The 68,597-nt window shown below is 37.6% G+C and overlaps 11 protein-coding genes across 14 annotated transcripts in view; 3 read left to right on the forward strand and 8 right to left on the reverse strand.

Moving 5' to 3' along the window:
- Positions 1-988, reverse strand: part of LOC133874123 (uncharacterized) — a 7,236-nt gene extending 6,248 nt beyond the window's left edge. The window contains exon 1 of one of the 2 annotated variants that reach the window (XR_009901214.1): positions 365-988. Coding sequence is in view for 1 of the 2 variants with exons in the window: in XM_062311956.1 (XP_062167940.1) it covers positions 365-739 (375 nt within the window). In the remaining variant the exon portion in view is untranslated. The remainder of the gene's footprint in view (positions 1-364) is intronic. The other variant, XM_062311956.1, reaches the window with a different exon arrangement.
- Positions 989-5,428: 4,440 nt separating this feature from the next.
- Positions 5,429-8,204, forward strand: LOC133873514 (uncharacterized protein At5g41620). Its single transcript, XM_062311224.1, has 3 exons — positions 5,429-6,133; positions 6,218-6,349; positions 6,588-8,204. The coding sequence occupies exons 1-3, from the start codon at positions 5,672-5,674 to the stop codon at positions 8,004-8,006; spliced, it is 2,013 nt and encodes a 670-aa protein (XP_062167208.1). The 5' UTR covers positions 5,429-5,671; the 3' UTR covers positions 8,007-8,204.
- Positions 8,205-9,038: 834 nt separating this feature from the next.
- On the reverse strand, positions 9,039-13,402 carry LOC133872323 (bifunctional nitrilase/nitrile hydratase NIT4B-like). The gene is made up of 5 exons (XM_062309810.1): positions 12,850-13,402; positions 11,913-12,086; positions 10,542-10,835; positions 9,482-9,763; positions 9,039-9,336 (listed from the first exon to the last, which is right to left on the reverse strand). The coding sequence occupies exons 1-5, from the start codon at positions 13,280-13,282 to the stop codon at positions 9,191-9,193; spliced, it is 1,329 nt and encodes a 442-aa protein (XP_062165794.1). The 5' UTR covers positions 13,283-13,402; the 3' UTR covers positions 9,039-9,190.
- A 3,219-nt stretch (positions 13,403-16,621) lies between these two features.
- Positions 16,622-18,309, reverse strand: LOC133873773 (uncharacterized). 2 transcript variants are annotated; one of them, XM_062311528.1, is made up of 2 exons: positions 18,007-18,309; positions 16,622-17,269 (listed from the first exon to the last, which is right to left on the reverse strand). In XM_062311528.1, exon 1 carries the CDS (start codon positions 18,288-18,290, stop codon positions 18,027-18,029), a length of 264 nt encoding a protein of 87 aa, XP_062167512.1. In that variant the 5' UTR covers positions 18,291-18,309; the 3' UTR covers positions 16,622-17,269; positions 18,007-18,026. The 2 variants fall into 2 exon arrangements, with proteins under 2 accessions (XP_062167512.1, XP_062167511.1); XM_062311527.1 differs by having other exon boundaries at positions 16,622-17,275.
- A 723-nt stretch (positions 18,310-19,032) lies between these two features.
- Positions 19,033-21,496, forward strand: LOC133872375 (putative pentatricopeptide repeat-containing protein At5g37570). Its single transcript, XM_062309875.1, has one exon. It carries the CDS (start codon positions 19,105-19,107, stop codon positions 20,788-20,790), a length of 1,686 nt encoding a protein of 561 aa, XP_062165859.1. The 5' UTR covers positions 19,033-19,104; the 3' UTR covers positions 20,791-21,496.
- A 1,515-nt stretch (positions 21,497-23,011) lies between these two features.
- On the reverse strand, positions 23,012-25,985 carry LOC133873148 (IAA-amino acid hydrolase ILR1-like). 2 transcript variants are annotated; one of them, XM_062310877.1, is made up of 5 exons: positions 25,493-25,985; positions 25,275-25,400; positions 24,889-25,203; positions 23,952-24,080; positions 23,012-23,475 (listed from the first exon to the last, which is right to left on the reverse strand). In XM_062310877.1, the coding sequence occupies exons 1-5, from the start codon at positions 25,886-25,888 to the stop codon at positions 23,056-23,058; spliced, it is 1,386 nt and encodes a 461-aa protein (XP_062166861.1). In that variant the 5' UTR covers positions 25,889-25,985; the 3' UTR covers positions 23,012-23,055. The 2 variants fall into 2 exon arrangements, with proteins under 2 accessions (XP_062166861.1, XP_062166862.1); XM_062310878.1 differs by lacking the exon at positions 25,275-25,400.
- A 3,243-nt stretch (positions 25,986-29,228) lies between these two features.
- Positions 29,229-32,456, reverse strand: LOC133873730 (IAA-amino acid hydrolase ILR1-like). The gene is made up of 5 exons (XM_062311476.1): positions 31,984-32,456; positions 31,239-31,364; positions 30,816-31,130; positions 29,979-30,107; positions 29,229-29,876 (listed from the first exon to the last, which is right to left on the reverse strand). Exons 1-5 carry the CDS (start codon positions 32,338-32,340, stop codon positions 29,499-29,501), a joined length of 1,305 nt encoding a protein of 434 aa, XP_062167460.1. The 5' UTR covers positions 32,341-32,456; the 3' UTR covers positions 29,229-29,498.
- Positions 32,457-33,107: 651 nt separating this feature from the next.
- On the reverse strand, positions 33,108-36,950 carry LOC133873537 (IAA-amino acid hydrolase ILR1-like 3). Its single transcript, XM_062311252.1, has 5 exons — positions 36,443-36,950; positions 35,092-35,217; positions 34,691-35,005; positions 34,090-34,218; positions 33,108-33,747 (listed from the first exon to the last, which is right to left on the reverse strand). Exons 1-5 carry the CDS (start codon positions 36,851-36,853, stop codon positions 33,370-33,372), a joined length of 1,359 nt encoding a protein of 452 aa, XP_062167236.1. The 5' UTR covers positions 36,854-36,950; the 3' UTR covers positions 33,108-33,369.
- A 6,274-nt stretch (positions 36,951-43,224) lies between these two features.
- Positions 43,225-46,067, forward strand: LOC133872401 (secoisolariciresinol dehydrogenase-like). The gene is made up of 2 exons (XM_062309907.1): positions 43,225-43,328; positions 45,170-46,067. Exons 1-2 carry the CDS (start codon positions 43,291-43,293, stop codon positions 45,957-45,959), a joined length of 828 nt encoding a protein of 275 aa, XP_062165891.1. The 5' UTR covers positions 43,225-43,290; the 3' UTR covers positions 45,960-46,067.
- Positions 46,068-50,713: 4,646 nt separating this feature from the next.
- Positions 50,714-53,085, reverse strand: LOC133873533 ((+)-borneol dehydrogenase 1-like). The gene is made up of 2 exons (XM_062311247.1): positions 53,000-53,085; positions 50,714-51,715 (listed from the first exon to the last, which is right to left on the reverse strand). Exons 1-2 carry the CDS (start codon positions 53,008-53,010, stop codon positions 50,926-50,928), a joined length of 801 nt encoding a protein of 266 aa, XP_062167231.1. The 5' UTR covers positions 53,011-53,085; the 3' UTR covers positions 50,714-50,925.
- Positions 53,086-59,357: 6,272 nt separating this feature from the next.
- Positions 59,358-62,476, reverse strand: LOC133873532 (uncharacterized). Its single transcript, XM_062311246.1, has 8 exons — positions 62,455-62,476; positions 61,475-62,276; positions 61,067-61,311; positions 60,731-60,964; positions 60,528-60,620; positions 60,306-60,407; positions 59,761-60,214; positions 59,358-59,653 (listed from the first exon to the last, which is right to left on the reverse strand). Exons 1-8 carry the CDS (start codon positions 62,470-62,472, stop codon positions 59,481-59,483), a joined length of 2,121 nt encoding a protein of 706 aa, XP_062167230.1. The 5' UTR covers positions 62,473-62,476; the 3' UTR covers positions 59,358-59,480.
- Positions 62,477-68,597: the final 6,121 nt, after the last annotated feature.

A 68,597-nucleotide genomic window follows, 5' to 3' on the forward strand; every position in this document is an offset into this window, starting at 1 on the left:
GAGACTATTCGACCACTGGTCAAACCACTTCACCCACTACCGTAGGGTGACAGACCACCACTTGCAGGTAAAGAGTTGGTTGGTCAATGGTCACGGGTCACTTCCCTGCATATAGTACCACTGACGGGTGGTGTGACCACCTCCAAACTATCGGAAGTGGTCGAGATCGGTTCACTCCACCAGTCACACCTATAATAGCCTCCCCCACCCACCGGTGGACCTATCCTAACAACTCCCATGAGTTGGCCACCACTCCCTCAAGGGTAAAGGGAAAGTTAACAGCATAACATTTCTTTCAATGATTCTTAAGCGTAAGGATTTGTAACATATATATATATATATAACTAGTTTAGATCAAAATTACCTCGATGAAAACAAGAAGAGCTTTGAAATGGGGTGCGGTTTCGAACATAAAACCCGTGTTCTGAGCGAACCATTCTATCTCTCCTTCATTTCCAGTGTAGACGAAGATTGGGGCATTCTTATGAGCACCTCCCCAGTACGTGTCATTGATCAGATATCTCTGTTGAAAGGTTTGGTAGCTCTGGGGATTGAAATTGAAGTGGTCAAGTGTTTGGGTGAAGTACTTTGTTTTGTAAAGCTGGTGTTTGGTAGAAAGCAAGAGCTGCTCCGGCCTAATTATTGAAGAAGGAAATGTCGGAGCAATTTTGGCAACTGATATGGTCGAAAACAACAAAATGAAGAAAGAAAACCATACAAGTAAGAACCCGGCAGCCATTATCCTTGTCTTTGTGGTTTCTATGGTCTGCAGTACTCTACAGAGAAAGTGTGAAGAGATCGAGAGAGGGAATCTCAAAAGTCTACAACATCTGATCTATGGATAAAAAGGCATGGAGGATGGTTAGACGGTTGGCTGAAATTTAGATAGCCTTTCTTACTGGACCATTGACTATGTTTAGATGGAAGTGGTGCTATTATACAAGCTCGTGGGCTGGCTCCTCTCGTCTCTCTTTGAGAAACTCACCGTGTTTGTCGTTGTCTATGTGGAATTGTCTCCTAGCTAATTTCGAGGAAAAATGCTAACTATTATGTCTCCATCCCCTTTCATCTTGTGGGATCGATGATATGTCATTGCGCCAATCCAAAGGCCGATGGACTTTGTCACTTCAGCCTAATTGGATGAAGGTGGAATGGCATCTAGGCCATTATGTACGTGTTCCTTTCACATGCACGTGTTACTTGCGGTGAACTATTTTTCTTTTCAAGTAACGTTAGAAACCACACTTTTATTTTATTATTATCTCACCATACATACTAATTAATATGGTATTGTCATGTCAGTAGAGTGGTATAGTGATGGAATAAAAGTGTGAATTTTAACATTAATCTTTCTTTTCTCATCTCCATAGTAGATAAATTTGACCAAGTTTGGGTTGGTTGATTGATCAACTGTTGACTATAGGGAACCGTCAATATAAAATAGTTAGGCTTAAAACTAGCTTTTGGATTGATTTGTGTTTCCATGTGTTAATGTACGTTGTGGTAAAATCATGTTAAATTCTTTTATATGTGTAGCAAATTCTATTAGTGTTTCAAAGCTTACGGTTTAGCAGGGCTAATATGTTGAACAAAATGTTTTGTATAGTGGATTCCCATGAGATTTCTAATATGTTGTTACCTATGACAGAGTGGATTAAAAATGCGAATTGCTTACATACATAAATGTGAGGGAGTGTTGTTAATTGCAATATTGAATATACATGTGTGAGAGCTTAAAATAATAATAATAATAATATAAACTTGGGAGTAAAAAAGAATAAATGAAGTTTCATATTTAAAAATATTATCTGGATGTATATATAGTTAATATATTACAATTGGACACACCCCCACTAAATAAACTTTGGGATTAAGTGATGTTGAACTATGTTATATTTTAATCTCACATGAAAGACTTTTTAATCTCCTCAAAACTAATTATATTATATAGCATATATATTGACATAGAACATGACATAGTGACCCACAACTGATCTTATGGGTAATATTGCAATTAAAAAAAATTAAAAAAAGACATATCAAATAGTCAATTAATTAGTTTTAAGTTTTAACCACACTTTCAATGGAGGATACAATTACAATTAAACCTTGAAGCGAGAAAGAATTAATTAAGCTAATTTTTCTAATGAACTTTAGGCTTAAAAAACACCCTATCCCCGTATTAAAACAAAAGCAAGTATTAAATATGGATTCAAGATGTCTTGATTACCGGTCACTTCACTTGCTTAGAGACAAAAAAATAAAAATTAAAAAATTAAAACAAAAGAAAAGAAAAAAAGAAGTCACTTTCACCATAAGATATCTTCTTGAGGCTTAGAATACCTCTTTTAAAGTATTCATTTTGCCTTTCAATGGCTGCAAATGGCCCCATGTTCATCCTCTAGTCTATAGACTATAATTGACAAAGTGATTGGATCATCTGCAGGGACCCAAGGTCACCCCACCTTGTCATATATGCCTACGAACTCTATATTCTAGTACTTAGAATACCTACAAATTTTATATATATTTTACATGCAAAATAATAATAATAAAATTAAATCAATAGTAGAATAACTCGGAAACATAAGTAAAAATTCAAATAAATATATTTCTAAGTCAACGTATAATAAAGGATATGTATATAATGGAAATCGAGAAGAACATATAAACATTTTTATGAAAACAAACTTACTTGAAAGATTTTATCCCAAAAAAAAAAAAAAAAAAAAAAAAAAGAAGGGGAAAATGGTTACAAGCTTGAGGGACTGGATACAAAGAGAAAGGAGAATACAAACTTTATACCTACAAACTTTATATATATATATATATATATATATTCTGTCAATTGTTGAGGTAATGAGTAGAAATGCATGTTTGAGAAGAAAATAAAAAATTAATAAAATTGTTTTTATATCACATCAAAAATACTTTTCTAAATTTTAAAAAGAAAAAAAAAAATGCTGACCAACGTTAAAATAAAAACATTTCCAGCTTCACTTTTCCCTTCATTGCTTGCGTAGCTTTTACATTTTCAGGTTAAACAAACAAGGCTTTGCTTCAGCAAGCAGCAAAAATTGAGAACCAAAAAAGTACAAACTGGGCGAAAAAGAGGCACCCAGAAAAGTCAATTCTTGCACCCATTTTTTTATCACACAATTATTTAATAATATAAATGTAGTACTTCAAAATAATCATGAAATCTTTTATCTAATAAGGATTAATTCAATAGATAATTGTGGGTGTTACGTACATCATCATTGTTGAATAGGATTATAATATCTAACCTTTCTTATTTCGTTATCATATATAGGGAGCAACTCACTTGCAGTGTTAGATCTCATTTTTTCCAATTTTTTCCTTAGATTTTACATAGTTAAATGAAATATAATGGGTTAGAATATTAATTAAATTATTAAATTTACTTATTTTTATAAATTTAAGTTTTTGAGATATGTGACGATTTAACGTAAATAATTTAAATGATAAAAAACAATTTAATTCAATCAGTGAAAAAAAAAAAAAAAAGAAGAAGAAGAAGAGGGAAATAAGCAGATCGATAAGGAATACGAGGTTTGGGTTTAGGTGGTGATAGTGGTGACAACGACTATAGTGGTTGAATTTGGGCGCGGAGAAGGGAGAGCAGTAGAGGAATGATTGAGGGGATCCAGTGTAGTAGGATTAATCTGTTTTGCACTATTTTGAACTCTTAGATTTTTTTTTTTTTAAACGAAAGACCTGAGTATTTCATTGATCAAATATCACGAGCATACAACTCTTACATCATAAAACATAAAGTTATGCAAAATCATAGCCACATGCTATGAGGTTACATAGTCATAGATACAAACAAAATTCTTAAAATAAAGTGGTATATATGACTTTCATTTTCTGCTAACCCATGTACAAAATAGTTAAAAAGTAAATTTGCTCCGAGCATACTAAATCTAAGACAATGGTAACCAAATATTCTAAAAAATTATTTAAACCGGTCGTGAGAGATAATTCCTCACACCGAACTATCCAGGCCATGAGAGATAACTCCTCACACCTGACTAACCTTCATTCCATAGATCATTCATGATGGCAAATCTAAAGAGAAGAAAACTTTTATTCAAAACAAAAAAAGGACAAATAAATAGCAACGACGGCTAAGGAGGAGATGTCATAGCATGGAAGTAGATTGACGGATGCATAGCGGAGAGGCTAAAATTACTGATCTAGTCAGATAACACCTACAAACAAAAGAAAAAAGCAGAATGAAAGGAGAAGGGTAAGAGCGAAGAATAGAAAGGGAAATGGATAAGAGGAGAGAGCAGATATGCTACCTCTTTCTTTCAAGTCTATTTTTTGATAAGTAAAGTCTAGGGCCAGCTTCTCAGATTTGACGTGAACTCTTAGATTTTATTTAGCTGACATGATAAAAATTTTAAGCCACAAATAAGAGGAAATAGAAGCAAAATCAGCTGGAGGTGGCCCTCTCCATGACATATAACCACCCACGATGTGTAACAACAGCTGGGGTTGTTAACTGAAGCTGGTTTACAATTTTTAATTGAAGCAGGTAGATGCTACATAAGCTTAATTGGACCCTTAATTAACCGATGATCATAATTAATTGGCGAAGAGTCAGGCCCAACTGAGGCTAGTAATCCTGTAAGTTCAACCTCATTTGGTCTCAAGGAAGTCTGAGTTTTGAATCAAACCCCAGTCTCCTGACCTTTTGATTTCTCTTTTAAGTCAATTGAAAAAGGCTAGAATTCAAGAAATTGTCGATTAAAGGTATTTTTGTTATTTTGAATAGTAGGAGTCGGACGTTGCAATTTTAATGGTAAATTTGAGGAAAGTTGTAAAAAAATTAAAAAATAAATAAATTGATGCGATAATTCACATAATACTCACAACATTAATTATTAAAATTATGAAGTATTACGTCACAGTCCACGTTACACTTATCATGTTCACAAATTAACGTAACAATATATATGACAATTATTATATTAACTATTAAATTATGTGACATTTGTTTTTATAAAATATTTACCAACATGTTAGTTTGTAAAGAAATTAATATTAGAAACTGTAATACCCCCGCCATTTTCCTTTTCAAATTGCAGTAAAATTTATGTTTTCCTTTTTTGTTAAAGTAATATAAATAGTAATTCCGATGAGATTAACTTGACTAAAATTATGCTTAGATTCTCAATCAAACTTGTCCTAATTTAACATGATTTAAATTTCAGGGGCCCACCCCAAGTCATCAGTCCACCTAAGTTTCGCTAATATTCGGGGACCCACAGGGTTTGGTCCCAGTAACACCAAATCAGAACACAACAACCATATATCCTCCCACTCGTTTGACCGCCACGTAATCACGCTCACGAATCCCGACCGCGTCCGATTTATTCTCCTCCTCCTCCTCTTTTCCTGTAGTCACTTTAGACGGCCTTGTACCAAGCGTACAGACTGTAGCGATCAGAAATCTACGAGTAGTAGTCATAGAGAAGCAGTAGTGGAGGCCATCAAAAAAAGCTCCTTCAAGGCTATGATTTGCTTTCCTCCCAGTCTCACTAACTCCCACAAATCTCTCCAGTCTCCAGATCCACTTCATTTCGCAGAAAACCAAAATTCATGAGGTTTTGGATCTAGGTTCTAGAACTTTCCAGTGATAATGCCAAGGCAAAGCCGAGGGGGGATGGACTTGATGATCCCCGGAAAGATCAGAAAGCGAGGGTGCACATCATCGGCGTCGTCCTCGTCATCGATAATCCAGAATTACAGGTTCAAGAGGGCAATACTGGTGGGCGGCAAGAGGGGCGGATCGAGCACGCCCGTGCCTACGTGGAGGCTGATGAACTCTTCGCGATCTCCCGCGTCGTCTTCCGCAATGCGCAGGGCCGTGGAGTCGCCCAAGTACCCCGGCCATGGCGCCAGAACGAAGCCGGCGCAGGCGCCGGTGTCGGCAAGGAAGCTGGCGGCGACGCTGTGGGAGATGAACGAGATGCCGTCGCCGAGCGTGAAGGAACGCGCGGACGAGAGGCGGCTCAGAGCCAGAGAGAGGATGGCCAGGTCCGTTCACTCCGGCTCTTTGCCTCCACATTTGTCCGATCCGTCGCATAGTCCCGTTTCCGAGGTCCGTATTTGCTGAATTTCGCGATCTTGTCAATATTTTTTATTTGGTTGGGGAAATTGTTGTACAACGGCATGGTTTTTGCAGAGAATGGATCGGTCGGGAACAGGTAGTCGCCGGAGAGGAACACCGTCTGGTTCCATATCTCAGAGGCTTAGGCTGACGGACCACCATCATGTTGGACCTATTGACGCTCTAAGCAATGCCAGTTTAATGGAGGTACGAAGTATCAAATTTACTTCAACTTTTTTGATAGCTGCTAATTTTTTTCCACCTAAAACATGGTCACATTCACTGTGTATGATCATATGCAAAAGTCCTACATTGATTTGTATTAGGCTCAATTTTGTGATTATTTATAACATAGACGGGTTAGCATTTTCTATATTGATTTGTATTCATTTCATGCAAAAGGAATTTTTTATTTACATATATCTGTTGTTTGATTTTGATGCAGATTGAGAGTAGCAGATCTCGAGCGCAGACTCCCAGTGCATCGACAGTCGGAGGGAAGACGCGCTTGAAGGATGTGAGCAATGCTCTAACCACATCCAAAGAGCTACTCAAGATTATCAACCGTGTGTGGGGTCATGAGGATCGGCCTTCGACGAGCATGTCCCTGATCTCCGCCTTACATGCGGAGCTGGAGAGGGCTCGTTTGCAGGTCAATCAGCTTATCCAAGAGCAGCGCTCGGATCAGAGCGAGATCAACTATTTGATCAAGTGTTTTGCGGAGGAGAAGGCAGCGTGGAAGAGCAAAGGGCAGGAAGCTGTTGAGGCTGCTGTCGAGTCCCTTGCGGGAGAGCTTGAGGTAGAGAGGAAGCTGAGGAGGCGGTTGGAGAGCTTGAACAAGAAGCTCGGGAGAGAGCTGGCGGACACAAAGGCGACTCTTGTTAAGGCGGTGAAAGAGCTTGAGAGTGAAAAGAGAGCAAGAGAGATAGTGGAGCAAGTGTGTGACGAATTAGCAAGGGATGTTGGCGAAGATGAAGCCCAAGTGGAGGAGCTGAAGAGAGAGTCCGTAAAAATTCGGAAAGAGGTTGAGGAGGAAAGGGGGATGATGCACTTGGCCAATGCTTTGCATGAGGAGAGAGCTCAGATGAAGCTCTCGGAGGCAAAGCATCAGGCTGAGGAGAAAAATGCAGCTGTTGATAAATTGAGGAATCAGCTTGAAGCTTTTCTGGGGACCAAGAGATTAATAGAAAGAGGGCGTAGTTCTGTGAGCCATCCCAATGATAAAGACATTGCTGCGTTGTTAAGTAGAGCTCGCTTCGGTTCCCATCCAAGTGAAGAGAAGGAAGAGGATGGAGGAGAAGTAGAAGATGGAGAAGAGTTTGAAGAAGATGACTCGGCTGCTGAGAGTGATCTTCATTCCATAGAATTGAATATGGACAACCATAACAAGAGCTATAAGTGGATTCATTCTTCGGGGTTTGGTCGTGATCCAAGAATGGTTCAAATAGACGAAGAAGAAATCAAAGGAAGGAAATCTACATCCGGGAGAGCACCGAGGAGAAGCACTTCTCTGCAAAGGAGTATATCCGATGGAGTCGAACTTCATAACTTGGATAGGTCAGACTGGGGGAGATTCTTGGAACTGGAAAAGCAAGCTCAGGGAAAGGGTTATGGGGATGAATTGCAGGGGTATAAATCAGTGAAGGGTCTGAGGGACCAAATGTTGTCTAGCACTGGGATGGGTTCCCCCAGAGTTTATGCTAGTCCAACACGACAAATGGGGCCGCCACTGCCATGGCCTTCCCGTGATCTTGTCAATGCAGCTCAGGAGAGACCACCTGCGATGGTGCTGGGGAATGGTCCTAAGTCAAGGCTAGCAGAAGCCAGAGGTGAAAGCCATAATGCAAGAAAATCCAGGCGGTGAGAATGCTTTACTTGCATTCTCCACAGCCGCTTGACTTGTAATGATGGTGGATGCTTGCTATCCCTCATGGCAGCTCAAGTTGCGGCAATCGCTGCTCAATTTGCATTAGAATGTTTTCTGTTGGTAGGAACCTTTGTGTCAATAGCTCTTTTTGTAGAAAAACTTCTTCCAGTATTTATGTATTTCCCACTATTTGCACCTTCTCTTTTGGCCCCTTGAAGGGCATTTATATCTGACCTTTTTGGAATTATTATGCCCAAAGTTATATGACTGAGCAATGTTCCCATACGGCTAGAGAGATGCCTCATGCCCTTACGACAAAATTGTTGCCTGCATCTATAATACAATTCCGGAGACTCTTGTCAACAAAGGGAAAAACCTTGTATTATTAAAAGAGATCTAATAGTCATAAATCAAGAAAGTAGAATTTTAACATTGTTAATGTATTTGGTTAAGTATATCGTGTTTTTGGTAAATACACTTTTTAGGATTTTTTTTATTTTTTATTTTTATTATTATTTTTTAAAGAAGATATTTTGATTATTTTCTATAGAATATACCTACCTATTCTGAGAAAACTAAAATAGATGTAAAGCTTTACCTGAAATATATATATATATATATATATATATATATATATATATTTATTTATTTATTTATTTTTTTAAAAAAAAAATTATATTTTATAAGATTTTTTTATTTTTTTTTCAAATTTTCTAAGAAGGCATTTTCTATAGAATACACTTATTCTGAGAAAACTAAAATAGATGTATAGCCATTTAAGATGGCTATGCGGCCACTTTTAACTGTTTCTCTTTTTAATTTTTTTTTTAAATAAGAAGTTAGCTTTTATTCTTACATTAAGAATACCGTTTGAGTGGAGAACAGAATACAAATACAGACACAAAAATAGCACATGTTTGATGTATGGAATTTCATAAGCTAAAATCGCAAATATTCCTGGACTAACATATTCATCAAACTGTACCCCTGGGCGTACTCTGACCACCAAAATTGCCCAAGAAGAGCATCTATTCAACATGTTTGATTTCTTCAAATGTATTTGACATATTTACCCACTGCCTAACCTCTGTACATAAGATGAGATAATAAAAACCCTAATTTGGTGCCAAGAAGACTCAGAAATAGTTCCAGAACTCAAATATAGCACAGCTAAGTCACCATTACAGCTCATCAGGAACTTCTGTTTTCACAGCAGTTGTTAAGAAAATTGGATCAAGTCTATCCGGAGTCTGATCGACAAAGTTTGGTCCCAGACGATGCCCAATTCCACTAAAATCTAGCTTTGCTTGAGTAATCTCTCCAAGATCTGGAACATCAAATAGTGAACACAATTTTTTCAGATTTGGGAGACTACTTTGGTCAATCTATCTTCCACCAAGCAAAAAAGGGGTTAAATTTTCAGATTTGGACAGTTCCAAATTGTTGGCAGTAAAGCAGATATAAATTCATACCTAGATCAGCTGAGATGAGGGATTCCCCTTGGTAATTAGGTCCTGCCAGAATGGTCCCTGACGGTGATATAATAACACTACCTCCAGCGCATATGATTGTATCATCGGAGATGTCACCATCTGAACCTCCAGAAACACCGTCTAGTGACGGAAGATAATCTTTTCTTCTACAGAATTGGTTGGCAGATAGAACAAAGCAGCTACCTTCTAGGGCAATATGGGTCATTGATGACCGCCATATCTCCCTCGCTTCGGCCGTAGGTGCACAATATATTTCAATACCTACATATAGGGGCAGATGATTAAACAAAAGACTGAAGAACTATAGTTTGTAAGGAAGCTTTTGGATGTATGCAGTGACGATGTCAGGATTTTCCCTCGGTGCAAACTTTTAATAAATAAAAAATCTATAACTACATTGCTTGGCATTGTTTTTCAATTCTTCATCGTCATAAGATTGACAGGACCCTTTTCCATGTCAATTTCAACACGGTTTTCCTTTAAACAAGGTTGTTCAATACCATCAATACTAGTTTCTTGACCAAGTGGTGTTGGCTCCAATGTTGGCTTTCTTGAGAAACTTATCCATACTTAATTCAAGAATAACAAATTAATCAACCCCAAGACTTTTATATATATCGCAACCTGACATGATTTTCCTACCAATTGATAAGGAGTTTGACTAAAATTATCAACACTAATGCTAATATGATACCTAAGTAAGATTAGAGATTGGGTTGTGGGTGCCATGTTGGCAACAAATTTGAAGAAACATCGCAAGTGCCTATCAAGCAAATGCGATGCCAGATGGATTGGAAGGGTGATATTTCGACCAACAACATTAAAATAGTTGCAAAAGTTTGTTTGTAACATTGTTGCAATTGAAAAAAACAGGGACAAGATGGAAACTTTTGGACCAAAGCTTACTTAACCCAGTTCTTCATATTGCATAATGATAATGGTTGATGCGAATGACAACAGAGACAACATCAAATAGCACTAGGCGTTCTTTTCAAAGTAACTATGACAAAACAGTAAGCAGCAATGACAAAAGGAATACCTTTTCCGTACAATTCAGTTCTTAGAGAAGGCATTCTATTGTCCCAGCAAATGAGGCCACCTATTTTCCCGATTGGAGTCTCATGTACAGGCAGTAATGATTTCTCTCCTGACCGCCACACTGCACATTCTGATGCCATTGGCATGAGCTTTCGATGTTTTCCAAGATAATGGCCAAGGGAATCAAAAAACAGAATGGCACTAAAGAGCGAACATTCAACTCTTTCAACTACTCCCATCACCAAGTGAACTTTATATCTACCCGAGATTTCAGCAAGTCTGTCAACTTCAGGTCCTGTTTAAACAAATATCCAACATAAGTTTCACTGCAAGGAGAATAGAATTAGATTTGATAGTCAGTTCCAAGGGCTTTTCACTGCAAGAAGAATATAATTAGATTTGATAGTCGGTTCCATGGGTTTTTCACTGCAAGAAGAATAGAATTACATTTGATAGTCGGTTCATTGGTTGCAAAATGAAATAATACAGTGGGTAAAGCTTAAAGCTCAAATATGTACTAAGCATAAAGTTGTTAAACCTTGATTAGCAATTAGATACTACTGCTACTTCTTTTCAGGTAGATGCAAAACTAATTCAAAAATTTTAGATTTAGAACCAATACATGCATGATGTGTCTATTACCCACATCTGTGATGTCTCGCAGCTCTATATTTTCTAAAGCAACTTTGCAGATTATCACAAGACAATCATTAATCTGTGGATGGCAACAGAACTGCATATTGTATTTTGTTTCCACTTATCACTGGGTCCAGTGAAAACCGGACTTCTAATGTAGGAACTACTCTTGAATTTGTATAAAAGTGTAGCTAAAATATTTTAAAACCTATATAACATCAACTTCGTAAGGCTTCCTTATGCTTGAAACAAATGAAAGAGAGTATTTATTGATCAACAGAGATTAATTCTTGGCTCCTGCTAATAGGGCTAAACAACTGGACAATTAAGTGCTCAGTAAGACTAGTGAATGACTAAGCCCACGCGAATGTGTGTGTGTGTGTGTGTGTGTGAGAGAGAGAGAGAGAGAGAGAGAGAGAGAGATAGAGATGTTAACTTTTTTATGGCAAAAGATATCATTTCTTTTTTTCTTTTCGATTAGTATGACAAAGTACATAATATGGCAGAAACAAATGAACAAACACGATAGAGAAAGTCCCTACGAGGTTTGTGTATTATAAACTCCACAACTTTGCAGGAGTTAGCTGCCAGAACACATGCTCAAGCACATCTACACATGGTAATTTAGTGTCTGCAGTTCCGAAATTTACACCAAGAATCACATATTTCAGACATATTTGGCATGTAAAGTTTGTGCAAGAGGCGACAGCTTCATTTTAATGGAAAGGGTTTGTACCTGGCACATCAATAGCTGAGGCCAGATACTTTTGGAACTCCTTGTTTGATAGATGGGTTTCTGAAGGAGCCTCAAACATCACCCCATGTGGATAACCACCAACAAATGCTTCTGGAAACACAACTAGTTGCGAGCCATATGCAGCAGCACCAGCAATCAATCTCTCTGCCTTATCTGCTCACAATATCAGGAAAGGTTTTAATGATAACAAGCACAGAAACCGTATTAACTAAACTCTCTTTGGCAGATGGACCCCTTAAAGGCACTATAAAGCAATGAATTTGCCATCTTAGGCTGTAATTGCGAGTTTGTGACAACAATTGGAAAGTTACAGAACTAGCTAGATTTATCAATGAACGTAAAGTACAGTATAAAAATTATGTCCCACAATCAGTCCCCTTGAGGGCAAAGTGAATAAGGAAAAACCCACAATCAGGACATAACATTCTATTCCCCGTGCTTCCTACTTGATTCATCTAATTTTCTCAGCGGAAAAAAAAAATTTGTCATTTTCATGGCACACAATCAAAATGATTCCCCTAAACCACCCTGAAGAATGGTTCAAAACATTTACTTTTATAATCTTCATAAATTCCTTTTTTTCTTTAAATGCTCCAGATTGGTTATGAGTTAAAATCTTCCGCATGTGGGAAAAGTACTAAGTGCAAGGACCTGAACACACACCCGATTGCATGGGACATCCAAAAACCAGAATCTTTCTTTCACAATTACCAAATCCAAAACAATCACCCTCTTTTTTAAGTTACTTAGAGTCAGAGAAGAGGGACCACTTTGGTCCCACATGATGAAAATCTAAAATTTCGAAGCATAAACCTAACTTTTTATGGGAGTAAATAACATAAGTTTCATTCCTCTTCCCACATTTTCCAGTCAACCAATCAAAAACATCAGAAATGGGTAAGAGGGGCTCACTTACCCAACGTTGCCGGGGTATCGTAGAACACCGTAGAAGCCTGAACCACAGTGGCCCTGACCGTGGGCCTTGGGTTAAGAGCCACGGCCTTCTGGTCCAAAACATCTTCCTGTACCCCAGTCGCGCACGTGGGTGAGGCCGTGCAGGTCGTGTTGCGAGCCAGGCGAGCCCGGGACGAGCCCGGGAGGACGAGGTCTGGACGGACCTGGTTGAGGAGCCACTGGATGGTCTGGCCATCGGAGCGGTGACCCAGCTCCTCCGTCAGCCGGAAAACACCTGGGCAGCAGTTCACCGGTATCCGGACCCGCCTGTGGCGCCCGTCCACCTTGGTGTGTCGGTCTACGGTGACACGCCGGAGCTTCAGCTGTTTCTCTTGTCGTTCTTGTTTTGGCTGTTGAATACTATTCTCTGCGCTGCGTAGGGGCTGTATATCCATTATCTGCCACTCTTTGTTTTGTGTGTGTTTGTGTGTGTGATTTCTGCCTATGTAATATGTATGTCTGCTGGCTGGGTACTGTGCCTTGCACAAAAACAGAGCGAAGAATTGGAAAGGTAATGGATCTTTTGTCGAGGGAAAAAAAATACCACCATTCACCAGAAGTGTTTGGCCATGGTTTTTTTTTTTTTTTTTTTTTTTTTTTTTTTAAAAAAAAAAATTAAGTTTAGCAAAATTTTACTTGGCAAGGTTTCTAAAACTTACTGGCAAACTTTTTCTTATTAAGTTGATGGAATTTTTTTCAAATTAATATATTAAATTGATGTTTATGTTTAGAACATTTTATTTTCACAAGCATTTGTAATTTTTACATATATTTTTAATAGAGCTTTGTATATGTGAAAATTACATGCTTTAAGAACAAATGTCAGTTTGATAGACATGTTTAAAAGAAGGAATTTGATTCATACACAACACCATTACAACAACCACACAACAATCTCTCACATGAGTGTGGGCCCCAGTGTGTGGGGTCCACCCTCATGTGAAGGGTTGTTGTGTGGTTGTTGTGTTGGTGTTGTAAATTTAACATTTTTCTTAAAAGAATTTCTTTCAACCCACTTTAAAGAAAAACTTTGTCAACCCTAAATACTAGATAATGGCAAAAGAAAGAAAGAAGAAAACTACTAAGATGTTGTTTTCAAAATCTAAAGCTTGGTTTTGATAAATACTCTCCTTGGGCATTTGGATGAGAGTAAACTTTTAAGAATAGATGAGAGTAAGATTCTTGAGAATCCTAAAAGATTGCCTCATTTGGTTACATTTAAGTTGAGGAACTCCAAACACTCAAGGGAATGTGAATTCCTATCTAACCTCTTTTATAGGAAATGTGTGGATTCCCTTAGGGCTAGAGAGGTGAGAATCCACATTTCCATGACATTGGGAATTTTTCTTTACAAAGACAAGAATGATCACATTCCCTTCGTTTTTAACTTTTTATTAATAAGCCGTTTAAGCCACAGCCTTTAATCCTTGAAAAACTCTCTCCCTCTCCATTGTATAAATGATTATACTTGGGAGTAATGCTAAACGTCATACCCATGTTCCTCTTGTGTCCCTCTAAAAATGATGTGGCTTTTAAAATCACCATGTGATCAAAATTCAATTTTGATCAATCACAAGCTCAATGGTGATTTTAAAAGTCACCTCATTTTTAGAGGGATACAAGAGGGACATGAGTATGACATGTAGTATTACTCTTATACTTGGATTATGCTATACTTTTGCCATGGTTTTTTTTCTTATTGCTACTTTTTGGGTTTGATTGTGACCATTTACAAAATTTGTATACAAAAGTGAAGAATTATTTTATTCCACTTGAAAAGCAAATGAATGTAAAATCTGTATATAAAAGTGACGAACTATTTTTATTTTAGAAAAAAATAAAAATGAACGGATTTTATTTGGTTATGGATAATATATATAAATCAAGTAGTATTTGATAGTTTACATATTGGGAAATGAAAGAAAAACCACGGTATATATATATATATATATATATATATATATATATATATATATATATATATATATATATATATATATATATATATATATAATCAAATAAATTAGTTTTATTCTTCCCTGTCATTTTTTGTTTTAACTTTTAAATAATTTTGTAACAAAGGGCCTTATGCACTCAAAAAGAGGCCCTTAAAAAGAGAAACATAAAGATATTTTAGAAAATAATAATTCTAACATGATGCTTAAAAGTAAACCAAATATTTCTAAAAAAAAAGAAAAAAAAGAAAAAAAAAAAAAAAAGAAAGAAAAGAAGAAGAAGAAGAAAGTAAACCAAATCTGATCACATTCTACTTCATTGTGATGTGACATGGGTTGTTTAAAGTTTTTTTTATAACTTGTTCGGGGTGGAGTGGGTTATGCCTAACAGTGTCCTAAATTTATTGAGTAGTTGGGACACTTTGCTGGGTTGTGATCCTGTTAATGGTATTTGAAAGTAGGTTTCTTTGTGTGTTTTGTGGAGCTTGTGGCGTGAGTCAAATTCTAGGCTTTTTGAAGATGTGGAGGTACCGGTTGGGGCTCTTTGTAGAAATGTGCTTAATATGTTATATCTTTGGGTGTCGGCGCATAGTCCGGGTAGTATGTTGTTCGCTGATTTTTTACTTTTTTATTCGTTTCTTTTCTCTTATTATGGGCACTTTTGTATATTTCATATGCATTAAGGTTGCACCCTTCTACGCTTTTTATTGAATTCTTACTTATCAAAAATAAAAAGTAAATCATATATGAGAATTTTATATTCTCACAAATCCAATCAAATTCTTAATCATTCCCAATGTATATAGACATAACCCTAAACTCTAATACTTAGACTTATGGCCTTATATAGACATAGTCCTAAACTCTAATAATTGGAATGAGCCAAGCCCATTCAGCCCACTATTAAAATCCAGCCCAACTACTAAGGCAATCCAGCCTACTATTATCCGGTCCATTATTCACTAATGGTACTATTACACATCACAACCTTCTTTCAATTGGCCGTTTAAAATAGCTACAATTCGGACAACTAATTACAAGAAATCTTGGTCTTGCTAGGTGCTACCTGTCCGCCCAAAAGACGTGCCATGCATCCATCCAGCAATATTTGTAAATTTTAGAGTCAAACTTGTTTAATGGACAAAGTTCTACAATCTCAAAAATCATCTGTTTTCTTGAGAAATATTGAGATCATGCATAATATTACTTATATGCCCAACACAAGACATTATAGATACGACACAAACACTTGTCCCTACAAGTAGCTACCCCCTACCATAAGCTTGTAAACCAAATTTAGAAGGGGCTTCCCTTTAAAGCTCTGGATCATCCACATAAAGGTTTTCTCCAAACTTCTATAAACCCACGGCAAGTTACACTTTTGCCAAATGATGGAGTGAGGGAGTCAAAACAACTAATAATATATATTAGAGACCAACGACTTCTACCACATATTAGAGAAGAAGGTAAATTTCTTCCACCTCAAAATAAATTATGTAATTTGAAATGGCATGATTAGTAATGTTAGATGATCAATTATATGATTGCATTCATAAATTTCTATTAGTTTGGATTTTGGGATAAGTGACAATTTATCATAGTACCAAAACAGCAATTTGAAATGATATGATTATTAGTAAAATTATAAAACATTAACGACCTTCTTAAAATAAGTTATAATTACCTATTATCAACTAAATCCCTGAAAAAAGAAGTAATAAATACTTGTAACCCAATAAAGAAAAACTCAAAAGAACAACCATTTTTCCCATATCGCAGTTTTGTAGCACCTCCAACAACGTTTTTATTTACTTGGACACGAAAATGAAATGACATGGGAGATGGTACACAAATGGAGGACAGATAAATCTTATATCATTTCCCCAAACAAATTGCATTACAAACAAAACATAGGGATAGCCTCGGTACACCAAAATTGAGTTCATTCAAGTAAATACTCCCTTTTCTAGTTGGAATTAGAACCCAAGAGTAATGAGGTTAGCATTGCAGCACAAGATCTCAACCCCACAAAGCGGTCAGGAACTGGAAATTAGAAAGACATAAGCTTCACAAAACACAAAATTCTCCAGGAGTCCAAACATATATTTACTACAATATGGCACTAAGAATGTGTCTTCACTTGCAAAGGCGCGTTGATTTTGTGCTTGTGATATGCTATGGTCGAAAGCAGAAAGCAATCCAATCTTTCTCAGGCAAAGCCTTAAAAACTATTTTAAAGGCTCAAGAAATACATGTGCTGCATACCTCTAAGTAGGCTTTTCCTTAATCATATTGCAGGATGTTGGACTTGGGTGAGAGCAAGGATCTCCTAAACAAGAAAAACGATATGAACTTCTTCCTGACCTCGCACTGCAGTCGCCTTCTAATTCCTCATGCTTAGACACTTGGTGCTTTCATGTCCACCATCTAAATCTTAAAGAAAAACAGAACAAAAATGACTTATCAAAACAACCAGGATAGTGAAAAAAATTAATCCTAGAATCTATGTTTCTAAAACCTTGCAAGCAGAGGGAAACATCAGTCGGTCTCAAAAGACATCTTCTCAAGTATATAGGGAATTTAAGTTATGCTTTCAATTTAGATATTAGGCACAATATTCTGATAGCCATGAACTTATCCAATCACGCAATGTTTGAGTACAGTAATAAGTGAAATTTTCAATATTGGACCTCCATCCTGCCTCAACGTTGACACTTAAAACTCATATCAAAGCAATAAATGCAAGCAATGTAAATTGAAATAACACCTAAGAATACCACCAGAAGCACAACGAGCTGAGACCCAGTTCATTTCAAGAGCACAAAAAGAAGGATCGTTGAAGTGTTTATCTATGGAAGGTTTCTCCTGTTAGGGTGGAAATTCAGGAGGAAAGAAAGTGAGAAAGGGGCAGCAAATTAAATGACAAACTCTCTGCCCCTATAGCCTATTTATAGGCTTCTGCAACCTCATGAAGGGTTGTCTCTGCCATGAAGAGTTGTTATCACCTTCCCAGGGGTAACCACCAATCTTATTGTATGATCACTCCCTTTAAATTATCAAAAATAAAAAATTGTGGAGCAAATGCGGGAATTGGGTATTCGAGTAAAGTGCATAGAAAACCGTCGAAAAGCTTTTGAGGCGCAATAATTGTAGTTCGTGTTTACCAAGCGCTTGCTCTTTCACGCTAGTCGTCGAGCATCTTCCTGAGGCGGTCTTTGATGACATCGCTACGGGCCTTGGCACGGGCTTGTTGAGGGCCTATGTTTGCGAATGACAGGTGGACCCCGATGGCGAAGAGTGATGCGCCGGTGACGAAGAAGCAGGCCGTCACGACTAGCTGTCTGGGCGTGGGTGGGTACGACCACAACACCATCTGTTTGTGTTTATGCTTTGGAAGCACCACGCCTTTATGCTTGGCCGCGTTCTCGGGAGGTCTCGGACTCTTCATCCACGAAGTGGGTACGAGTTTTATTGGGCCTAAGTTCGGCTTTACCAATTTTAGATTTTATTTTATTTTTTATTTTTAATAAGGACTTATCCAAATTGGTTGAGACAGTCAGTTTTAAATAATTCTACTTTTTAAAATTACAATTTGATTTATGATAGATTATTATTAAATTTTGATCAAATAATAATTTTAAAAGCCATATAATTTTTAGAGTGACACGAGAAGAAAATGAATACGACACATAGAATTACTCGTCAGTTACACATATCAACATCAATAAAATATATTTTTATCTCATAATTATTTCAAAATGTTGATGTGCCAGTCTCAATTAACTTTTAAATTCTATTTTTTTTTTAATAAACATTGATTCAAGAATTGTTTAAAATTATCACGCCATATTGAAAAATAATTATAAAAAATAAAAATATAATTTCAAGCCGGACTTGAATTGCATTCAATGGTAAATAATGTGTATTATTTATTATTATTATTATAAATTTTTTACAAATTAATATGACAATTTATGTGGCACTTGTCCCATCCAACGTTAAATAATTAAATTTAATTGTCAAATTTTATCACATAATTTTTTACGGTTTGAAAAATGCCACCTCAATAAGGGATTTGTAGTAAACATTTTCCATTTGAAATTGGAGTTTTTGTTTTATTTTTTTCTTTCTTTTTTCTCTGCAGCCAATTTACCGTTTTGGCGTTTTCAATTTTCATTGAGCCCGAAACAAAGCCGAAGACACAAAGGGAACGCCAAAGGCCCTGTATCTAAAAGCCATGCCAACACGGCCTCTTCACTTCCATGCCTTTTCTCCGCCGCTATTCTACCTTTCCCTACCCTAATAGCCTCCGCGAACTCGAACCCACCACCACTCTCCCTTCACTCCCAACCCTCCTCAGAGCCTGCAAGACCTCCCTCCACCTCCACCAACTCCACGCCCACATCATCCGCAAAGGCCTAGAGCAAGACCACTTCGTCGTCAACCTCTTCGTCTCCCTCTGCAACTCTCTTTCCACCCTCTCCTACTCCACCAGCGTCTTCAACCGCGTTCTCAGACCCAATGCATTTCTCTGGAACTGCCTCATCAGAGGTTACTGCGAAAAGTCGCATCTCAGCGACACCGTTTCTGTCTTTATTCGCATGAAGAGAGAGGAGGGTGTGCCCGATAAGTACACGTATCCGTCGCTGATTAAATCGTGTTCGTGTGCGCGTGAGGTTAGGCTAGGGCGGGCCATTCATGGGTCGGCATTGAGGTGTGGGGCTGAAGGGGATGCCTACGTCAGGACGAGTTTGATTGACTTGTACGGGAAATGTAGAGAGATTGCGTGTGCTCGTAAGGTTTTCGATGACATGACTGAGAGAAATGTCGTTTCGTGGACGGCTATGGTTGTTGGGTATGTTACTGTTGGGGATTTGGAGGAGGCGAAGAGGCTGTTCGACGTTATGCCGGAGAGAAATGTTGTGTCGTGGAATGCAATTATTAGCGGGCTTGTGAAACTGGGTGACTTGAGGGGTGCTAAAAGGATATTTGATGAAATGCCCGAGAAGAATGCGGTTTCTTATACTACGATGATTGATGGGTATGCAAAGGCGGGTGACATGGTGTCCGCAAGGTTTTTGTTTGAGCAGGTCCCTGTTAGGGATATTGTTGCATGGTCGGCTTTGATATCGGGTTATGCTCAGAATGGTCAGCCTAACGAGGCGGTGAAAGTTTTTCTTGAAATGGAGTCGAGGGATGTTGAGCCTGATGAGTTTGTTTTCGTGAGCTTGATGTCGGCTTGTTCCCAAGTTGGTAGTTTGGATTTGGCTAAATGGGTTGATTCGTATCTGAGCAGAAGCGCAATTGATCTTCGTCAACCTCATATTGCTGCAGCTCTTGTTGACATGAATGCGAAGTGTGGAAATATGGAGAGGGCGACAGAGTTGTTTGAGGAGATGCCCCAGAAGGACCTAATCTCGTATTGTTCCATGATACAAGGGTTGTCCTATCATGGTCATGGGAACTGGGCTGTTGGTCTCTTCAATAGGATGCTAAACGAAGGGCTGGTTCCGGATGAGGTGGCCTTTACGGTCATCCTTACAGCATGTAGTCACGGTGGGCTTGTTGAGGAGGGTTGGCACTACTTCGAATCCATGAAAAATGAGTACTCTATCGATCCCTCTCCTAATCATTATGCTTGTATGGTTGATCTTCTCAGCAGATCAGGGAGGTTGAAAGCAGCTTATGAGCTTGTAAAATCAATGCCTGTGGAGCCACATGCTGGTGCCTGGGGTGCACTTCTTGGGGCCTGTAAGTTAGAGTGTGATATTGAATTGGGGGAGGTGATTGCAGCTCGCCTTCTTGAGATTGAGCCCTGTAATGCTGGTAATTATGTGCTGTTGTCCAACATCTATGCAGCAGCAGACCGGTGGTTGGATGTTTCTCTTGTGAGGGAGAAAATGAAGGCAAGAGGAGTTAGAAAAATCGCTGGTTGCAGTTGGATTTAGTTCAGGAGGCTGGGTTCTTTTGTATCTCTTCTCATGCAATGCCATGGTTTTGAAGATTTAGAGCTGCATTTCCTGGCTCCTTTTTACCGTGGAATTGTAGATTATGGAATCTAAACATGAATCCCAATTTATTGATGCGTAAAGAAAACCAAGATAAAGGCCTTCTATTTCGAAACTAGAGCTGCAATTTTCTGCACCTTGACGTAGCACAGAGGCATTTTGATTGCTAAGGTTCAAATTTTCACCTCAAATCAATGCAATTGTGATTCTTCCTCTGGAACCTTGTACGTTGGAGATTGAACCCAAGACATGGAAAATGCAGTTCAGCTACGGGATTGTTGTTGCGAGGAGATTCTAATTCTGAGTGATTTGCCTGGAAATTTTGTTCACTCGTGAGGTCGACTGGCAGCAAATAACTGTGGACTGGCGCTGCCTTAGTTTCTCCAAGATACTGTTACTTTAAGTTTAATATATTCAAGTTTTTCAATGGACAGCTCGGGCTGAAACCGATATTGGATTTTCACTCTCTCCAGACCAGAATTTGCTTGGATCTATCTTTAACAATCTTGATTGTAATGCTGCAAGATAGCAGTTAGTCCATCATGCATTGATATCTTCTGTTAAACATCCAGTGTTTACAAAATAGATAAAGCTGGATGTGCCATTTATTAAGATGAAGAAAAGGTTAATTAACCTAGTTTTCTTTTACCATGGTTTCTACTTTGGCTCTGAGTTTCAGTTCTGTTTGTTGGTTCTAGAGGAGTACGTTTGCCTGAAGGCATTCGACAGGCCAAACTTCTCAGATATTCTCTTCAAGTAGTGGTTGGAAAATCAGGATGGAGGCCTTAGAAAATCGGAATGGAGGTCCAGCTGGTGTAGACTCGTGGCAGTTCAAAGAAATTGAGGCATTTTTAATTTAAAATATTAGTATAATAAATTTTATATTGAATATTAAAAATGATTCTTCTAGCTTTTTGAAATGTAAAATTACTAATTAAATTTTGGAAAAACTTTATTTACTGCGCTCGATCTTTTATCACTTTGTAATTATATTCATAAACTTTAAAAAATGTTAGTTTGGCGTATCCATCTTTAACATTTTTTTCAATTTCTCCCCTCCGTTAGAATTTTTCGTTAAATCTTAGCAGAAGGGTGTCAAAATTTCTAAAATATCCATTTTTTGTAGAAAAAAAAAAAATGGGAAAAGATTGCAAGGATTTAAGCGTTGATAATAATTTAACAAAATTTACAAAAATATCCATAACTAAATATTTTTTATAAAAAATAAAATAAAAATATTTTGAAAATTTTAAGAGAATTTAACAAAATTTGCCAACAAGTCTAGGCCTACAGTAAGATCTAAACAGCCGATCCACAAAAGCATTTCACGGGTGTTTCCCTTTACTCTTAAAAGACCCTGAAAAGATTATGAATCAGTATGAAATAAGTTCCCTAGAATAGTAGAATGCGTCATATATCCCGTAGGATCACTGAGCATGGCAGCAAAGTTTATTTTTGTAAATATATGATTTTCCAATAGTTTATTTTTAGAAAGTACTCATACTTTCTTCAAATTATCATTCAATTTGTAATGTCTCCAAAACTCTCAATTAAAGTAACGTCCCTCCCAAACTATCGGAAATTGCAATTAATGTGCCCATTTTGTCTTACAAAAAGACCAAAATAAATAAATAAATAAATAAACCTTAAACATTCTACATATAAAAAAAATAGACAAATACCCTTGTAAATTAAAAAAATAAAAAATAAAAAATTAATGTTTTCTATTTTTTTTTTAATTTCCTTATAAGGGTATTTTTGTCATTTTTTGTACAAAGGAGTACATTCCAATTTTATGATTTTTTAGAAGGGACATTGGTTGAATTGAAAGTTCAGAAAAACATTACATGCAAATTGCATCCTAGTCTGAGGAGTGAGGAGTATGCATTCTTTTGCCTTTATTTCTCCATCCGTGGTCCATACCTTGTCAAGAAAAGGATTGCATTAATCCCAAATGTTTGTCAGCAATTTGTGATCGATCTAATGATGACACATTTCTTACTGCTATTACTGTTTTTTAATCGTTATTATAATTGTTCATATTCATTTTCATTTGTTTTTCGCAAAAGTGATGATTTCCCAGTAATTTATTTTCTGTGCGGGGTGGTATACCTTGTCAAGAAAAGGATTGGAATCCCAAATGTTTATGAGCAGTACAGATTTATTACTGTAATTATTTTTATTTTATTCATACATGGATGTTTCTTAGAGTTCTTCGTTTCGAGAAGCCAAAACAAACCCATGTTTCTTGCGAGGCTCGACAGCATGGTTGTCCAAGTACGAGATTGCCGCAGCAGCATGAAGTGATGCTCCTACTGGAAGAGCATCTTCATCAATAAAAAAGTAAGGAGAGTGCAAGTGGTGGTCTGATTTTAGGGTTTCATTCTTTGTCCCAACCACAAAAATTGCAGCGGCAGTTTTCTGGGAGAAAAAGCTGAAATCCTCCGCTCCCATGGTCACCGGGAAAATCTGAACATTGGGTTTCCCAAGCAGGATTTCACCAACCTTCTTCACGTGTTCATATAGTGCTTCATCGTTAACCATTACTGGATGAGGCATTGGCGTCTCCTCCTTGAAGTCCACCGTCGCACTGCATCGGTGCACGCCGGCTTGTGTCTCTATGACCTGTACGTAAGTTGAACGGAGTTAATATACTACTTTCGGTTTTGGTTGTTATTTAATTGTTTTGTTCTTACCGTGCACAACAATAATAAATAATATGAAATCAAAAAGAGAGAAAGCAAGAAAAAATTAAGACATAAATTTACGTAGTTCGGCAATGTGCCTACATCCACAAGAGTGCGGCTATTTCAATAATGATTTAAGGTTACAGCACAACATATTTATAACAAAACCCTAATATACGGACAAATATAAAAACCCCCAAAATACCATGTACCGTACCGGCTAACTAGTCACTATACTGATACTCTTGTATTACTCTCTATGCTCAAGAGAATATAAGCCACTTGTTCCAACATGTTTGTATTTCTACACTATCATTTTTGTTTTAAGTTTGTTGTTGGGAGTTCACCATTTTTCAGTTTTTTTATTAGATAAAAAAAAGGATGGACAATTATGAAGCCCAAACATTTACTTACCTCTTTGATCCTTTCCTGCATGTAGTAGAGACCTTCAGTCGTCAAGCTCCTAAAACTTCCTCCAAACTTCATAGAGTGTGGGATTACATTATGTGCTTGACCTCCATTTATGAACCCAACAGTAACTACCTATATGATTCAAAATGAATGGATCAGAATTTATTGGTTCTTTGTTGATGATACGAGTATGGCACTCTTGGGCTTTTGCTGTCAAGTGTTGACAGATTTTTTCAAATCCTGAACCATTCAAATTTCATGCTAACAGGATGATTGGTGGGATTATAGACAAATTTGATTCTAATAGAGATTTAGTTTTGACAAATCTGATTAGGAATGGTTGGAATATGAATGTGAATTATTTGATCCAATCATAACAGAGTAGATTTGTGTGTATATATGACATTAGGATCTATCGAACTAGCGCACCGGGATGAAACAAAATTAAAAAGGTTCAATCGATTGGAATAAAGAGCAGGAATTATACAAAATCTAGAGAGTTTGATCGATCATTTAGATCGTGATCAAATTAGTGCATCAGGATGATACAAAATTCAAAGAGTTTGGTCGATCCTTCAAACGTATCACGATCAAGACCAATGCACCGAAATGATATAAAATTCAAAGAGTTCGATCAATTGGACTAGTGCACCGAGATTGTACAAAATTTAAAAAGTTCGATCGTATCATGATCGATCGGACTAGTGCACCGAAATGATACAAAATTGAAAGAGTTTGATTGATCCTCTAATCGTATCCCTATCAATCGGAATAAATAATACAAAATCCAAATAATTTGATCCATCATTCGATCATATCACGATCAATCGGACTAGTGCACCGGGATGATCCAGAATCCAACGAGTTTGATCTATCCTTTGTTACCCCATAATTTATAATGAATTATTTCTTCGAGGAAAGGGAAGGAGAATAGACATACCCTGGCTTCAAGAGGATCAGTTTCTCGAGATACAATCTGTTGGAGAGCAAGAATTGAGAAGGCTGCTGCGATAATCGGGTCCCTAGTCTGATGTGGGCCTGCTGCATGCCCGCCTTTCCCTTGAATCGTGGCTGAGAAGTCCCAAGCACCGGCAAGAATTGGACCGGGACTCGAAGCAATGACACCAGTAGAAAATGCTGGATAAACATGTATACTCAAGATTGCATCGACGTCATCTAGAGCGCCATCTTGCAGCATATGGTAAGCACCGGCATAACCCTCTTCTCCTGGCTGGAAAACTAGTTTTACAGTTCCCTGAAAGAGATATGTTTTAAAGTAATTAGCAAACAAGAAAGTGGAATTGGTTGAAAAGAGTTCGGATTTGCCTTCAATTCATCTCTTTTGCTTTGAAGTAACTTGGCTGCTCCAAGTAGCATTGCTACATGGGAATCGTGACCACATGCGTGCATCTTGCCGTCGATCTTGCTCTTGTGCTCCCAGTCAACTAATTCCTTCGTTGATTTCAATGAACAGATACATGCAAAACAACAGACGGATAAATCGAGAAGAGAAGAAAAAAGTGAAACAGAGAGAAACAGAGTACCTGCAAGGGGAGGGCATCCATGTCAGCTCTGAGAGCGAAAACTGGTTTACCCCCAGACCCAATGGAAGCCACCACCCCAGTCTTGGCCACCGGCCACTTGTACTCAATCCCCAACGAGTCAAGCTCGGTCCTGATGAGTTGACTCGTCCTGTGCTCCTCAAAACCCAGCTCTGGGTACTCATGGATTCTCCTTCTCAACCCTCTCATCCATTCAAAAAACTCCGGCTTTCTCGCCGATTCCAGCAACTCCCGACTCAGCAACTCGAGCTCTGAGCCATAACCACTGTTAGCCTCCTCTAATGCCCAAGACTGGTATAAGAATGGTGATAGTATCAAGCACAGCATGAAACTGAAACCCATGGTTTGCATAGGATGTTGAGCAATGTTGTTGGACATCTAAACAAACTTATTTTGGAACCAAAGAGCTTCCGTGTGGGTTTTTTTGAAATTGCTTTTGTTGCTCAAATTTGTACACATTTGTGAGCAGGTTGTTCTTTCTATATTTCTATAGAGGTGCTGTAAATGCAGTACCTTTTCTTTTTTTTTTTTTTTTTTTTTTTTTAGCACCTAACCCTATTTCGTATTAGAATCTTTTCAAATTATTTGCTCGAATTAAAGAAAATTCGGACAGATGATTGTGAAAAACTACTTATGAAACCTACCTAATTGGATAGTAGCATAAGTTGATAAGTCTATTTAAGGACGGATTCAGAATTTTTTAATATAAAGCCAAAGCATAAACGAGAGGTTAAACTTAATTTTAATGGGGCTAAACTTAATTTTAGGCCTATAAATAAATAAGATTCATGTCCTCATTTATTACGATGTGGCATTGAATTTTGATCTACTGAATGGTGGAATTAGGATCCTCTCTAGTTGTACTTCAACCGGAGAGGAGCCGGTCTCTTATGTTGAGGGGTATTTTGGTAATTTTACTTCGTGTGAAATTACCAAAATACCCTTTAACATAAAGGACCGGCCCCTGATCTCTTTTTTCAATAACGTCCGTAAGGGTCACGGATCTAATTGCATTTGTTAATGATGTACGACTCAAAAGCATTAGCTTATCTTAAATGAGGATTTGTCGTGATCATAATTCCAATTTGAATTTGTTACGTAATTGCAATTTATTAGGTCCAATAATTGTTATTTCCACGGTTGAAGTGATTCAACGGCCTCAAGTGGGAGTCTCTCTCTTAGAAGATCTCTTGGAGGAATAAATTGTGAATTAATATGGTGTCCAAATAAAGATTTTGAATTTAAACTTTCTCTTTATTATTCACCTCTCGTTTCAATTAAATATTTTATGTGCGTAATTTAACGCTATAATTTTTTACTCTACTATCGTTGCTATTCGCATTTGGAAAGCAACTGTAAACTAGCCAAACTGTTTTTTATTATTATTTTTGCTTCTTTCTCTTCGACTACACCAATTCTCCTTCACTTTTGGATATAGGGTTATAATCGAGCCTAGTATTAAATGTTTAAGCTCTGTTTGTTTAATTTTTTTTTTTTTTTTTCAAACATGAGCCGAACTTGAACTTATCACCAAGTTAAATAATTAGATAAATTAATTTGAATTTTAAAGAATCTAATCTCGTGTCTATATGTTTGTCTTATAGAGTGTGTGTGTGTGTATATATATATATATTCATTACACACATATAGATACACAATCCCTCTCATATACACACAAATACACATAGATCAAGATTCACAATTATAATAATTCAAACTATATCTATTACATTACGAATAAAACTCAATTTTATCATTTTAAATACTTAAGATGTTCTCGTTATAAAGTTAAAAATAATACTATAAAAAATAAGAAAAATGAAGCTATACAAGTCGAGTCGAGTTTATAGGAATTCGGTTTGTTTAATAAACGAGCCTAAATTTATGTTAGAGCTTGGTTCCTTTATTAAACGAACCCAATGGTGGAGCCAAGATTTGAGTATGTGGGGCGAAATTAAAAATAAAAAAAAAGGGGGCAAAACTAAAAAAATAACTCCTCCCCTTAACATAAAATTTCAAATTAATCAACAATTGACTTTTTTTTTTTTTTTTTCTTTTTTTTTTTTAATTTTATAAAAATAAATCTAAAGATTAGTTAAGAATACTACTTCTTTCTTGTTAGATGAATGGTAGATAAAAACTATATTATGCAGCATTTTTCATTTTTTTATGCCTTAAAATAATTCTCTCTCTCTTTTTCAAATAAAATAATAGTTTACTCATAGAGAATATTAGTATAAATAAATGGGGTGAAAAGTATTTATTATTTTTCAAAAAAGAAAAAAACTTGTGATTTGACAACACGGTAATAAATCCTCTATAGATACTTACTACAATAATTCCCTTTATAAAACCTATGTAGACACAGTAATGTGATTTGACGACACATTTATGTTTCATCCAGAGATGACCATTAATTCCTTTTACCTTTTTTTTTTATCGTCAAGCTCTAAATTTCAGACAACACCTCTGCTTGGCCAAAACAGGAAAAAAGTTTTCAATTTGTTCACTTTGTTTCAGTGTTTCACTCTCTCTCTCTCTCTACTATTGGTGGCTTGGCGTGTTTGTTTTTAATATATTCTATTTTTTTTCAAAAATAAATAATATTTTATTTAACTTTTTCAAATTTTATCTCACGAAGTCAAACTTCGTAATTCGCGCAGTGAATTTAATAATATTCGGATTCAACACCCAAACGGACCTCTAAGGGTTTTTATCTAGTTCTGTGTGAGATGTCAACAGCCCTACAAACGACGAACACCTTGTAAACTCAATGAGCTTGGATATATCGGTAATGGTAGGGTTCATTTCTTATTTTTGGCTGGGTTTTGGCAAAGTGTTTTCTGCAAAACCCATCTTTCTTTCTTTTCTTTTTTTTTGTCTTTATTCGTAGTATCTACATACTCTTTCTCTCTCTCTCTCTACATTTTCCATGTACATGAATACTTTATAACTAGAAGAGTTGTTGAAGATGAGGGAGGGGGGAGGGGAATGCCCCCCTCTCGCCCCCCCTGGCTCCACCCTTGAACGAACCGATTACAAGTTGAATTTATACGATTCGAGTTCAAACTCTTTTTGAATAACTCATTCATTTATAACCCTACTTTTGAAAAAGAATATTCAAATGTCGCAAAGAAAGATTTAGACAATGTGATATGTGATATATGATGTTTTTGAGGAGTGAGTAGCTAAAGAAGAAATTAGCTAACCCTTATGATTTTTTTTTTTTTTTTTGGTTTACCTTTCAATAAGAGACACTCCAAGTATATGAACTATGTGCTTATAGTCCACACTAAAAAGGTTATTCTAAGTGTATTAGAATACTCCATGTGCTCGTATATAATTTGCTAACAATGTATTTAAAAGACTAAATGAAATTCAATAGGGATTGTTTTGCACTCGCCCCCGGCTCCAACCTTGAACGAACCGAATACAAGTTGAATTTATACTAGTCGAGTTCAAACTCTTTTTGAATAATTCATTCATTTATAACCCTACTTTTGAAAAAGAATATTCAAATGTTGCAAAGAAAGATTTAGACAATGTGATATGTGATGTTTTTGAGGAGTGAGTAGCTAAAAAAGAAATTAGCTAACCCTTACGATTTTTTTTTTTTTTTTGGTTTACCTTTCAATAAGAGACATTCCAAGTATATGAACTACGTGCTTATAGTCCACACTAAAAAGGTTAAAAGACTAAATGAAATTAAAAGACTAAATGAAATTCAATAGGGATTGTTTCTTTCAAAATCAATTTTCGAATTTGTCTCATCATTCCATTATTACTTCCTGGCAGACTTCAAGGTGTATTCTAACATATTCACATAATTTTAGTTTTTTTTTTTTTTTTTTTCACTGCTATTATTAAAATACACTTTTGGTTGTTCTCTCTTATGAAATTTACATTGATTTTCTTGACATCATCTTTTTGTTTCTCTAAATGGTCATATTTTGACAGAAACTACAACAAACCCAAGCTCCTGAAATACTCAATGAGCCTCAACAACATGGCCATCCAAGAATGATATTGCAACAGCAGCATGAAGAGCTGCTCCTATTGGAAAAGCCTCTTCATCAATAACAAAATAAGGAGAGTGCAATGGCTGATCTGATTTCAGAGTATAATTCCTTGTCCCAAGCCCAAACATTGTAGCAGCAATCTTCTGTGAGAAGAAGCTGAAATCCTCCGATCCTGTGCTCATTGGTACAAGCAGAACATTGGGTTCCCCAAGCAACGCCCCTCCAACTTTCTTTGCATCTTCATACAATGCTTCATCGTTAACCATTACCGGAATAGGCATTGGCGTGTCTTCCATGAAGTCCACCACTGCACTACATCGATGCACTGCTGCTTGTGCCTCTATAACCTGTAAGCCGAAAATACTAGATGATCACTGCTTGAGCTTTCTTCCAATTGAATGCTAACAATGGAAATTTCTTAAGCTCAGACAACAAAGTCCATGTTTTACCTCTTTAATTCTTTGCTGGATGTAGGAGAGACCTTCAGAGGTCAAGCTCCTGTAAGTTCCACCAAATCTCAGTGTCTCTGGACTAACATTTTCTGCTTTACCTCCCTCTATGAAACTCACTGTCACCACCTACATGGTTCAAAATTAACATATCACATTTATTGGCATCATGGGCTTGAAGATATAAACTCATCAAGTTCAATGCTATAAATCAGAAAAAAACTGTTGTGGTGGGTATCTGATCAAAACTAAAACTACCTGCTTGTTTGTTGGTCAAGAATCTGCACTGAAATTAATTATTATGTGACAATTATTTCAATGTTAGACAATCATATATTCATACTAAGAATTAGAACACAACAATTCAACAATTAATCTGTGCACATTATTATTTGCTGCAAATAACAATTGTTCGGAGTTGGATCTTTCTCTCTTTAGGTGGCTGTCAATGAGACAAACCTTTAATTATTCTCCAAGCTATATGTGAATAGAGTTTTTGCAATGTGTGGAGAGAACAGGGGACTTAGCATTTATATAGAAAAGTGCCTTCCTATCATAGACTCCTATCCTAATTAAGATTACTGACCTAATACAGTTTATCACATCTAATCGATTCCCATATAGCTAAGGTATATAAAACCCAGTAGACTTAGTGATCAGCCAATAATATTGAAGTTTCCTGTATATCATTATAAGCTACATGTTCAACCCCTTTCAGGAAAAAAAAAAAAAAAACCCACAATTAATTATCAAGCGGTGGAGTGGTGCATAAACTTATACCACTAAGAAAGCCATTGCATAAACCAAATTGTGAAAATGGAAGGGAAAGAAGTTTACTGTGGTTTCAAGAGGATCTGTCTCTCGAGAGACAATTTGTTGGAGAGCAAGGATTGAGAAGGCCGCTGCGAGAATCGGGTCTCTGTTCTTATGTGGGGCTGCTGCATGTCCACCTTTCCCTTTAATGGTGACTGAAAAGAGCCCAGCACCAGCAAGAAATGGACCAGGCCTTGAAGCAATAATGCCAGTGGGTATCGATGGCAGAACATGTAATGCGAAGATGGCGTTGATGTCCTCAAGAGCACCATCTTGCAACATGTAGTAAGCACCAGCATAACCCTCTTCTCCAGGCTGGAAAACAAGCTTCACGGTTCCCTTAAGAAAGTACATGTTGAAACAATATAATTATAGCACTCAACAAGGGAGGAAAAACTATGGATTTATTGTTCTTATTGTTGATTATGACAAACCTTTCAAATTTACCTTCAATTGGTCTCTTTTCCCTTGGAGTAATCTAGCCGCTCCAAGTAGCATTGCCACATGAGAATCGTGACCACAGGCGTGCATCCTGCCCTCAATGTTGCTCTTATGCTCCCACTCGACCAATTCCTTCCCGATGGTAAATGTGTAAAAGAGTTCTCAAAATCAGAGTATATTATGTATGTATAACATCTATGTTTATGGTTTGAGAATGTTTTAATTGGAACCTTTTTAAAGAGCCTCAAAAAAAGAGTCTCACACGAAAAATTGACATTTATAAGGCCCAACTCACGTCAAGCTCTTGCTTTAAAGTAAGCAATGTTTGGATATATACACACTTGTCTGTAGTGGTGCACTAGTGGCCCCTGGATGGCGCTCGGAGCGATCAGTTCATTTAATTAGAAACTCTGAGAGCGTTTTAGTTTGGTTGCTTCGTTGTATCGTGGAGAAATATTTGCCGTAAGGTAAAGCATACCAATTCATGAGAATTGGTGGGGGAAAATAATTAATTTATTAAGGAAAGCTACTAGTAGTAACGCACTTATGAGTATTTAATTTCCTGTTTTATCTTTCTGTTCTTGCAAAATGTTCGTTTCAAGGTTTCATACAATGAAAATATAACATCAAGTCTTGTGTGTGTAATTCAGACATGAAAACAAACAGGTGTGGCTGCTAGTGTGTGTGTGTAAGAGAGAGAGAGAGAGAGAGAGAGAGAGAGAGAGAGAGAGAGAGAGAGAGAGAGAGAAACCTGGAGAGGGAGGGCATCCATGTCAGCTCGGAGAGCAAAAACTGGTTTCCCACCGGACCCAATAGAAGCGACGACGCCTGTCTTGGCCACAGGCCACTTGTACTCAATCCCGAGAGAGTCCAGCTCGGCCCTGATGAGTTCACTCGTCTTGTGCTCCTCAAATCCCAGCTCTGGGTACTCGTGAATTCTCCTCCGAATCCCTCTCATCCACTCGAAGAACTCAAGATCCCTCGCCGACTCCAACAACTCACGAGTCAACGGCGGCCCGATCTCCGACCCCGTTTGAGCTTCCAAGCCCCATGTCTGGTACAAGAATACCGATGATAATAACAATAACAAGCATAAGATTAAGTCCATCGGGGAGACTCCCAGAAGATAGAGAGACCTTAATGGAAGATTTGGGGATCGATTTTACTGTTGGATTCACCAGGAGTGTACCATCAGACCGATCTTCGAAGCTCTAAAAAGTCAACTTCCCTAGTTACTAGCTATAACATTTTTTTTATTATGAATAAGAATTATTAATTATATAATATTATATTATATAAAAATGTTAATTGCCATTTTGATCGAAAACATTTAATTGTTAAAAAAAAAAAAATAAGAAAGAAAGAAAGAAAGAAAAGAAAGTGTTTTTAATCGAAAGCATATTATCTGCCAAAAAAACTCTAGTAAACAATGCCGATGTGGTAATACAATCAAAATTAATATTCTTTTAATTGAAATACCACATTAATTAAAATTAATACAAATCATTTAATTAATATTTTAATATTCTCTTTTTATGTATATGTTTAAACTCTTCATTAATAAGTAAGGCCTAACACGTGAAGTATTTAATTAAAATGAAAGATGAATGATGGAGACAATATTCAAACTTATGAAACTTTGCTCTAATATCATGTTGAATCGTCACTAGTTTCAAAAATTTAAACAGATAAATTTAATTATTTAATTAATATTCTAACACTCTTAAAATATTTATATGTATATAGCTTAAAAATTAAATTTAATTCTTATTAAAATTAAGCCTGACTTTTCATTCATGTTTTAACCTTAAATGAAAGGAACCGGATGGAAGAGGAGCCGGTTCCTTAAAAAGGAGGGGCAAAAATGTTTTCGGCTTTCATAAATGCTGCCATGCTGGTAGTGTTCTTGTATGCTATATATAGAAATGAAAATGATGTTCTACAATATTACCTCAATATTTACAAATTAAATATAATATTGACAGAAAATTGTGGGATTTAATTACATTGAGAATTGTAGGTAGTCGCATTATTTTCATCTCTTTGGTGAACCAGATAAAATTTGAAGAACAACAATATTCTGCGCGCTCTATGATTTTCCATGGCCAGAAAGGCAACAAATTCCGGCCGGTGATCCCTAACGAGTCTCGGTAAGATGGCCATCCAGGTAAGAAATGGCTACGGCGGCATGGAGAGCTGCTCCGATGGGAAGAACCTCCTCATCAATAACCAAGTACGGTGAGTGCAACCCTCCGCCTGATTTTAGGGTTTCATTTCCTGTCCCAATCATGAAAAATGCAGCTGGCATCTTCTGCGAGTAGAAGCTGAAGTCCTCCGCTCCCATAATCAGAGGAAGAAGGCGGACATTGGGTTCCCCAAGCAAACTTTCTCCAACCCTTTTTCCATGATTGTACATTGCTTCATCGTTGACAGTAGCTGGGTAAGGCTTCAATTTTTCCTCCATGAAGTCTACTGTACCAGTGCATCGATGCACTGCTGCTTGCATCTCAATCACCTGCTAATAAAAATTTTAACCACAATTTTCCATCTCAAATGGTATATTTAGGCTAAAAGAGTAATTACTCCCTGGCCTACTCATATATATACTTCCTCCCTAAGGTGTTAATCTCTCTACCAACTTGAACAAATTTAGCAGTCTAATTTGGGGAAAGGAAGAGCATTTTCTCGAAGTTTTTTGAGTGCTAGCAGCCTATTTGTTCATTTCCTAATATGATTTTCAAATTTTCAGCCACAGTTTTGTAGCCCAAACAATGATTGGATTCAAGCAACATGTTTGATTTTTTTGATAAACGTGAACTTTTTTTTCCTAGAACTTTGAACTGCAAACTTAAAATACCTCTTTAATTCTTTGCATAAGGTAGGATAGACCTTCTGAAGTCATGCTCCGGAGAGTGCCTCCAAATCTCACTGTCTCTGGGATTACATTTCCTGCTTGGCCACCCTCAATGAACCCAACAGAGACCACCTGTAAATTGTAGGATATTAACCAAAATATTTGCCTTTAGATTTCTACATCTCAGGCTGTGGTTCATTAATTAAAACCGTGCACTAACAGAAATTCTGATAGAAGATTAGAACAAGTCTTTATGCATGTGATTAATGCTATTCTTCACGCTTATTTATTATACAGACTGAAGTAACGTATTTTAAGTTACTAATATGAAGAGTGTGAAAATAACATTGCTCTACTTTGTATGCATTGTTCATCCGAATAGAATAAGAAACAAATTGAGTAAGAATATTCTTCATACCCATTTCACTCCAGCTGAAATTGCATAGTTTAAATGGCTTTTCATGTCAGTCACTTAAAAAAAAAAAAAAATTCGCTTAAGATACGTCATGTCAACCGATGTGAAATGAATATGAAAAATATCATCACTCAAATAGAATGCTTCAAGAAGGATCATTATACAGTTCAAGAATGTAAGGAAACCTACCAAGGCCTCTAGAGGATCCGTTTCTCGGGAGATAATCTGTTGGAGCGAAATGATAGCCAGTGATGCTGCAAGAACTGGATCTCTAGTTGCATGGGGCGCTGCGGCATGCCCACCCTTCCCTCGAATTGTGGCCAAAAACCTTGCAGAGCCAGCAAGCATTGGACCTGGTCTCGAACCAATTGTGCCAGTGGCTAATTCTGGTGCAACATGTAATCCAAAAATGGCTTGAATCTTATCAAGCGCCCCCTCTTTTAGCATATGAAAAGCTCCGGCATGACCCTCTTCTCCAGGTTGGAAAACAAGCTTAACAGTGCCCTTTGAAACACAGTTTGAAATCAAGAAAAAAACTTCTAATTCCTGATATTTGTTCGTAGATATTTTTGCGTGACTGTTTTATTTACCTTTAATTCAGTGCTTCTTTGCTGAAGTAATTTGGCGGCTCCAAGCAGCATTGTTACATGAGCATCATGGCCGCAAGCATGCATTTTGCCAGGGTTCTTGCTCTTGTACTCCCACTCTACCAATTCCTTCCAAATGAAAATGATGAATTGAATCAATTAATTTTTTTAAGAAAGAAGTATGCAAAACAACTCATTCATTCCTGCATGGATATTACAATTAGAACAAAAGTTTAAACACCTATATTAATTGTTATATAGAAACTTGTAACATTCATACTCTTTTTCTACAAATACTCAAATAGAGTCTTATATGTTAGAGGATAAAAGAAGCAGCTCACTTCTCCTCAAGACCAGCCTCAAAATCAGCCAAAGGACTCTACATTTCATGTTGACCAGCCGGCCTGTGAACAATAGCATAGCAGCAGACTTCAGCACAATTTCCTCCTGGATTCCTGCTGCCCAATATGGTCTCCATGTTTCCTGGATTCATCTCTGCTCCTCAAACTGAGCATACACCTTTTTCCTCTTTTATAGCATCTCATGTTCTCTCATTTTCTGTTGTTGTAAAACCCTCGTACTAGCTTCCCAAACTAGTGTACATGTAACTCTATAAATAACAGCTTTTATCTGGCTTTGGTTACTTAACCGAACCAGTTCATCTACTAAATCTTTCATTATATAGCCAACAAAAAAAAGTTTTACTGCATGAATGTAAATCTTAAACCGAACCACTTTAAAATATGTCTTTCTTTCTTTTATATCTTCATATTATTATTAGTTCTCATAAAATTTGTACAAGATGCTCATCCGCCGAACATGTCCTTTATTCCTATATTTATTTATATGGCTCCAGCGGATTGATTGAAGAAACCATTGTTCCTGTCCTACTTGCAAGAGAAACAAATAAAAAACCCAAGTGGAGTACCAAATGCGAAACCATCATCCCAACGTGATTATATTAGAAGTTCTTCTTTTGTTAATTTTGTTCTTTAGAAAATAACGAGGTTTTTAAAATCACCATTAAACTTGTAATTAATTATTATTAAATTTTGATAAAATGATGACTTGTAAAATTATTCTACCTCAACATAAGACAAAATGCTAAAACACTAAGTTTCAAAAAAGTTGGCTGACCTCAACAAATACTGTAAACACACGGAGGTTGATTAATTCTAAAAATGAAGATATGGGCGACTGAAATCTGAAGCTTTGAAGTTCAGCAATCCCAATATCCCCTATCATCCTCAATTCAAGCAGTTCAAGCATCAACTATCCTTCTAGAGGAAAAGAAAGCATCAAATATACTTTAATTATCTTTATTTTTCTAACGAGAGAGAGAGAGGGAGAGAACCTGGATAGGGAGAGCATCCATGTCAGCCCGAAGAGCAAACCAGGGGTGCACCCCGGACCCAACAGAAGCAACAAGGCCGGTCTTGGCAACCGGCGACGAGTACTTGATCCCCAGCGACTCCAACTCCGATCTAATAAGTTGACTCGTCTCGTACTCCTCAAACGCCAACTCCGGGTTCTCGTGGATTCTCCTCCGAACCCTTCTCAACCAATCCGAGAACTCCGCCTCCCTCGCCGATTCCAACAACTCCCGAGTCAGTCGACTCAATTCCGATCCCGAACCACTCCCCATACCCCATTTTATATGATACACAAGCGTTGACAACAGCAAGACGAAACGCAGCCACTCCATGGGAACAGAGAGGGGATCGATATATGCTGGAAACCTGTGACCTGTACTCGAACAAATCATGGTTTCGTGGGTAACTCTATCACGTCGCAATCGAAAGAGAATCCACGCCTTGCTGGAATTTTGACCCGGATTGGTTCAAGCCGGCTCGGACCTACGTGTTTTTGGTTTTTTTTCCTGCGGTTGGACCAATCCTGTCCAGCACTGACGTAATTTAAAGAGTTGGCGTAATTTGGTCGCTTTTATATTTAATTAGTGGGATAATAAAAAAATATAAATTTATTAAAAAAATAAATAAATAAACTTATTTTTTTAAAAAAAAAAAACCAAATAAAAAAAGAAAAAAGAAAAAAGAGAAGGCAAGGGGTGGTGGCGCGCTGCGGGCCACCCCCATAGGCAAGGGGTGGCCTGTTTTGAATTTGAATTTGAATTTTTTTAAAAAAATAAGTATAAACACATTATTTTTTAATATATATATTTTTTATTAAGATGGACATATGTCGCCATCTTATTAGCGACACGTGGTGCTGACGTGTCATTTAACAGAATATGTCAAAAAATTTAATGGAATTTGACGCCAGAGATCGATTTGTAATTATTACTAATTACAAGGACTTCTCATGAACTTTTTAAACCATAGAGAGTGAAAATAATTTTGGCATATCACAGGGACCAATGGTGCAATTATCCCTTAATTAGCATATGATTGACCCATTATCTTCGAAACACACTTATGCTCACTTTTAGTTTGTGATTTTAAAAAAATATAGATTTAAAAATGTATGATTTAAAAAAATAATTTTTAAATACGTAGTTAAGTATTTAGCAAAATTATAGTTTGGCATTTAAAATCACAGGTTAGCTATTAAAATTTTACGTTTTCAAAAAAAATCATCTTGGCTGTGATTTGAAAATGCAGTTTTTTGCATTTTCAAATTATAATTTTTTAAAAACCGAATTTCCAAACGACTCATTTTCTAGGATTTGGACGTTTAAAATCGCATTTTTTGTCCACGAAATTGCAATCTCAAACGCACTCTTAGTATTGAGGATTAGGATCTCTTATTTAAATTATTTTAAAATTGTATTAGATTCTTAAATTACGTTATTTAGGTTTTTTTGTTTTATTTATTATTATTATTATTATTTTTATGTTTGTAAGGGTTAGTTTGGTTTACGATTTGAAAATGTGATTTTTAAAACTTCAGTGTTTAACAAAATCACAGTTTAGTCTTTTAAATTGCAATTTATTCTTTAAAATTGTATTTTTTTAAAAAAAAAAAAAAAAAAAAAACCTTCGTACCTGCGGTTTAAAAACATAGAAAAACGTTTTCAAAACACAATTTTTGTGATTTAGTTTAAAATTATACTTTTTATCTACGAAATCACAACGTCAAACGCACCATAAATCCAAACTTTTAGATGACATCGTGCAAGACTTGAACAAACCCTGGTTCAAAATGTCTGCTCTCAGTCCTCTTGATTTGAAGCTTAAAAATGATGGTGGTGCTAAAGCGTGAAGGAAATAGTATTTTGATGAGTTGGAAGTATGATTAGGGAAAGCAAATTAATAATGTTCAATTGGTGGTTTTGGTTTTGGTTTGGGCTACCCATATGACCCAAATATTAACCCACTAATTTGAGTCCACTTAATAGTTGAAGCACATGATCCTCTCCCACACCATTTTTTGGCCATTTTCATGCCCAATGGGCCCCGTGCCCCGAACTTCATGCACATGGCATGTTGTAATGTGAACGAACATGGGATGAATCGCCCAAAAAACAATAATCATGCAGGAACTGATGGTGAGCAGTTGATAGCAACCCACATCTAGGTAAAGAAAATTTTTGGTATTTTCTCAAAACTACCCTATTATATTTTGAGGAAAAATTGCACCATTGATTCTTGTGGTTGGCCTAACTGACAAATCGCTTCCGGTGGTATCAAAATAAATTTAGAGATCCGTATAATTAGCCTAATTTACAAATCACTCCCTATAATCAAATTACGTTCAATTTTTTTTTGACAGATCCCGTTACCCGCGAATAAGCTCCTTTACTTAATTTCTTTCTCTTTTATAGGTAATTTCGATTAATATTCCAGCACGATTAAAATTGTTCATCATGGGCTTGTAAACCGTTCGCTACCAGGCACCAGACCGTAGAAGCCCAAGTAATAGAATTGAAGGAAGGAAGAGCCAATGAACAAAATTTAATTACATATAAAAAAAAAAAAAAAAAAAAAAAAAACCTTTTTTCTGTCTTCTTCTCCTTCTCTACATGTTTGTCTCCTTTGCTCATTGTCACCATATACAGTAAGTCAACCAAAAGAAACAAGCAAAACAAAAAACAAAAGACATGAAAAATGTCACCATGTTTCTGTCTTCTCTTCATTCGTACTTTCATAGTGAATGTGACACGATATTGTTTGCTATTTTCTTCGTGTTCAACTCTTTTATTCTCAATTAGAAAAATAAAAAATAAAATAAAAAAACTCTTTTATTCTCCATACAAAGCAGGGAAGGAGAAGGAGACAAAACTAAGTTTGAAGGTGTTAGGAGTCTTGGGATTTCCTATGCCTTGGATTTGATGGCTAAGATAATTGGTTGTCCACTTGTCCCATCCCAATCAATTAAGAAGTATAATAAAATTAAATTGGATAACAATCAAAATTAGTGTTCGGGCCGCTAAAAAAGGTTATTTTTATAAGTAATTCTATAAGTTTATCTTGTGTCCTTTAAAAAATGATGTGACTTTTAAAATCACCATTAAATCTGTGATTGATCACTATTGAATTTTGATCAAATAGTAATTTTTAAAGTCACCTCATTTTTAAAGTGACACATTAGAAACTTCTAGAATTACATTCAATTTTTATCAAATTTTATAATTATTTTTTTATTTTTTTAAAAAAAATTTAAAACAAAAGCATTATTTTGCAAACTTTCAATCGCATCTACCAAGTACATGCAGGGGCGGGGCCACCTTGTGCCTTGGGCGGCTTGACACCCTCAAGGCCCAAGGTGGTCCCCAAAAAAAAAAAAAAAGATTTTCCCTAAATTTTTTATTTTCTTTTTAGTTTTGGTTCCCACAATTTTTTTTTTTATTTTTTTTTTTTAATTTGACCCGCCAATTTCCAATTCTAGCTCTGTCCCGGCCTACATGCATGCATCATGTTACAATAAGTACCGGCTCCACAAGGAATGTGTTAAGTACTGGCTCTGTCCGCCCATCAACCAGACACGACCATCAACCAGACACGAACTATACATCCACAGAATCTAGCTAGGGACGGTGGGACAACAAATATCGTGTCTAGCTTGGATCTTCAGGCTTTTCCTTAATTTCCTTGACGTGTATAGTTGTATTGTTGGTAATTCTTCTTGTAATTAGGGTACTATTCTGATCATCGACAACTATTTCCGATAAGCTTCTTCTTTTCCCTCTTTCATTTTTTTCTTGTATTTGTTATGAGACACGTGTTTCATACCTAACATGTTCAATTTTAACTGAAATTGGACCTAGCCAAACCCCTTTACTAGATTGGATTAATATATGTTTATATTAAGACAAAAGTTATAAGAACTTAACAGATAAGGTCACAAGAGTTATAAGCACTCAAGAGACAAGAGTTATAAAACGATAAATTAAATTTATTGTTGTTAATGTATAAATAGAAGAGACTTGTAATATTTAGATTATGTTTCTATAAAGAGAGTCTTGGATACAATCAAACGAATCAAGGAAAGATGTAGCCAACAAAAAGGCTTTGACGTATGAATGTAGATCATAGGCCGAACCATCTTAATTGTGTCTCTCTTTCTTATGCTCCGTTTGTTTTTGCGTAAAATGATTTCTATAAAATAATTTCGACGTTTTATGGTGTTTGGTAAGGGTGAAAATAATGGTCAACGAAAATTATTTTTAGTTTGACCATAAAAGCTTCTTTAATTTTTGAAAAACGATTTATGGTTTTAAAAACCATAAATTATTTTCCGAAATTAAACTCTCTATCTTTGTACGCACGTTTGATATCCGATTGCCAGAATCCGGCAATGGTTGGTCGTCGGAATCTAGGCGGTGCTGGAATCCAACCACCAGAATACTGTCGGCACCGAAATTCAGCAACAACCGGCTGGCCACCATCCCTAGATGCCAGCGGACCAGATTCCAGCCGAAACTGGCCGAAATCCGGCCGGATCTTGCCAAAATGGCCTAGATGCGGACGAATCTGGCCAAAATGGTCGGGATCCGGTCAGATCTGACCGAATCTGGAGGAAATGGCCTTATCTTGGCCAAAATGGCCGGGATCCGGTCGGATCTGACCGGAACCTACCAAACATGCTCGTCGGAATTAGGCAATGGCGACCGGACGTTGCCGGATTTCGGTGGTAGTTGCATTTTCGCCTTTCATAATTTTTTCATGCGAAGCAAACGTCGAAAAATATTTTCGAGAAAATTATTTTTTCTGAAAATAATTTCATCGAAAATATTTTACGTCGAAACAAACATAGCATTATTCTCATCTATTTGCTATATTATGTGTTTTACATAGTATTAGAGCTTTGTGTTCTTACAATACATTAATATATATATATATATATATATATATATATATATATATATATATATATATATATATATATATATATATATATCCATTTTCCAGCTCCATGTGAGTCATGTGACGCAGTTGTTGGGATGTATTATTATTATTATTATTATTATTATATATAATTTCTTGGGATGTAATTAATCAATACTTTAGGTCAAGTTGTACAAAAACTTTGGACCCACTTGCCGTCCATAGCTCCCATATATTATGGACTATGCCCTGACTTCGATCACATGGTTGAAGATGCTTTTCGTTTTCGAAATTTGTTAATGAATTCATCGAGTCGAATGGTATATCCACATCCCATTGTTTATTAAGGTTACCTAAAATATAGGGAAGCAAAAAGACAAAGGTGAAAAAAAAAAAAAAAAAACACTTCCAATCACATACAGTGGCGACTCGTAGTTGATTTTACGGTGGGGTTGAAGAGATAAGATAGAGGGTGGGGTTGAAGAGATAAGATAGAGAGAGGAAGGGAAAGATTTGGGGAGGAAAATGGTTTTGAGGACAAAAAATGAGTATGGCTGGTTTCAAAATCAGATATTTTTTTTTTTTTTTTTTTATTTTTTTACAAAAAAAAAAATTATTAAAAGGGAAAAGACCATTTTCGCGTAGGAAAAGGCCGGGCAGTAAGCCGTCCCCTGCCTATCATTACTCCTGTTTTGGTTTAGCGGTTTTTAAAACAAGTAATATGACAAAAATAGTAACTTTAAAATTTAGTCGATGAAAATATGATCTTTAAAATTATAGTTAAGTGTATGATACAATTTATAAAAACAGTGTTTTATATATATATTTCTTACAAATTAAAGAATATAACTCGGTCTCTACAAATGTTATGTGTTCATTGAGCATGTAAAAATCACATTTTCTTTTTATTAATGCTATTAAAAAGTATGTGAGAAGCACTCCTCACATGCTAAAGGACAAATGACAATTTTAAAGATTTAGTTTGGAAAAAATAAATTTACAACTCAATTTGTAGGAAATATTTATAATTCTTTTTTTTTTTTTTTCTCAATTGAGCTTTTAAAACCGTGTATTTTTTAAAATATACCTCCTTGCTTGCTGAAAATACGTGAATGTTCTCATATTTGCAAACTGCCATTTTTTAAAAAATACACTTTCAAATGAGACATTTTTTGTAAGAACAAAATTAAAGAAAAAAAAAAAAAACGCGTTTAGCCTACAAAATTAAAAGCAAAACTCACTCTTGCACAAATGATGTAATATATGACCCAATATTTATACGAAAATTCATAAACATCTGAAAATTGTAACTTCTTTACATGTACCTTAACAGCTAAAAAAGGACATGCATTATCTAATATCTATAATAAAAAAATAAAATAAAAAGAACATGCATGTGGAAAAAATTTGGAAAAAGATAATATATGCTTTTTAAAATTATTATTCAATTGACAATGTTTGTCACAAATTTTAAATTGAGAAAATGTCTTCAAAATATCAAAAATTTGTCAATATTTATTCAAAGCCAATAAAAAGACAAAAATACTTATAAATTTAGAAGAAAAAGAATAAAAGAATAAAAAAAACAACAACAACAAAACAACAAAAAGCCCCCCACCCTGCTTTTTCCGTTTTTTATTTTAATTTTTAGTGAATTTTTATTTTTAATTTTAGGAAAAAATTATTGTTGTCATTAAAAAGAATTTGATCATTTTTTTATGGTTTAACGTAAAGTATGAGTGCAGTGTGAGAATACCTCGACTTTTCCCAAAATATTTTAAATGAGACAAGGCACATGGTCCTGGTACATGTGGGAGCCACATCATTATCTATAAATTTAAGGTCCCGCCCCACTTATCGTGTCATGATTTCCAATTTCTACGAGTCAGAACTCGATCAGAAGTAACTCGGAGTGATGGCGGCCAGTTCATTGCTCTCAGCTGTAACAAGAAGGTTAGGGACACATGCTTAATAAAACTTACTTAATTTTCAGTAATCTTTGTTCATGTTTTTGCTATCTAATTAGCTTCCTATACACGACGACCCTTCCGATTATTAATTAATTACCATAGCTTACAAAGTTTTTGTTTTCTAAGTCAAATCTGTGGTTTCTCTGCAACCAGCTGCTCGATCTTATAATTAGGAGGGTTGGTCCTCAAGCAAGCAGTTGTATGCAGTTACCATCTGGAACATATTCATCACTTTCCAAAAGGTTATTCTTGTCCTAATTAATCTCTTTTATTTTCAGATTAATATCTTCTCAAATTATTTGTTTGAATTTAAAAAAAAAAAAATCATTTGGAATTTTCTCCATTTTTTGTCAACGTTTGGAATCAACGGCTTAGATTTGTTGGAGGGGGGCTACTTTCATCTCAGGTTTGCCATTTAATGTTAACAAGGGAGAGGTAAGTTGTTGCGATCTAGAAATTATTGACTTTCCATTTGGGATATATATATAGAGATTTGCGAAATTTAGAGAAAAGGCTAGCTGTTCGTCATTATTTCGAAAATTAATGAATTGAAAATGATGGCTGGATGTAATGTCTTACTTCTTTAAGCCAAGCCCACCTGGTAATCCAGTAATCCTACTCCAGGTTTGTATCCATATATCTATTTAGTCCACCAAAAATGAATTGATCGATAAAGGTTTTTTCCAATTGGGTTTGGAGGATTTTTTTCACTCAATTTATTGAATTAATATATCTTCTTCAAACATGTAATTTTTAAAAATACAAATAAAAATTACATGTTCTAAAATAGATATCAGTTTGATATATAGATCTGTCTCCAACCCAGTTTCAGAAAAACTGACCCAAGAAGGAAGTAAGCTTTTATATATATATATATATATATATATATATATATATATATTGATGAACTTCTCCATGTAAAAAACTATTTCTGATAAGCTGCTTCTTCTTCTTCTTCCATTTTTTCCTTGTATTTTTTATGAAACACGTATCTCAAATCAACATGTTCAATTTTAACTGGAACTCGACCGAGCCAAACCCCTTAACTAGATTGGATTAATACATGTTCATTATAAAAAATAAACAAACCAAATACCTATTTACCAGCTAGCTCCATGTGACGCAGCTTAATTAATTCAGTAATATATATAAGATGTTGATCGAGGAAGCAACAAATATTTATCTGCATACTTGACCAAAGATCCCCCAAAACCAATTATTTTGATTCCCATCGATCTTTTATGTCTGTCTTTACTAGAACCCAACTTTATTAATATATATTTTATCTTTAAGATATGATAAGAACCGCCAATATATGCTGTCGGTCCAACCAAAAAAAGGCAGTACTTGTTGGTCTGAAGACTGAGACCAATATGGTTTTTCATTCTTTAGCTTGTAGGATTTTATTATTATTATTATAATTACTTGGGATGTAATCAATACTTTAGGTCAAGTTGTACAAAAACTTGAAGTAACTCTCTTTCTCTCTCTCTCTCTCTCTCTCTCTCTCTCTCTCTCTCTCTCTCTCTCTCTCTCTCTCAGTCTGTGTACGTGCAATGGCGACCATTACTCTCAGCTGTCACAAGAAGGTTAATATATAACACATGTTTATTTAACTTCTTAATTTTCAGTTATCTTTGTTCATGTTTATGTCCTTGATTCAAGACAATCGCCAATTAAAGACATAATGATCTCATGAGTAGAGAGATGTTAGATTTCAAACACACCCCCGAGCCCGATTTATGTCCTTGAAGATCGAATATGTAGAATGTTCTTTTATCTAAAATATAGATGACATGACCAGTTCAAGTCCAATTTGTGTAGGCTAGAGGGAAAAGTGGCATTAATAACCGGAGGAGCCAGCGGCATCGGCGAATGCACCGCCAAAGTCTTCGCCCAACATGGAGCCAAAGTCGTAATCGCCGACATCCAAGATGAGCTGGGGCATGCAGTCAACGAGGCTCTGGGGCCATCAAACTCACTCTACGTCCACTGCGATGTCACTGACGAAGCCCACATAAAAAACGCAGTGGAGAAAGCTGTGGATACCTACGGAAAGCTGGACATAATGTTCAACAATGCTGGCATAGCCGACGACAACAAGGCACGCATCATCGACAACGAAAAGTCGGATTTCGAGCGCGTTCTTAGCGTCAACGTCACCGGCGTTTTCCTCGGCATTAAGCATGCGGCGCAGGCAATGATTCCGGCCCGGAGCGGCAGCATTATTTCAAGTGCTAGCATAAGCTCAAATATAGGAGGAGCAGCTTCGCATGCATATGCATGCTCAAAGCATGCTGTCTTGGGGCTTACAAAGAATGCCGCGGTTGAGCTAGGGCAATTTGGCATTAGGGTCAACTGCTTGTCACCCTATGCGCTTGCAACACCTTTAGCAAGGAAATTTGTTGGGCTTGATGATGAGGGGCTTGAGAATGTGATGAACTCACTTGCCAACCTGAAGGGTGTGACCCTTAAGGCAGAAGATGTTGCGAATGCTGCTCTTTATTTAGCTAGCAATGAATCGAGGTATGTGAGTGGACACAATCTCTTCATAGATGGCGGCTTCAGCATTCATAACTCAGCATTCCAAATTTTTCAGTACCCAGATTCTTGATTATATTATCCTCTATTACAAGCTTGTTTTGAAAGGCAGCTAAGGTGTTTTTCGATTCAGAAAGTATTTTGACATGACATAAAGATGAAAATTTATTTTGTGTTTTAATCTTGAGTGTTTTAATTAAGTTATTCATTAATGTATTTGATTTAATAATAGAAAATCAACGATGAAAAAAAATAAAAAAAGACGAACTATCTTTTTTGAGCTTTAAAATGGTATATAGTGGTGATGATAGTTTTTTTTTTTTCTTTTTTTTTTCTTTGTTTTTTTTTCACTTTGTGGATGGAACGTAATAATGAGCTTGTAATTTATAATATCAATTGAATAATACTAGAAACTACATTTTTGTTTTATCCACATCTATTTTGTTGATTTGAGAATGTTAATCAACCTTTTTTTTTTTTTGATAAGTAAGTAGAAATTTCATTAAAAAAAAAAAAGAGTAAGGCGCCCCTTAGTACACAGGGAGTATACAAAGGAAGAGCCCAGCTAGCCCATAAAGCAGAACCCAACAAGACCCTCAAAAACCCCATAACCCAACACCACCCAAAACCCTCGAGAGCCCCAAAACCCAAAATAGAAACAGCCCCCATTAAAAACAGTCCACGAAACCACCCAACCCTAATCCCCTAAACCCCTAAGCCCCTAAAGCTCACAATCTTCAATCATATCCCATCGCGTATATTCCTCGTCAAGGGCAGAGAGTACAGCCATAGATTTTTCATCTTTTTCCCCGAAAAACAAAGAGCATGCCATAGACAACTCCATAGGAGATAAAGGCTGGAGTTGTTTTCCTTGACCCACCACCGGCTTTGGCTTCCTCCCTTCCGACGAGCCCATCTCAATGGAAACTTGAGGACCCACGGCAGAATTCTCCGACCCACTCCCTAAGTCCTCATAAACAGAATGCTTCCGACCATCCTCTGAGGAAGCCAAAGAAGAAACCGGGAGAGGAAAATGAGAAGAATCGGTGACAAGAACGGGATCCGGGACCGAAACCAACTCCGAACCCATGTTCGAACCCTGACAAATCCTCCGACCGGCTATCCTACGCCTAGAGGGATAGTTCGCGTCACCATAGTTGATGGAACTCTGCAAATTAAGAAGTTCCCTTTTTCCTTTAGTCTTTTGGCGCGCAATCATTTTCTCCCGCTGAAACTCTTCTTCCATGGAATCCCTAATTGCCAAGGCCTCCTCCCCTAAAGCCCCTTCCAGAGCCCAATCCAAAGGCAAGCCATCCCAATAATCTTCTTCCTCCTCCTCCCAAACTACAATCTCCCCGTTATGATCAGAATCGATGGGCCACCTCTGAGATTGAGAAATACCATTTCCTTCAATGGAACATGGAACGATGCATCCACTCATAGGAGAGGAGAGACCAACCGCCCCAACGTCCTTCACCTCACACGGCAAAACATGAGGGACAGAAGCAATCGGGGGTAAATTGAGGAAACCCTTCTTAAAAAGCCCCTGATTAGCTGTGGTCTGGTTCTTCTTTTTCGCACGAGACTCTCCACCCGTTTCCTTAAAAGGAATAGGATCTGCGGAATGCTTTGAGGCTACCAAAGAATCATCTAACAACCCATCATTCCATACCACTTTCTGCCCTGCCCTGATCTCCCTAGCCCTCCTGTAGTAATACTTAAAAGGACAGCTTAGCAAGAAGGGGGAAGAGGGAGATCGAAGCTTCTTCCCCAGCTCATTGGCTCCTGAGAGGGAAGGAAAACCAGAGGATTTTTCACCACTCAAAGACCCAGACGACGCCGGAGGAACAGCGGTCGCCGGCGACGGCAAAACCGCACTCGGCAGTGGAAAGACGAACGCAGTGGCCGGCTCAGAACAGACTCCGCTCAAAAGTTCCCCACTGGGAACCACCATCTCCGACGAAACGCCATTGCACAGCCCAGAAGAATCCACCGAAGTCGTCTCCGGCAACGACGACCGTGAAGAACTAGGTTTCGGCATGAGGCATCCCAAGCGCAAACCTTTCCGACACAGTCCATTCCTTGCAAGACGACCCAGAAGCTTGTTAACAGCCCGGCCCAAAGCCATGTTGGACCCTATGACCCGCTTACTCCACGTGCGCAACTTAGAGATTTCAAATTTCAAACTCGCACGTGGACGATAAGACTTACCCAGTGGACGGCGATGCTGGTCCTTACCCAAAGGATCGAACGGCTCCAAAGTAGAACAGTCCACCGCCGTCCTCAGATCTGCATCTAGCACCCTCACCGCCGGAAGAAGATCAGGCTCACAGTGAAACACTGGCGCGACCTTACTCCCGGAAGAATTACCCCCCATGATAGGCCCCTTCTTCACGACACCGACCGAGCCTGCCTTCAACACCTCCACAAAGGAGGGCCCCTTCGAAAAGGGAACCAAACCCGGCCAAACCTCAACTCCCTTCCCCTTATTCTCCGCCAGTTCAAGCACGGTCCCATTCTCCCCGCCCACAGAAGCAGAGAAAAGAGCAGCGGACTTCCTCAGCTCTTCGGAGAATTTGATCCATCCCCACCCTCTACGTCCCTCAGGAATCAGGATAAACCCTTTCCGACCACCCATCCCGAAAGAAGCTGCTTCTAAGAAACGGCCGGCTTGGTTACACCCTCTCCGAGCGATCAGAACTCTCGAACCTTCCCTGAAAGATTTGATGAAAGCTTGATCTTCCGGAACACCCACAAGTGACTCCAACGTCGAAGCCAACCACTCAGAGCACGAAGGACTGATGAAAATAACGCCGGAGAAACTTTTTCTCTTCTCCCCCACCCTCATCTTCGACGCCCCATCCAGAACCGAGAAGACAAATGTCTTCGACTCCACGGTAAAACTAATCTCCATCTCAGCAAACAGCCGGAACCCAAGCGGCTGACCCAGAGGACGATCACATATTCGACGGACAGGAGCCAACCCATCTGTAGACGCCCCTTCGTGAACTACTATCGCGACCCACGGGCTCCTAACGCTCAAGAAATAATCCCGCTGTTAATCAACCTTTGAATCAGTTCTTATTTAAAAAATAAAAACTGATTCAAAGGTTGATTAACAGCGGGATTATTTCTTGAGCGTTAGGAAGAAATAATCCCGCTGTATATCAATTATTTTTCAATATATATATATATCTCTCACGATCGGATTTATACATGCAACTTGTATTAATGTCGTGTGCCTGGATCTTGACACGTTTGAAGTACAATATTGTGCGACTCTTTGCAAGGCCCAAGCTAAGCCATCTGCCTGCTTAATTGCCACGTTTGGATGTTCAAGAAGGCAATTAAGGCCAGAAACATTTGCCTTTCGCGCACATGCCTTTTTTCTTTTTCTTTATTTTTTTTATCAGGGAAATAACCTTCGTTATAATCTGAAACACAAAAGGCTAAAAGCTGTAATTAGGGGTACAAAGACTCTTATAAACAAAGTACAGGACTAGTTCCAGACTTGGAGGACAGCTACTATAGCAGAAGGACACAGAAAAACACCTCTCTTCTACAATAAGCCCCACTAGCTATAAGAAAATAAAATAGCAAGATCTGATCTAAAAACTAGATTTAAAGTCTACCATAGCAAGATGCAAAGATTAAACAACAGAACTTTTTCAATCTAAAAAAGCTAAAAACATAAACTCAATAACATTGAGCGTAGAGAGTTTGCCGGTATACCTGTATAAGGCTTCTTCTAAAAAAAAAAAAAACCTGCTATGGAATAAGCTTAGCCACGTACTGGAATAAAACCTCACCAAAACCTGCTCAAGAATAAACCTATTACCGTGCTAGAATAGAAGTAACCCAATTGTGCACACAAACATCAGTCTTCTTCATCATCAAAACGTTGCCGACGCCCTAAAAAATAGTTACACCGGATTGTGCAACCCATCATCATTCCTTCCTCCTCAAACGTTGCCGACGAATCCTGAAACAGCATAGAAAGTGCAAATTCGGAAGAGAAAACCCATCTATATCCTCCACACTCCCCGCACCAGTCCAAGCCTCGCTAGAAACATAAAATCGATCTTTGCTCATAACTTTGAACATCCCAACCGTAGATCGAAACCCACTAACTCCAAATCCTCAAAATGATTAGAGGAAAATACCTTCACCTCTTGGGTTTGCAGAGAGCCAACAGTAACGGCTCAGTGCAGAATCGAAAACAAAACTATAAATAAAAAGCAAGTAAATAAGACAGAAAAAAACAAAGAGTAGGGGGGAGGGGGCGTTGATCTGAAGAAAAACCCGACTACTAGGGTTTTCTCTTCAGGGAGAAGGTTTGGCGTACATCTCATTATTTGTACATACACATACGTAAAGGATACGTACGTGAATTGAATGACATAAATTTTGCACCATCACTATGAATTTTTGGTAATATTGTTTCACCATTTTATTACTATCCGTTTAGACAATTATGTGACCTAGTAATTAATGCTAGCAAGTTTTAGGTACGTAGTATTTATGGATGTGAGTCAAAGTTCTAATATTATTTTTTTCCATTATATATATATATATAATGGAAAAAAATAATAAAAATTAACTCCTATACAGTGTCTCCAGACCTAAGATTATGTAGTAGATGATGTCATACGTACTTGTATTTAAGGCGGTGTCATACTTGTCTTAATGCCCTAAACAAGAGCATTTATACTTTCTTGTTTCTAGAAAATTTGTGGAGCATTTTTATTTTATGGATTTGATAAATTCGATTATTAATTGATAGGATTGGGTATCTAAATGAAGCATGCTTTGTCCGGTAAACAATCCTTTCTGGGTGGCCAATATATGGCATAAATATTATTTTAGATATCCTTTAATATATTAGAAAAAAAAGCGCAGAAAAATATATCCTCTAATTGCTGCCCCCGTAAGGGGAAACAAGTATTATTCGCAGCAACGAAGACGTACAGTAGATAGAGTTGTAGTCGATCACCGGATATGCATGTAGTAAGCATCGGCTACTCAAGGAAGCTAATTTCTTAAATATTGAATGAGCCTATGAACTTCATCATGCTTGGATTCACCACACTATACCCTCCATCCACCAAAAGGTTCAGTCCGCTCACATAATTTGCTTCATCACTAGCCAGGTAGAGTGCCGCCCGTGCAACACCTTCTGCCTTGAGAATCTGTCCCTTTAGATTGCCGACCCCACTCACCGCCGCTTCCATTTGGGGCACATCAGCTTCATCAATACCTCCCGCTATGCCAGTGATGACGGCATAAGGGGACACACAATTTACTCTTATCCCATGTTGGCCAAGCTCAGCCGCCAAATTCCTTGCCAGCCCCAAAACTCCACATTTGGACGCTGCGTAAGCGTGAGAGGAGAGCCCTGCAATTGCTGTAGCAGCGCTTGTAGTAAACAGTATGCAGCCTTTGCCGCGTGGGATCATCACCCTCGCCGCGTGTTTGGCGCCTAGGAAACCTCCGACCAAGTTAACGCCAACAATACGCTCTAGATCTGATTTGTCACTTTCCAGAATATTCATGAAGGGGCTGTCCACGATGCCTGCGTTGTTATACATTATATCAAGATGTCCATATTTAGAAACGGCGGTTTCAATAAGATTACAGATGTTGTCTTCATTTGTCACGTCGCAATGGAAGTAGCTGGCATTTTCTCCAAGCTCATCGGCAATGGCTTGGCCCATTTTATCTTGAATATCAGCGATCACAACCTTGGCGCCGTTTTCATGGAAGAGATGCACAGCGCTTGCTCCAATCCCGCTTGCACCTCCAGTAATGATTGCCACTTTCCCATCTAGCCTGAATTTGGAAAATGCATATTGCCGTTTACAGAATATTTAATTAATTGAAAAACTTCATGTTTCAACCTTTAAAAACAAGGGTAAAACCAAAAAAAAAAGGCAATAATGTATGTAGATGACGGACACAAATTTCTTACAAATTAGTTTTTAGAAAACCCATACAAACTAGATTTTAAAAATGACATGTGTCTTTTAAGCTATTAAAAAAGTGGTAAAAAATTTCTAACTACAGAATAATTTGTAAGAAATTTGTGTTCTTAAAAAAACATGTGAGAAGCACATGCAATTAAAATGACAACCCACATTTAAAAGTGACTGTGTCCTTTAAGCATATGAGAAGCACATGCTATTAAATCAACATGTGTTTCTCATATGTCAAAAGGCACATGTCAATCTTATATATGATTTGTATAAAATTTCTTACAAACCAATTTGTAAAAAATTAATGTCCTTAAAAAAATGTGTTTTTCATATGTAAGAAACACATGTCATTATTAGAAGCTCGTTTGTATGAGTTTCCTACAAACCAGTTTGTAAGAAATTTCTGTCGGTAAATAACATATATAAAAATGTTTTGCGAAACTCTTTATAGAGGCTGTACAGTAGAGTATAAGGAATGATATTACTTTGGTTCAATCTTCCCAAACCAGGAATGATACAGTATAAGGAAAGAATCACAAATGTTGTAACGTATACTAGGCAAACATATTACAGGATTTTGGCTTTTCTTAATTATCAGACTCACGTGAGCTGTCCATGATGGTGTGAGCTGGTGCTTTATCAATATATAGTGTTGTATATTTGTCGTACCGAAAAATGAGCTTAGGGGCAGTGGTGTACCATATTTCGAAACATAGTAACGCTCTTAAACGTACATGAGATTCCATGCATACTTTGTGAGGAGAAAATACTTCAGATGAAAATACGAAAGTAGATGGCATATATAGTGCTGTATATTTGTTAGTTTCTCTTTTTGCAGTTGTTTAGTGCCCCATTTGCACCATAGTCGTTGTATATGCTTTCTGATTGTGTATAGTTGTCTAGGTTGGATTCTTTCCTGAATTTACAACTGTTGGTTCCAGCATTTTGAATACATATATATTGGTTTTCATCAATACAAAACTTACTCCTTCATCAAAAAAAACAAAACAAAAAAAACAATGATGCACGTCATATTAGTCGATCTTTCTGGGAAATATCATAACCAAAACATGGGAAACGAAGAGATATGAACCCTCTGATAAATCAAAGTAAAAACTTAGCGAAGCACGGAATTACTAACCTTTTTGCCATTAAGCTGAGAGAGAGAGAGAGAGAGAGAGAGAGAGAGAGAGAGAGAATAATTCTTTGTCTGCGGAATATGGAAGAGATGGTGGAAGTTAGAGCTGAGAGACCTTTCAATTTATAGGCTCAAAAGCAAGACTAAGAAAAGGATCCAGCCACAAGCTAGCTAGCTAGCAGCCCTCTTCAAGCGGGTGTTGGCTCTAGCCTAGCCTATAGTAAACTATTTTTTCGAACAAACAGCACGTACTATTATATATTTTTTATGAAAGCTCCAGAGTAAGGATCAGTACAGATAAAAGAATACAATACCCCTACATAGCTACACCTTAAGCCAAAAAAACTTGACTTGAATAGCAACCTAAACAATACATAAATATTACAATGACAACAATGAATTATACTTTATATTTTAACAAAAACAACAAATAAAAAAGAGCAAATCTAACACCTAAGCTAACAAATAATTCAGTAATATTTTAAGCATTACACAGATTGACTGCAAAAATAAAATAAAATAAAAAACAAAACACCCTAAACAGAAGACCAAAACGAAACCGGAGCCATTTTGGTCCTTGAGAGAAGCTGGCTGGCTAAGATATGTGACTTTTTTTTTCTTTTTCTTTTTTTTTTTCTATCTAAATTAAGATATGTGACTTTCATTTCACCAACCTTGCGTTTGGGGTCCATGTTTAAATTTGGACTTTGAGAGTCTAGCCTAATCTATCCGCACATATATCAGTATGTTACCATTAAAATGGGGGCAAACATTTATGATCCCAGTTTCAACAGCATTAATGAGTGCATGCCCAATGGTACTTGCTGCTTTTATCGCAAGAGTAATGAAAGATGATCCAGGGCCGGCTCGCCAAGAATAAATAATAACAACTTAATTACGGCCGGCTGAATAGCTACCTAAATTAGGCATGTCTAAAGGTCCTAATTAAATAAGGTTTCAAATAGTAATTGCACAATTAAATTTCTTTATATATAAGTAACAATTATGATAAAAAAAGTTAGTCAATGCTTTTTAATTAATTAAAGCTTCAATTATGGTAAAAAATAATATTATAACAAAAAAGTTAGTTAGTGCTATTTAATTAAGACCTTAATTACTGTAAAAAATAAAGGACAGAAATTTCCTACAAACGTTTGTAGGAAATTTCGTACAACCCACATATGAGAGTAACATATGTCCTTTAAACATGTGAGAATCACATATTTTTTTATTAATGCTATTAAAAAAGCATGTGACAAGTACATATTATTAAAAAAACATCTATTTCTCACATGCTAAGGGACACATCAATCTTATATGTGTGTTGTATAAAATTTCTTACAAACCGGTTTGTAGGAAATTCCTGTTAAAAAATAAATACAAAAATTGAATTCCAAAATATTAGGGAGGAAAAGAAAGAAAAATAGAATGTTACATTAAATATTGTCATATGAGCAAAAGAAAGAAATATGACACCTGTTGAAATTAAATGTCTCCTAACAAAGATGAATTTTGTAAGTCGTTCAGAAAAAATTAGATATTTAAAAATAAAAAAGGCCCTACCTAAATTTGTCGCCTTAGGCCTCAAAATCTATTGAGCTGGCCTTCTAACAACCGACTCCCAACGTAACGACACAATATTGTCCGCTTTTGACTCCCTCAAACCAGACTTCTCAAGAAGTCTTCCATCATTGTACTACTCTCACAGAAGCACGCTTAACTACAGAGTTCTGATAGATTCATGGCTATCACAGCTTTAAAACACATTGTATCAAGAAATGTGTGTATATACATATAAGCACATCCTATTTCCATACACATGCAATGTGAGACGTCACAATCACCCTCTCTTGGGACCCAGTATCCCCGTTAGCAACTCTCATGAGATCATCACCTTCTTAGCATCTCAGCAAGTGACTACTGGCAACCCTCATGGGCTTGTGAATGCTCCTCCCATCTTAGGCTTAACAATGACTCTGATACTATTTGTAACGACACAATATTGTTCGCTTTTGCCTCCCTCGAACCAGACTTCCTAGGAGGTCACCCATCCTGGTACTACTTTCACAAAAGCATGCTTAACTACAGAGTTCTAATTGGTTCATGGTCATTACGGTTTTAAAGCGCGTTGTGTGAGGAATGATGCGAATATACATAAGTACATCCACATTCTCATACCCAAGCGATGTAGGACGTCACATAAATATTTTTATGCGATTTCGAGCTCTTATTGGCTAGCCGAGCCCGAGTTTGCCGGTTAGACGAGCTAAGTGCCTAATCGCCTAATCGGCTTGCTTTTCTGGAGTAGAATTAAATTAAAGTATTTATTTAAGTAAAATAAATAAGTAAATTTAAATAAACAAAAACAATGAATAATAAAAATATCAATTATGTCAATTAAATTCTCTAAAATCAAATACAAATGCAATTACAAGTCAAATTTTCAAAAACAAAAAAAAAAACCAGAAAGTTACCATTACAATTTATTTTATTTTATTTTATTTTTTCTTACGAATAACTTCACTTTACAATCTTTACTAAACAAGTAAACAACAAATCAAAAGAGCAAACCAACTCCAAAAGCAACACACGTTTGAAACAAACAGCGGTTAGTACTCTACTACTCTAACACTGGCACAGTGACACTAGTAAAAAGCAACAAGCTAGTAAGATTGAAACAAAGAACAAACATCCATAGAATTAGTCAAAACCATGATAAATTTTGATATGATTGTTGAAATTACTATTAAATTTATGATTAATTTTTTTATCTAATGATGATTTTAAAGATTACATTAATTTTAAAAAGACAAAAAATACAAAATAAAAAAATAATATACAGCATTATTCCAAAACAAAACCTCGTAGTTATCGGTCAATGCCAATCTAATTAATTCCATTTCCATATCATAATGGTGCCATGGATAAGTAGTTGAAGCGGAACATCCACATTGAATGTGACCATAAATGGGTAGTTGGGGGGAAATAGTTGGGAGGGTACATTCACCTTGAATGCGACCAGGGGTAGAGCTAAAGATTTAGGATTTGGGAGGATAAATTGAAACAAACAAATTTGGGGCCAAAACTTAAAAATAAATAAATAAATATTAAGAGTAAAATATATATTTTTTTTTTCTTTTGAAAACCTCAAGCCTTAGGAGAGTGGGCAAGGCCTAGGATAGCTCCACCCATAAATGCGGCCATTGGATTTCAATCTTGATTCTCGCATAATGCATTGATGATCAAGAATTTGCATTGATGAAGAATAAAAGAAATAATTAAATAATAATAATAAATTGATTGTGGAACGTGCCTTTCAGAATCGAGAATTTGTAAAGACTCAATAATCAAACAAACGTTTTAAAAAATAAAATTCCCTACGCCCTTATGTAGCAAATTTTTATACCGAGTGTTATCCTGACCGTTGATTAAAATCATCAATTGTTGGGTTTAGGACGTTTGTGATCCCTGGCCTGATGGCCAATTCACATACCATATTATTTTGCTGATACTGTGTTACAGTTGTGTCTCTTATTCCCATAACGAATGGCCAGTATTGATAGCTATATAATCCTACGACCGAGATTCAATCTGAAAGAAAAACCGTCGTGCTCTGGAAATGAAGGGAAATGCTGGTGTTCCCACCGGCATCCCACCCCATCCCACCGTATCCTAAGTGAAAATATTGAAAATAAAATCACTTAGAGTGCGATGGGATGGAGGTGGGATGCGGGTGGGAACACCAACATTTTCTGGAAATTAATGCATTTGTCTCGGTTTCGTGCGTTGACGTAGTTGTCGATGTGCATTCGAAAAGTCTTCCAAAACAGAAAATGACACAACATCAAGGGATAATGGAGTGGGGTCCATGTGTGAGTCCCACTCCATTGTGCATTGGTGTTGTGTCATTGTTGTGTAGTGTGAGTGTTTTAATCATTTCCCAAAATGAAAAAGGATTTGGTGGACAACCGCTCACATGAGTGAGATCCATCTAAGTAGGTGAGTTCCACCCTTGTGAATATGTTGTGCAAAAATCAAATCCCTATAAAATAAGAGATAAGGTACATTTACAACTATATATAACTTTTATACAATGTTAATTTTAAAAAAATAAAATAAAATTAACTGTTAGATATGTAGGATTCACATGTAGGAAAATAGATCTAATAGATAATTTGAAAAAAAATTGTTGAAGTTATACAAAAATTGTGTCGAATTGTACATCAATCATTTCTTATAAAATAATATTTAACTATTCAATTGTTTTGTTATATATATATATATTAGGCCCTAAAGATCTAATGGTGATTTTCAAATGTGTAAGGATAAGACAAGGATAGGAACTAGGAAAGAAGATGTACGAAATATCTTGATATAAAAATTTGGAAAAAATATATAAACCCTTCTTAAACTATCACGAAATTGTTAATGTGCCCACAAAGCTATCACTCGTGTCAATGTCTCCTTCTATATTACTAAATAATATCAATGTTCCCCCAATGAAAAAAATACCATTCATAAAATTATTAAAATTATATTAAAAAAAATACACACACACATATTCATAATTTAGCTTAGAAATTGAACTGAATTAATGCTCCATTTGTTTCGACGGAAACCGTTTTCCGTCGTAAAATATTTTCGACGAAATCAATTTCAAAAGAAATTATTTTCTCGAAAATATTTTTCGGCGTTTGGTTCACACGAAAAAATTACAAAAAGTGAAAATGCAACTGTCGCCGGAATCCGGCAACGACCGGTCGCCGTCATCGGAATCCGGCGAACATGTTTGGCAGGATCCAGCCAAAATTGCCGGATTCCGGCAGGACACCTCCTGGCCCGGTCAGATCCAGCCGGATCTCGACAGGATCAGTGGCCGGATCCGATCAGATCCGGCCGGATTCCGGCCATTTTGGGCAGATCCGGCTGGGTCAGTGTCCGGATCCCGGCCATTTTGGCCAGATCCGACCGGATCAGTGGCCGGATCCGGTCAGATCAGGCCAGATTCCGGCTGGTTTCTGTCCATGGCCGGATTCCGGCCAGATTCCGCCGGCATTCGGCACAGTTGTCGCCGGATTCCGGCGGTATTCCGGCAATCGAATTCCGGCAGCCGGCAGTATTCCGGTGATCGGATTCCGACGCCGGCATTATTCCAGTGACTTGATGATGTCGGATTCCGGTGCTGCCTATTTTCGAACGACCGACTATTGTCGGATTCGGACAGTCAGATATCAAACGTGCGTGTAAGGACGAAGAATATAATTTTGGAAAACGATTTACGATTTTAAAAACTGTAAATCGTTTTCCAAAAATTAAAGAAGGTTTTACGGTCAAACCGAAAATGATTTTCGTTGACGGTTATTTTAGCCCCTACCAAACACCGTAAAATACCGAAATCATTTTCTAAAAATCATTTTACGCTGAAACAAACGGAGCATAAGTTTAAACAAGCGGAATTCAACAACTCAATTTATTTTAAACATTTATAACATAAAAGAGAAAACTCTTGAATTACTTTGGGAAGGCCATTAATGGCACTGGCCGCTTGCTCCCTTGTGGGACTGATGCTTAAGAACAATCGATTGGAACGAGTATTATTCGCAGCAACAAATACAATAAAATCCTAGCTACTTAGTCACCATGCACTAAGCATCAACTAATTTCTTAAATATTGAATGAGCTTATAAACCTCATCATGCTTGGATTCATCACACACTACAAAAATGGTATGAAATAGCCACGTGCAGTTTGACACGTGTACAGTGTCGTACACGTGTCAAACATTTAGACACGTGTACTTTGACACGCGTATTACGCGTGTCAAATGTGCATGTTACAAACTGCACATTTTGACACGTGTATCGGAATACACGTGTCAAATTTGACACGCGTATTCCAATACGCGTGTCAAAATGTTTTGACACGTGTATTGGAATACACGTGTCAAATTTGACACGCGTATTCCAATACGCGTGTCAAAATGTTTTGACACGTGTATTGGAATACACGTGTCAAATTAGACACGCGTATTCCAAATACGCGTGTCAAAACATTTTGACACGTGTATCGGAATACGCATGTCAAATTTGACACGTGTATTCCGATACACGTGTCAAAATGTTTTTAATTAAAAAAAAAACTAAATTCAGTTTTTTATTTAATTAAAATTTTTATTTAATTATTTAATTGTATTTTTAATTAAAATAAAAATACAATTAAAAAATTAAATAAAAATTTTAATTAAATAAAAAACTGAATTTAGTTTTTTTTTAAAAAAAAATAAATTTTTTATTGTTTTATAAAATTTATTTGGGTTAATTAAATTTTTTTTTGAATTTTTCAAATTTTGTAATTTTCGACCACAAATAACGCAGCATTTATTTTACCCAAAACCAACACGAAATCATACTACACAAACAAATAATTAATAACATATTCGTTAACAAGCAAATATTTACGAACAAAAAATAATTACACAAAATATCTACAAATCTGAAAGGCGTCTCTGCGAATCACGAGGTACCGTCCCAGGCGTGTTCTCGCCCACCGGCGATTGCTGCGCAATGAATGGTGTAGCGGGCGAAGGTGTAGCGACAGTGGAGTGCTGGCTCAGCTGTCGTCCAACAGGCGACAACGTACCAACCGTTGTCGAATTACCTGCAAATAATATAGACAATTAAAGTATATAATATTACTTGCAAAATTAAAGGGGTAATGAAAACAAATTGAAATTAATTTTGTCCTATACACAGTATAAACCATACCTGCAGATGCACTACCAACGGACGACGTACTACCTACGTGTGCAGGAGAAGACTGATTACCAACACATGGTGCTGGTACTGCCATGGAGGACATGAAGACCTCCATCTCTCGCAAGCGCTGCTCTATGCCGTCGAACTGTTGCACGCGCTGCTCCAAACGGTCATTCCTCGCTCGCTCAGCATGTAGCTCCGCTTGCATCTCTTCCATCTTCCGAGACTGTTCGGCCCAATCCCGAGACGTCCCCTGAGATGGTCCCCCCTGTGACCGAGGCCTATATGAAAAACATGTCCCTCGAACAGGTGTGACGTTCGGGCCAACCTGCCGAACCCTCCCTGCATACTCAGGCCTCCCAATCGCCTGTTCGTAAGCGTCGTTCGGTGCCCAACGCACCGTGTCTGCGGAGACGCTTTGCGTGGCGGCTGGATCACTGGCTAAACTCTGCGTCATCCTCTCCTGTACGTCGTCAACATGAAAAAGTCATATATTGAATAATGACATATCACACATAATTTAAAAATATTAGTAAACTAAATCAGTAGCATACGCATAAGACCCGTGTACGGTCGTTCAGGAAAGTGCCGTCCTTCTTTGTGTGGGTCTTCACGAACGACGCGGCGCGAGTGGGGGGCGTGCCAGATGTACATGCCTGTCGTCATGCAGTTGACATATATAACAAACAGATAGCGATAAAAATAGTTTAAAGAAAAAGAAAAAGAAAAACAATTACCAACAAATATTAAAAACATAAACATATATATTTAATTACCTCCTCGTGATTAAATCTGGCATAACTTTTAGATCCCGCACAATGGGGTAGGTCATTCCGCTCCCGCAACCTCTTCATCCGTTCAGAGGTTGCCTACGCATTGAACATGAAAGTAAACATGTAACAATTGACACACTTAAATTAAAACTAAAATTAAATGAACTGTTATTAAAAAATAGTTGACAATTTTTTGGCCTACATACGATTTTATGCTCTCTGCACCAATCTCTCAGCAGGAATTCTACATCTTCTGCATCATACTGCTCAAAAAATTTCTCCGGCATTCTCGCACGGATACTCTCGGGCGTGTCACCGTCTCCAATTCCTAGTTGGGTTTTGAACCTCGACTTCCACGAGCGGTGCTTACGTCCAATATCATTCCACGCCTCCTGTTGTGCCCTGCGCATGTCAACTGATACAGGTAGATAGAACTCCTCCTGCACATTTCAATCAAAGCATTATAGGTTTAAAAACTTCAACCTAAACATTAAGCTCAAGTTTAATTCAAATAAATAATTAAATTATATTCATAAACATACCATCAGTGCGTTCCACATTGCCTGCTTAATCTGCCTATTTACCCTCGCCCATTCGTCCCGCATGTGTATGTAGGACCCACTCCTGATCATCTTGCCCACTTCCCGCCGAAAACGATTGCAGGCTCGTCCTACAGGTTGTATAGCAGCATTGTACTGCAATACAACCTTCTTCCCCCTCGGGAGCACCCAGTTTCTCGCTGGGTCGTCAATCACCTCATAATAAATGGTCCCGTCTGGGTTGTACCCTAATGAAAAAATATATTCAACATTAATTTAATTGGTTAACATTAAATAACACACACACACATATATAAACAAAATGTAATCAAATAGTTATTTTTTTCCAAACCAAAAAAAATATTTTGGTAACATAATATGAGTTTTAAGGATGTCTACATATGTACTTACCCATCAACCGAATCTGCCCAGTCCCTATGTGCTGCGTCGCTGGGTCGCCTGCAACCTCCTCGCCAACCTCTCCGGCTGGTGGAGGATGCTGATCATCATCTGAATCCATACCCTGGGGGCTACCGGGGGCCAACTGATCGGTACCCAACATCGCAACGTCCTCCTCATGGGTAGTCTGGCTCCCCCCCACATCTGGCATCTGACTCTCACCGGAAAGCGGCATCTGACTCTCACCGGAAAGCGGCATCTGGCTCTCACCAGGTAACGGCATCTGCCTCTCTACTTGCCCCGGGCCCTGACTCGCCCCCGATGCTGGCATCTGTCTCGGCCCCAAAATCTGGCCCTGCATCGCCGCCTGTGCCGGTATCTGTCCCAACCCCACAGCCGGCATCTGCATCTCCCCGGTCTGTGACAGTGGAAATCTACAATCCTGCGTCTCACTATCAGGGTTACACGTCATAGGTCGACTATACGTATACGGAAAGTACGGCGCATAACCCTGTGACCCCACCCCCTCTTGCACCCACCATCGATAGGCGTTACCCGGTTGGGTGAACCCTAACTGAGATAATGTCGGCGGCTCCGACAATGGAGAGCTGCCAACTCCAGCTGTGCTGGTCTGCCCGTGATCTGACGTGGGCACGGCCACCATACCCGGCAACAATGGTCTATAAGCCCCGTCTGGGTGGGGTGGCCACGCCGCAGTATATACTGGCGTCGAATCAGTGGGCGTGGTCATGGGGGGCACGGGTGGGCGAGGTGCCCGATATGCATAAGGATGGCGTCCCTGGTCCATCAATACCTGCGAATAAATGTAGACAAATTAATTAGAATATTTTTTGTAATATATTTTTAATGAATATGCAAATTATACAACGAAATTTGCATATAATAATAGAAACCCTTATTCAGTTCAAGCGAATTGTACAAACAATTTATATATCAGTCAAGTGTGTTGAGTTCAAGCTAATTATACTCACAAGAAATACATCAATCATTGTATCACGGGAGCTTCAATCGGATCAATATCGGGCCTGTCGTACTCGAATTCATCATTCGTATCAGGTAGGTCATCAGTGGCTAGTACGAGCGGTACGCACTCATGGTAGGTTGTACCATCCTCATTACTCCCATCCCCCTGGCCAACGTCGTACACGTTGCGCGGTTTGGTCCTAACCGCACAAACCCAATTTGGGTTCCTTCCATCTTCGACGTAGAATACTTGATCCACCTGAGATGTAAGCACGTACGGCTCGTCCTGAATCAGTTCTCCCCTGTGGACGAGGTGATTGAAGTTGACAAACACTAGGCCATACTCGTCTATTGTGAATCCTCTTTCCGTCGTGGGGTCTGCCCAATTGCACTTAAATAGGACGTACGTAGTCCTGTCATAGTACTCGACCTCAACTATATCGGTTAACTGCCCGTAGTACGTTTCGCCTTCAACGGTAGGAACACATACGCCGCTGTTCTGAGTCCTCCTTCCCACATCATGGGCAAGCGTGCGAAACAATTTCCCATTTACCACGTACCTGTTGTACTTGACCGCTGTCTCCTTCAGCCCTCTACAACGCATAACCAAGTTGTGGCCCAATTCCTCCCTACGTTGATCGTCAAGGCCATCGACCTATGTTATAATTACAAATATTAAACACGTGTATTGGGTAATTATATTGAACCCGCATAACTTTATCCAACTTAAAAATTACAACTATTTCCTTACATATGCAGGGTACCATTCGCAGAACTGCTCATGATGTTCTGCTTCAATAAGAGCCTCCGTAATGCGACCTCTAGTGCATGATCGCCTAAGCGCGTCTTTGTGCATCCTACATTCAGCGTATACAATTATGTAGTAAAATCAATTAGATGCGTTATTCGAATTCTGTTAAATATATAAACACTACTTACGTCCGCAAATTGTGAAACTCTTCAGAGTTGAACACAATATAACGATGAATCTGGTGCATTATCAACCGGTTTAGGGTAACACGCGTGCCCGCCCCCTTGGATCCATCAGGATTCCTCTGAGGTCTGTTGTGGAATGTTGGTGCGTTATTCAGATACCTTGAACAGAACGTTACCAGCTCGGTCGCTATGTACCCCTCCGCAATGCACCCCTCAGGAGCCGCTTTATTGCGCACAGTAGACTTGAAATGCCCCAGACTCCTGGTGTACACACATACACGACAATTTAATTGTCGTCAATTATGGTTACATTTAAATCAAATTATATATTTACATATTACGCTGAATTTTACCTCTCCGCCGGGTACATCCATCTATACTGCACGGGTCCGCCGAGTCTACACTCGCGCACAAGATGCACGACCAAGTGGACCATGCTCGTAAAAAACCCTGGAGGGAATATCTGTTCTAGTTTGCACAAAGTGATACAGACGTCACCCTGCAGTCGGTCCATATCTTCTTGTGATAGCTTTGTTGAGCATATGCCTCTAAAAAATGCCGAAATCTCCACAAGAGGTCTAACAACTTTATCAGGCAATGACTTACGCAGTGCAATTGGAAGAAGCTGTTGCATCAGTATGTGGCTATCGTGGCTCTTCAACCCGGAAATTGTACGGTCCTTCAGCCGAACACATCGTGAAATGTTCGAGGCGTATCCGTCCGGGACCCTTACATTTCGAAGAACCTTCAGAAAACTTTCTTTGTCCTCTCTAGTCATGGTGTGACAGGCAGCGGGAATATACGTTTTACCATTGGCGGCCGTGAACGGATGCAACTTAGGTCTCAACCCCATTTCCTGCAAGTCCAGCCGAGCTGCCAAGTTGTCCTTCGTTTTCCCTTTTATATCCAAAATAGTGCCAAGTATATTGTCCATGACATTTTTCTCTATGTGCATAACATCAAGATTGTGCCGAAGCAAATTGTCTTCCCAATACGGCAATCTGAAAAATATACTTTTCTTCTTCCATATAACATCGGAACTCCCTGCACCCTTCTTCCGCTTCTTCCGTTTCTTCTTCTTACCCGCGGTCTCATCCCCAAACGCAACTCCGTCCAACTGTTGGAGAACCTCGTATCCGCATGGCACAATCGGGGCGCTGTCAAATTCTTCAGTACCGTCAAATGTCCTCCTGTTAAGCCGCCACAGATGTTCAGGCGGCAGATATCTCCTGTGCCCCATATAGCAAAATTTGCATCCGTTCTTTAAGCGTATAGAACGCGTCGATTGCATACAGCAAGGACATGCCTTCGCACCCCTGTTAGGCCAACCAGATAAATCTGCATACGCTGGAAAGTCGTTTATCGTCCACATCAACTGAGATCGCATAATAAAATTTTCCTTCTTTGAAGCATCAAATGTTCGTACCCCTACATTCCACAGTTCCAGCAACTCATCAATCAATGGCTGAAGGTAAACATCAATATCCATACCTGGTGAGCTCGGTCCAGGGATAACCATGGAAAGGATGAAGGACGACTGTTTCATGCACATCCAAGGTGGCAAATTGTACGGCACAAGCATTACGGGCCATGTGCTGTGGGATGTGCTCATGTTCCCAAATGGATTAAATCCATCTGCTGTCAAACCAAGCCGGACGTTCCTACTCTCTGCCATAAAATCTGGGTGTAAAATGTCAAACGATCTCCATGCCTCACCGTCGGCCGGGTGCCTCAATACGCCATCCCTAGTGCGGCTTTCTGCATGCCATCTCATATGGGGCGCAGTATGCTTAGACATGAATAACCTCTGCAACCGTGGGATGAGTGGAAACCACCTCAAGATCTTCACCGGGCGTTTTTTTCTCGCTGATATGATCTCACCATCATCATCTATATGTGTATCAGCCCTCCACTTAGACTCTCCACATACGGTACATGAATCTAATTCTTTATTGTCTTTCCAGAATAACATACAGTCATTACGGCACGCCGGAATCTTCTCATACCCCAGACCCATGCCACTTAGGAACTTTTTCGCCTCATACGTGTTATCTGGCAATGCCTCATCGCAAGGAGGCAACAACTGATTGATGAATTCGAGAATGTCTGAAAATATCTTGTTACTAATACCTCCAACGCACTTCAAGTTGTACATGTGTACAGTAGCACTCAATTTACTGTGCTTCGTACCAGGGTGAAGGGGCTTCTCGGCAGTCTTTAACAGCTCTTGGTACTTCAATGCGTCCCCGCACGAGGTATCTTCATCAACTTGTTGCGGAAGAGTACTGACGTCTTCAGGAACATCGTGCACGCCGAAGGCGTCACGCAACATGGCGTGCATGTTATCATCCTGTTCCACGGCGACACCCTCCTGTTCTGTGACATGATCACCATGTTCAGTGCTACGGTCAGCGGCCTCTGTGCCACTGTGATGACTCGAACACTGACCAGGAGTAGCGGAACCAGTCGTAGTCTCACCGTGCATATACCACAAATTGTATCCCGGATTCATCCCCCGACCTCCAGTCAGGTGGGCAAGAACGTACTCAGGAGTGTGACGCTGGTTATTTCGACAATACTTGCATGGGCAGTAAATTTTTCCATCGCCGGCCGTACAATTACTAACGGCAAATGCCACAAACGCCCTACACCCATCGTTATACCGTGTCGTACCCCTAGGTGTTGACATCCAAGACTTGTCCATGTTTATCTGTATAGGGTTAAGAGGACAAGACAAATCATACGGCTTACAGTATAAACGTGTACAAATATATTTCATTTTTTATTTTTAAGGGTTTAGGGTTAGGGTTATGGTTTGTTTTGAAAGTGTAGGATTATTTTATGTAGGGTTTTAGTTTTTTTTTAGAAAGTGTAAGTGTTTTTATTTTTTTTATTCTTTTAAAGGGTTTAGGGTTAGGGTTTGTTAGGGTTTAGGGTTAGGTTTTATTTGTTTCTTTAAAAGTGTAGGATTTTGTTTTTTTATTTTTAAGGGTTTAGTGTTAGGGTTTAAGGTTTAGGGTTAGGGTTTTTTTCCTAGAAAGTGTAGGAATTTTTTTTTTTTTTTTCGGTTTAGGGTTAGGGTATTTTTTTAGAAAGTGTATGTCAAAATGTTTTTAAGGTTTAGGGTTTAGGAGTTAGGGTTTAAGGTTTAGGGTTAGGATTTTTTTCCTAGAAAGTGTAGGATTTTTTTTTAGGGTTTAGGGTTAGGGTATTTTTTTTAGAAAGTGTAGGTTATTTTTTTTTTAGGGTTTAGGGTTTAGGATTTAGGGTTTGTTAGGGTTTAGGGTTTAGGGTTTAGGGTTTAGAGTTTACGGTTAGGGTTTGTTAGGGTCTAGGGTCTAGGGTTAGGGTTTAGGGTTGTAGGTAAAAATTTTTTTTTCAAGGGTTTAGGGTTTAGGATTTAGGGTTTTTTTTTTTTAAGCGATTAGGGTTTAGGGTTTAGGGTTTTAGGGTTTATGGTTTAGGGTTTAGGGTTTGTTAGGGTCTAGGGTTTAGGGTTTTAGGTTTTTTTTTTTTTTTAGGGTTTAGGGTTTAGGGTTTGTTAGGGTCTAGGGTCTAGGGTTAGGGTTTAGGGTTTTAGGTTTTTATTTTTTAAGGGTTTAGGGTTTAGGGTTTTAGGTAAATTTTTTTTTTTTTAAGGGTTTAGGGTTTACGATTTAGGGTTTTATTTTGGTTTAAAGCGATTAGGGTTTAGGGTTTAGGGTTTTAGGGTTTAGGGTTTGTTACGGTTTAGGGTTTAGGATTTAGGGTTTAGAGTTTACGGTTAGGGTTTGTTAGGGTCTAGGGTCTAGGGTTAGGGTTTAGGGTTTTAGGTTTTTTTTTTTTAAGCGATTAGGGTTTAGGGTTGTAGGTAAAATTTTTTTTTTCAAGGGTTTAGGGTTTAGGATTTAGGGTTTTTTTTTTTTAAGCGATTAGGGTTTAGGGTTTAGGGTTTTAGGGTTTATGGTTTAGGGTTTAGGGTTTGTTAGGGTCTAGGGTTTAGGGTTTTAGGTTTTTTTTTTTTTTTAGGGTTTAGGGTTTAGGGTTTGTTAGGGTCTAGGGTCTAGGGTTAGGGTTTAGGGTTTTAGGTTTTTTTTTTTTAAGCGATTAGGGTTTAGGGTTGTAGGTAAAATTTTTTTTTTCAAGGGTTTAGGGTTTAGGATTTAGGGTTTTTTTTTTTTTAAGCGATTAGGGTTTAGGGTTTAGGGTTTTAGGGTTTATGGTTTAGGGTTTAGGGTTTGTTAGGGTTTAGGGTTTTAGGTTTTTTTTTTTTAAGCGATTAGGGTTTAGGGTTTGTTAGGGTCTAGGGTCTAGGGTTAGGGTTTAGGGTTTTAGGTTTTTATTTTTTAAGGGTTTAGGGTTTAGGGTTTTAGGTAAATTTTTTTTTTTTTAAGGGTTTAGGGTTTACGATTTAGGGTTTTATTTTGGTTTAAAGCGATTAGGGTTTAGGGTTTAGGGTTTTAGGGTTTAGGGTTTGTTACGGTTTAGGGTTTAGGATTTAGGGTTTGTTAGGGTTTAGGGTTTAGGGTTTAGGGTTTAGAGTTTACGGTTAGGGTTTGTTAGGGTCTAGGGTCTAGGGTTAGGGTTTAGGGTTTTAGGTTTTTTTTCTTTTAAGCGATTAGGGTTTAGGGTTGTAGGTAAAAAAAAAAATTTCAAGGGTTTAGGGTTTAGGATTTAGGGTTTTTTTTTTTAAGCGATTAGGGTTTAGGGTTTAGGGTTTTAGGGTTTATGGTTTAGGGTTTAGGGTTTGTTAGGGTCTAGGGTTTAGGGTTTTAGGTTTTTATTTTTTAAGGGTTTAGGGTTTAGGGTTTTAGGTAAATTTTTTTTTTTTTAAGGGTTTAGGGTTTACGATTTAGGGTTTTATTTTGGTTTAAAGCGATTAGGGTTTAGGGTTTAGGGTTTTAGGGTTTAGGGTTTGTTACGGTTTAGGGTTTAGGATTTAGGGTTTGTTAGGGTTTAGGGTTTAGGGTTTAGGGTTTAGAGTTTACGGTTAGGGTTTGTTAGGGTCTAGGGTCTAGGGTTAGGGTTTAGGGTTTTAGGTTTTTTTTTTTTTAAGCGATTAGGGTTTAGGGTTGTAGGTAAAAAAAAAAATTTCAAGGGTTTAGGGTTTAGGATTTAGGGTTTTTTTTTTTAAGCGATTAGGGTTTAGGGTTTAGGGTTTTAGGGTTTATGGTTTAGGGTTTAGGGTTTGTTAGGGTCTAGGGTTTAGGGTTTTAGGTTTTTTTTTTTTTTAGGG

The sequence above is a fragment of the Alnus glutinosa genome, chromosome 7 (genome assembly GCF_958979055.1).
Source record: "Alnus glutinosa chromosome 7, dhAlnGlut1.1, whole genome shotgun sequence".
NCBI classification, from domain to species: Eukaryota; Viridiplantae; Streptophyta; class Magnoliopsida; order Fagales; family Betulaceae; genus Alnus; species Alnus glutinosa.

Excerpts from the sequence above, each read along its gene's own strand:
- LOC133873514 (XM_062311224.1), top strand. The coding sequence starts at position 5,672 with ATGCCAAGGCAAAGCCGAGGGGGGATGGACTTGATGATCCCCGGAAAG. Across the intron at positions 6,134-6,217 it reads CGCATAGTCCCGTTTCCGAG|AGAATGGATCGGTCGGGAAC; the intron begins GTCCGTATTTGC and ends TGGTTTTTGCAG. Across the intron at positions 6,350-6,587 it reads GCAATGCCAGTTTAATGGAG|ATTGAGAGTAGCAGATCTCG; the intron begins GTACGAAGTATC and ends ATTTTGATGCAG.
- LOC133873537 (XM_062311252.1), bottom strand. The coding sequence starts at position 36,853 with ATGATTTGTTCGAGTACAGGTCACAGGTTTCCAGCATATATCGATCCC. Across the intron at positions 35,006-35,091 it reads AAAGAAGCACTGAATTAAAG|GGCACTGTTAAGCTTGTTTT; the intron begins GTAAATAAAACA and ends TGTGTTTCAAAG. Across the intron at positions 33,748-34,089 it reads TTATGCAAAGAATTAAAGAG|GTGATTGAGATGCAAGCAGC; the intron begins GTATTTTAAGTT and ends TTTTATTAGCAG.
- LOC133873730 (XM_062311476.1), bottom strand. The coding sequence starts at position 32,340 with ATGGACTTAATCTTATGCTTGTTATTGTTATTATCATCGGTATTCTTG. Across the intron at positions 31,365-31,983 it reads TGGATGCCCTCCCTCTCCAG|GAATTGGTCGAGTGGGAGCA; the intron begins GTTTCTCTCTCT and ends ACCATCGGGAAG. Across the intron at positions 30,108-30,815 it reads CAGATCCTCTTGAAACCACA|GTGGTGACAGTGAGTTTCAT; the intron begins GTAAACTTCTTT and ends TGAACCATGTAG.
- LOC133872401 (XM_062309907.1), top strand. The coding sequence starts at position 43,291 with ATGGCGGCCAGTTCATTGCTCTCAGCTGTAACAAGAAG. Across the intron at positions 43,329-45,169 it reads CTCTCAGCTGTAACAAGAAG|GCTAGAGGGAAAAGTGGCAT; the intron begins GTTAGGGACACA and ends CAATTTGTGTAG.
- LOC133873532 (XM_062311246.1), bottom strand. Across the intron at positions 61,312-61,474 it reads TGGGCAGATTCGGTTGATGG|GGTACAACCCAGACGGGACC; the intron begins GTAAGTACATAT and ends TTTTTTCATTAG. Across the intron at positions 60,408-60,527 it reads CCAGATTTAATCACGAGGAG|GCATGTACATCTGGCACGCC; the intron begins GTAATTAAATAT and ends GCATGACGACAG.
- LOC133872323 (XM_062309810.1), bottom strand. The coding sequence starts at position 13,282 with ATGGATATACAGCCCCTACGCAGCGCAGAGAATAGTATTCAACAGCCA. Across the intron at positions 9,764-10,541 it reads AACTGAATTGTACGGAAAAG|GTATTGAAATATATTGTGCA; the intron begins GTATTCCTTTTG and ends CCCTATATGTAG. Across the intron at positions 9,337-9,481 it reads CCTCATCTCAGCTGATCTAG|ATCTTGGAGAGATTACTCAA; the intron begins GTATGAATTTAT and ends TTGATGTTCCAG.
- LOC133873773 (XM_062311528.1), bottom strand. The coding sequence starts at position 18,290 with ATGAAGAGTCCGAGACCTCCCGAGAACGCGGCCAAGCATAAAGGCGTG.
- LOC133872375 (XM_062309875.1), top strand. The coding sequence starts at position 19,105 with ATGCCTTTTCTCCGCCGCTATTCTACCTTTCCCTACCCTAATAGCCTC.
- LOC133873148 (XM_062310877.1), bottom strand. The coding sequence starts at position 25,888 with ATGTCCAACAACATTGCTCAACATCCTATGCAAACCATGGGTTTCAGT. Across the intron at positions 24,081-24,888 it reads CTGATCCTCTTGAAGCCAGG|GTAGTTACTGTTGGGTTCAT; the intron begins GTATGTCTATTC and ends TGAATCATATAG. Across the intron at positions 23,476-23,951 it reads TGCAGGAAAGGATCAAAGAG|GTCATAGAGACACAAGCCGG; the intron begins GTAAGTAAATGT and ends ACTTACGTACAG.